Source organism: Muntiacus reevesi, chromosome 3 (assembly GCF_963930625.1).
Source record: "Muntiacus reevesi chromosome 3, mMunRee1.1, whole genome shotgun sequence".
NCBI lineage: Eukaryota > Metazoa > Chordata > Mammalia > Artiodactyla > Cervidae > Muntiacus > Muntiacus reevesi.
The window spans coordinates 183,408,863-183,480,951 of NC_089251.1; the positions used below are offsets into that span (position 1 = coordinate 183,408,863).

At 41.3% G+C, this 72,089-nt stretch overlaps 1 protein-coding gene and 1 pseudogene across 1 annotated transcript; both read left to right on the top strand.

Moving 5' to 3' along the window:
* Window positions 1-15,487: 15,487 nt before the first annotated feature.
* Window positions 15,488-16,306, top strand: OLIG3 (oligodendrocyte transcription factor 3). The gene has a single exon (XM_065927766.1). It carries the CDS (start codon window positions 15,488-15,490, stop codon window positions 16,304-16,306), a length of 819 nt encoding a protein of 272 aa, XP_065783838.1.
* Window positions 16,307-20,593: 4,287 nt separating this feature from the next.
* On the top strand, window positions 20,594-58,070 carry LOC136164170 (DDB1- and CUL4-associated factor 13-like; annotated as a pseudogene).
* The last annotated feature ends 14,019 nt before the right edge of the window (window positions 58,071-72,089 follow it).

Genomic DNA, 72,089 nt, shown 5'->3' on the forward strand with positions numbered 1-72,089 from the left:
CCTCGGAGGGTACTTCCAGGACTGGGAATTTTACATGCAAAGAGTCTAGCACCCAGTAGATGTCTGACAAATATTAAGCATCTCTGACTATAAAGCATCAGTGTCTTTCAAAACGACATGCTGTTGAGCACACAGCCAAGTGTTTTCTAAGGAACAGAAACTTCACAGATCTATTTTCTCTCCGTACTTTTTCTTAGACAATTCTTTTTTCTAAAAATTAATTTATATGTGATACAAACACATTTGTGAAAACCTCCTCTTGGTGTCAGTGGCACAGCTTTCAGGCCAATGCCTTTCAATTGACTTAGACCTGCATTTCCTTGCTTCTTGAATTACTTCAATTACTTCACACAATTGAATGACTTTATTAAAACTGCTGCTGAAAACTTATTATTAAAAAAATCTCATTAGAGTACGTTTGATTTTCAAGGATACTATATTTCTTCATAAGCTTATGGTTTTATTTATGGCGTATTTTTATTTTATTTCTTAGTACTGATTTTTCATTGTGGTAAAAATACACCTGACATAAAATTTACCACCTTAACCATTTTTTAAGTATACAGTTCAGCAGTATTCAGTATGTTAACATTTTTGTGCAACCAGTCTCCAGAACTTTTGCATCTTCTGAAACTTTGTCCCCATTAAACAGCAGTTCCCTACATCTCCCTCCCCCAATCCATGGCAACCACCATTCTACCTTCTCTTCTTATAAATTTGGTACTCTACATACCTCAGAAGGGCTTCCTAGGTAACTCAGTGGTAAAGAATCCTTCTGCCAAGCAGGAGACACAGGTTCATTCCTGGGTCGGGAAGATCCCCTAGAGAAGGAAATGGCAACACATTCCAGTTTTCTTGCCTGGAAAATCATGGACAAAGGAGCCTGGAAGGCTATAGGTCATGGAATCACAAGACTTGCAACTAAGTCCAACAACAAATCTCATATAAATGAAATTGTCTTTTGGTATTTCTCTTTTTGTGATGACTTTCTTATTTAATTTGCCATAATGTTCTCGAGTTTCATCCATGTTGTAACATTTTTTCTTTTCTAAGAAAGAATAATATTCCACTGAATGTATATATTATATTTTACTTATATATTCAACTATCAATGGCATTTTGGTTACTTCTATTCCTTGGCTATTTATGAAGAATCCTATGAATATGGGTGTACAAATATGTGTTTGAGATCCTGCTTTTCTTTTTTCTTCTTTTTGATAAGTATCCAAAAGTAGAATCTCAGTAATATTAAATTTACATGCCTTATTTTGAAAGAAAAGAGGAACTGAATATTCCCTCTCTATAGCCACAGACTGTGTGTCATGTAAATTTTTAAAATGCTGGTTATTATGTTTAAGTCTAGGAATGCCAGTTAAAATGAACATGGCTGCAAATAACAGAATATCCAACTATTCTATGACTTTAACATTATAAGACATTTATTAGATTCAAGAATAAGACTGTTAGGAAGTTAATCCAAGTCTGGTCTGGTAACTCAACCAATGCTTGCTCTTTGCTTCCCTTCTGTTCTGCCAGGCTTTTACATTCTCATGCAGCCTCAGTATCACAAAGTGACAGCCACAGTCTAATAATTTTTGTTCTCAAGAAGCATGAAGTGAAAGTAAAAGAGATTTCTTTTCACCAGAGAAGGAAGCAACTTTCCCAGAAGCTTCCAGCAAACTTTTTTATTCTCAATGGCCAGAACAGAGCCATATGGCCATTTTTATCTCAAGTAGAAAAAGCAAGTATCTGAAAAAATGGAAATAGATTACAACGCTTGAGACCTATCTTGAGTCAACCCCTTTTGTATATACAACACTATGATCACATTGTCAAATATACAAAATTAGACATCTGTTTAGACAAGGAAGACAGTGAGGTATGATTTGGGCAGGCAACTGGTGGTACCTGTATGGTGGGCCCCAAACCCCCAGCATCTGACTTTCCTATGTTTGGAGGATGACAGAACAGCCGTGTGATCACTGGTGCATACCTGCAGTGCTCCTGGGTGTGGGCGGTGCTGGCAACCACGCTGCACTTCCTTAATCCATTTATTGTCCCATTCTCCTAAACGTCTAGTTCATATCATGTATCTCTTTAAATCATCAGCTTCTCATTCTCCAATTCTTACTTTCAGAAGTAACCTTGCTTCTTATTCAACTGAGAAAACAGGATTAATACAAGATACTGTGCAGACGCGCCTGCCACCACCTCTACCTTCCTGCACCTGAGCGTTCCTCCTAAGGTCTGGCCTCTCCTTCTGTGCATAGAAAATCCCTTCTCACCCATTCAAAGGCACAGACCCAGCAGTTGTCCTTCCCTACATTGTCAGTTTCCTTTCGTTACTAGAGGGCTTCCCTCGTGTCTCAAACAGTAAAAAATCTGCCTGCAATGTCAGAGACCTGGGTTCAATCCCTGGGTCAGGAAGATCCCCCTGGAGAAGGGCGCGGTGACCCACTCCAATATTCTTGCCTAGAGAATCCCATGGACTGAGGAGACTGGCAGGCTACAGTCCATGGTGTTGCAAACAGTTGGACACGACTAAGGTTCTAACACTTTCATTGCTAGATCATACCCGGAAATGTATAAGCACGCTGAGGTTTCTCCCATCTTAAAAAGGAAACATGGTCCCAGTAATTGCATCATTTTTCTGCTTCTCTTTTCAACAAAACTATATGATAGAATTTTTTAGTTACATTCTCCAATTCTCCCTTTCCCATTTTTTCTGGAACCGACTCCATCCTGACTTCTTCCCCCACTATCCCATCAACACTACTCTAGTCTAGGTTGTCAATGACCTGCATCTGGATAAATCCACAAGATGAGGTCGAGGTCTTTGTCTCATCCTTAGCTCCCAGGATATGACCATGTGTGGACTTTCCTGCTACCCTAGTGGTTATTCCTTCTGAGTTTCCTTTGTTGCCTCCTCCTTTTTTCCCCTCTTTCCAGGAAATGCACCAAAGCTCATTCCTTGGAATGGTCTCAACTTTATCTAAATCCACACCATCTGGGGTGTGCTGGGAGCAAGACGGCAGAGTAGAACGACATGCACTCATCTTCTCCTGCGAGAACTCCAAAACTGCAACTCGTTGCTGAACAACCATCAACGGGAGAATGTTGGATCCTATCAAAAAATGATACCCCATGTCTAAAGGCAAAGGAGAAGCACTAAAATCCTAAAAGATGCTGCTGCTAAAGTGTTGCACTCAATATGCCAACAAATTTGGAAAACTCAGCAGTGGCCACAGGACTGGAAAAAGTCAATTTTAATTCCAATCCCAAAGAAAGGCAATGCCAAAGAATGTTCAAACTACCGCACAATTGCACTCATCTCACACGCTAGTAAAGTAATGCTCAAAATTCTCCAAACCAGGATTCAGCAATACGTGAACTGTGAACTTCCAGATGTTCAAGTTGGATTTAGAAAAGGCAGAGGAACCAGAGATCAAATTGCCAACATTTGCTGGATCATCAAAAAACAACAGAGTTCCAGAAAAACATCTACTCCTGCTTTATTGATTATGCCAAAGCCTTTGATTGTGTGGATCACAAGAAACTGAAAAATTCTTCAAGAGATAGGAATACCAGACCACCTTACCTGCCTCCTGAGAAATCTGGATGCAGGTCAAGAAGCAACAGTGAGACCACACATGGAACAACAGACTGGTTCCAAATTAGGAAAGGAATATATCGAGGCTGTATATTGTCATGCTGCTTATTTAACCTATATGCAGAGTACATCATGAAAAACACTGGACTGGATGAAGCACAAGCTGGAGAAATATCAATAGCCTCAGAAATGCAGATAACACCGCCCTTATAGCAGAAAACGAAGAAGAACTAAAGAGCTTCTTGATGAAAGTGAAAGAGGAGAGTGAAAAAGCTGGCTTAAAACTCAACATTCAAAAAGTTAAGATCATGGCATTCAGTCCCATCATTTAATAGCAAATAGACAGGGAAAGAGTGGAAACAGAGAGAGACTTTATTTTTTGAGGCTCCAAAATCACTGCAGATGGTGACTGCAGTCATGGAATTAAAAGATTCTTGCTCCTTGGAAGAAAAGCTATAACCAACCTAAACAGCCTATTAAAAAGCAGAAATATTACTTTGCTGACAGAGGTCAGTCTAGTCAAAGTTATGGTTTTTCCAGTAGTCATGTATGGATGTGAGAGTTAGGCAGTAAAGAAAGCTGAGCACCAAAGAATTGATGCTTTTGAACTGTGGTGTTGGAGAAGACTCTGGAGAGTCCCTTGGACTGCAAGGAGATCAAATGAGTGAATCCTAAAGGAAATTAGTCCTGAATATTCATTGGAAGGACTGCTGCTGAAGCTGATACTCCAATACTTAGGCCATCTGATGAGAAGAACTGACTCATTGGAAAAGACCCTGATGCTGGGAAAGACTGAAGGCAGGAGGAGAAGGGGATGGCTGACGATGAGATGGTTGTATGGCATCACCGACCCCACGGACATGAGTTTGAGCAAGCCCCAGGAGTTGGTGATGGACAGGGAAACCTGGTGTGCTGCAGCCCATGGGGTTTCAAACAGTCGGACATGACTGAGCAACTGAACTGAATTGACACCCCTTGGTGATTTTACCTAATCTCTTTCCTTGAATGGCAGGAATGTTTATAGAACTGCCTACTTAACATTTTCATTTGGATAGGAATCACAGACTTAACATATCTAAAACATCTTCTTCCTCAATCTCATCTCAGTTGATGTTGTTCAGTCACTGAGTTGTGTCTGACTCTTCGCAGCCCTATGAACTGTAGCACGCCTGGCTTCCCTATCCTTCACCATCTCCTGGAGTTTGCTCAAACTCATGTCCATTGAATCCATGATGCCATCCAACTATGTCATCCTCTGTCATCCCCTTCTCTTCTTGCCCTCAATCCTTCCCAGCATCAGGGTCTTTTCCAATGAGTCAGTACTTTGTATCAGGTGGCCAGAATACTGGAGCTTCAGCTTCAGCATTAGTCTTTCCAATGAATATTCAGGACTGATTTTCTTCAGGATTCACTTGTTGATCTCCTTGCAGTCCAAGGGACTCTCAAGAGTCTTCTCCAACACCACAGTTCAAAAGCATCAATTCTTCAGTGCTCAGCTTTCTTTATAGTCCAACTCTCACATCCATACATGACTACTGGAAAAACCATAGCTTTGTCTAGACAGAGCTTTGTTGGCAAAGTAACATCTCTGCTTTTTAATATGCTCTCTAGGTTGGTCATAGCTTTTCTTCAAAGGAGCAAGTGTCTTTTAATTTCATGGCTGTAGTCACCATCTTCAGTGATTTTGGAGCCCAAGAAAAGAAAATCTGTCACTGAATCCACTTTTTCTCCATCTATTTGCCATGAAGTGTTGGGACCAGATGCCATGATCTTAGTTTTTTTAATGAGTTTTAAGCCAGCTTTTCACCATCTTCTTTCACCCTTATCAAGAGGCTCTTAAGTTCTTCTTCATTTTCTGCCTTTAGAGTGGTATCATCTGCATATCTGAAGTTGTTGATATTTCTCCCGGCAATCTTGATTCCAGCCTGTGCTTCATCCAGCCTGGCATTTCGCATGATGTACTCTGCACATAAATTAAATAAGCCAGGTGACGATATACAGCCTTGATGTAGTCCTTTCCCAATTTTGAACTGTTGTTCCATGTCTGGTTCTAATTATTGCTTCTTGACTTGCATATAGGTTTCTCAGGCGACAGATAACGTGGTCTGGTATTCCCATCTCTTTAAGAATTTTCCACAGTTTGTTGTGATCCACACAGTCAAAGGCCTTAGTATAGTCAATGAAGCAGAAGTAGATGTTTTTCTGGAATGTCCTTGCTTTTTCTGTGATCCAACAGATGTTGGCAATTTGATCTCTCATTCCTCTGCCTTTTCTAAATCCAACTTGTACATCTGGAAGTTCTCGGTTCATGTCCTTTTGAAACCTAGCTTGAGGAATTTGGAGCATCACTTGGGTAGCATGTGAGATGAGCGCAATTATACAGTAATTTCAATATTCTTTGGCATTGCCTTTCCTTGGGATTGGAATGAAAACTGACCTTTTCCAGTCCTTTCCTCAGCCACTACTGAGTTTTCCAAATTTGCTGGCATAATGAGTGCAGCATTTTAACAGCATTGTCTTTTAGGATCTGAAATAGCTCAGCTGGAATTTCATCACTTCCACTAGCTTTGTTCATAGTAATGCTAAGGCCCAGTTGATTTCACACTTCAGGGTGTCTGGCTCTAGGTGAGTGACCACACCATCGTGGTTATCCTGGTCATTTAAACTTTTTTGGTGTGGTTTTCTGTGTATTCTTGTGACCTCTTCTTAATCTCTTCTTCTTCTGTTAGGTCCTTGGAATTTCTGTCCTTTATTGTGCCCATCCTTGTATAAAATGTTCCCTTGATACCTCCTGTTTTCTTAAAGAGGTCTCTAGTCTTTCCCATTCTATTGTTTTTCTCTGTATCTCGGCATTGTTCATTTAAGAAGGCCTTCTTTCTCATTCTGTTCTCTGGAGCTCTACGTTCAGATGGATATATCTTTCCTCTTCTCCTTTGCCTTTTACTTCTCTTCTTTCCTCACCTATTTGTAAGTCCTCCTCAAACAACCATTTTGCCTTCTTTAATTTTGTCATCTGCACAATTATGTTCATTGTGCAGGTGACAGAATGAAAGTTCTAAAGTAAGTGTGTACTTCTAGAAAAAAGCAAATCCTATCCAGGAAATGTGATGGGTTGTAAAGTCTTTTTTGTGTAATATCTGCCTCTGGTCTTCCTACCATTAGGAAAACACTGTCATCAGTGGGGAAGTGGAGTTTCTATGTTTACAACATAAAAGTTATCCAAAGAAATATTTTACGCCTATCCAGAAACTCATCTTTCCCATGATTCTATGGTATTTAGATGCTTTGGCCAGAAGATAGCTTTTTAGGGAAACCGACACAATATTCTTTGCTGACGTGTATTCTTTGCTGATGCTTGGTTTGTGCCCTTTGTCACTGATGGCCTTGTCAAATAAGGAGGGGACGGACCCCACAAACAGAGAGGAACTCTGCTGTGGTTATTCTGCGCTGCGCTGCGACGGGCCGCTCAGTCGTATCTGACTCTTTGTGACCCCATGGACTATAGCCTGCCAGGCACCTCTGTCCATGGGGTTTCTTCAGGCAGGAACACTGGAGTGGATCCTCCTCCAGGGCATCTTCCCAACCCAGGGATCAAACCCAGGTCTCCCGCATTGCAGGTGGTTTCTTAATCATCTGAGCCACCAGGGAAGTTATTCTAGTCCAGTCTTTAAAAATGTTTTCAAACCCCTGGTTGCATATGCTCTTCAGATTTTAGTTTTTAGTTTCTATAGCTACTTAAAATTCCTAAGGTGAATTGGTTAGAAGCTCTTGATGGACCCACATCTTTCCTGCCACACGCCTTTCAGCAATATTTTTCTATTGGGGATCTGTTCTTGGCATCACTTTGCCAAAGACATTATTTTCCATTTAATACAATTACTTCAAGTACTAACTCCAATGGGAGCAAAAGAGCTATTACCCCTTGCTTTATTTTCACAGGGGACAAAACTTTGATAAAAAGATAGATCCATTCCAGCAAGAATACTTGAAAATTTTACACATAATTGCATTTGATCTTTTTTTGACATAAAAAGATCACATATAAGAGTTTATTAAGGAGAAAAATAATTTTGACTCTGGAAAGAATTTTAAAATTAGTTTATAAGTTCACATCAACAAAATAAAAACTGGCTTTTTCTAGCAATGAATTTCTAGTCTTGTATTCTTATTGAGGTAAATGTCTTGTGTTATAAGCAAGTACTGGGACATTAAAGTTGTCCTTCAGTATAAAATTGATAAAGTTAAAAGCTTTTGTTTCTTTTTGCCAGTGGAAAAAATCAAGAATTTGTTTGGCAGCCTTGTCCAGCTAGGAGGTTTATAGCATTAATTTTTTAAAACTCTAATTTTTAGCAGGGCTGCAGTCTAATAATGTGTTCCATATGCCATTCAATCTATACGGTAGTTTTGATGGTACTTGTAAGTACCGCCTCCGAAGAAGTCCTCGGTGTCTTCATCCTCACAGCTTATCTCAAGCAATTTGACTGAGACGCACACATACATACATTTGCAGGATGTATGAATGGTGAGCAAAGTGCCATAGAAACAGAAAACTTGCTTTTCCTGGGTCTTTGGAAAATGTCTACAAGTGGACTCTGTATTAAAATATTAGAATTAACGTTAAATTTTCCAAAAATGTTTAAATTAATAAAATACATGAGGAGCACTTTCATGCAAACAGCTCTTGAAAATGCACTTAAGAGTGAGGTTAGGTTTATGTATTATGAACAAACGACATATACAAGTGTGTTCTATCCCCTCTCTTTTCTGTTTTTTTTTTTTTTAATTTTTTTTCAATTATTTTTATTAGTTGGAGGCTAATTACTTTGCAACATTGCAGTGGGTTTTGTCATACATTGACATGAATCAGCTTTGGAAATTCCCTCTCTTTTCTTTCCCCTGTTTACGAAGTTCTTTTTTTTCCTAAAAGTCTACCCATATTTATTATACTTGCCATTATAAAAAGGAGAAAAAACAAAGTGCTAAGGTATCCAATTGAAATGTTCATTTCTGTGAACATAAATAGTCCAATATTCTGTAATTTCATAATTATCAAGGATTATAAAAAATAATCAAAATTACTAAGAAAATATGAGGGTTTAGAAAATTATCGTTTCCTTCACCAATGTCTTGAGTAATGTTATTTTCTAAATGTTAACTTCCATTGTCATTTTATGTTGTAAAAAATAACATATTCCAAATATATAAGACTTTTTTACTACTAGTTCTTGACAGTTGAGAATATCATTTCATTTAAGCAAGAAATTCAGACTAATCTACAAGTGAAATATAGAATAACTAAATATCTACAAATTTTGAGTAATACTTTTCCAGTTTCCAACCTGCTTCCTCATTTCAGATCCCACTCCCAAGATAAAAGAAAAACAGTACTTGAAACTTCAGTTGTCTGGATAATTGCTTCAATTTTATTATATATCATAATATTAAAGATGAAAATGAAAATTCTGCCAATATTGTAAATGGTGACAATTTGGGCTTTATAAACTTTATACTCAAACTGTTGATGTTATGCAAACAAAATAAAACATATTACTAAATAGAAAAAAACAATGGCCTAGTGAGAAAGGAGAGTATATCACATTTCTATGTGTCTTTAGAAATGATGAAACAGAATTCACCTGGTCTGTAGCACATATTATGTATAAAATCAATTGATCTGTGAAAATGTTGATTTTCAAAAACTGCCATTTTGACTTTTCAAGATTCAGTGGCAGCCTCTTTAATTATCATTTTTTTGAAAATAATGTGTGCAAATATAACATTTCAAATGCAATTCTACCTTTCAGAAGGTGTACTGTTTTCCTTTGTCTCTATTAGCATCTGAAAACTAACCTATTCCTTTTTATTTAGAACTCAAAGGCTTTAAATATATATTTTAGTATCTTTAATTTTATGCAAATATAGATGCAAGTTTTGGAATACACATGTATAGGTACTCACAATAAAAAGCAATGTGATAAACTGACAACATGAATGTTAGCATCTCTTTAATTCTCTGTTGCTTGATAGGTAGGTTCTTATCATTCTTACCACTTTGTGGTATATATTCACATACTTTATGTATAAACCTAAATTTATCGAATACAAAATGAAAATAATACACATACTACCCAAGATATTTATCTCTAAAAGAAATATTTATCTTTAAAATAAAACTAAATTCCTTAAGCATTTTAGCAAAGAATATAGCAATGTGTGATACATTTAATTATCTAATTGAATATACCAAGATGATAAAATAGCTTCCAAAAGAAAAAGCAGAACATACTATTCCATGTTATTTTATATTGATATCAAATTGTAGACAGTGACTTTAAAATCATAAAAGACGAAAATTAATAACAATAAAATACTAATAAGAAATCATCTACTTAGTGCTTGTTAAAGTATTGGTATTAATGGGGCCACAAATTCAAAATGTCAGGATGCATGCCAGGAATGTGTGTATATGTATGCAAATTTTAATATAAACTCATCAGTTTAAGTGATTGATCACCAGTGATATTTAAATCAACCTAAACGTTCCAATCTTGAGGAAAAATGTTTTCAATTTATTGGCTTTCTTTAGAAGGAAAACTCAATAGAGGTTTTGGCAATTGAGCAGATGTTTCCAGAAAGGAAAAAAAAAGTACTGAAGTATGCTCACTAATTGAGCAAAATCCTATAAATGAAACCCAGAAGTTCATATCTCCTTTGACTTTTGTCAGTCTTTAAATAATTATAATGAGACTGTAAGTTCTGGCCAGCCTTGTAGCTTATGCATCATTAAAATCAAACTTCTACTTCTGCCAGCGGATTAACTTGTCTATATAGCCACATAATTAGCACTTCATCATTTTATGCTATTCTGGGATTTCCTCTCACCCTCCAATCTCACATCCAACATTGCGAAAAAAGCAGTTACTATCTCTTCATAAAATTCTGGTGTCCTTCAACTTCTGCTATTTTCCTTGTATGAAAATCAAACTTTAAAAAGGTGAGGAGAAATACTGGACAGATCATGCGTGTTGGAGATACTATGTAAATTATGGGAAAATCCAGAAAGCTAAAGCACGTTAGCCGACCGGCCCAGATCCATCCCCTTGGGTCCTTCTAGCACCTATTTAATTGTTGGGTTTTCAATTTTGGCATCTCCGACTTCGGGGACGGGGGGTTTAGCACTCTCGCTACATTCCATCATTCAGGATGCGCTGCTAGGAGAAGAGATAATTTTTGCTTGGCTGCGATTTATGTTGACATTTCATTTTTTAAAACTTGATGTCTTCTTTTTTTTTTTTTTTTTTTTTTTTTGTACCGGCTTCTTTGATCAACCTAAGAGTCTGGATGACCCGGTCCCCGTTGCTATTGTTGCGAAGTGAATGTTTTACTCAGCAGATAAAGAAAGAAACTACTTTTTTGAGAAGTTCCTCCGTGGTCAACTAGTTTTTAGGCTATTCCTCCGGTGGCCCGTGACGGAGCATCTTTAGAGATATTTGGGTTTCCCTTTTATCCCTTTTGTTTCCGCAGGGGGGTTGGGTTAAAAGGTGAAGCCCACAGGGCAGCCTCCTGCTGTTCGGTCTTGGCCAAAGTTTCTGCCGGTCAAGTTTGAGGCTTGAGCGAGAGAAGCCCGCGGACGTGGTCGACTGACCGGCTCCTCACAGTGGCCGCCCGGCAGGTCAGCCAGCGTGACACTTGTCGCTGGACTCTTAGGAGGGCTTGGGGGGTGTGGGGGGTGGCGATCGCTCCAGAGCCCAAATCGCCGCGGCCTCGGGCAGAGCGGCAGCTTCTGGCGAGGAGCTCGGCGGCTGGAACTGCGGAGCGGCGCGCACCGGCCAACGGGTAAGACACGGCCCCCCGGCGATCTGGAGATGGGAGGGGTTCGGGAAGAGCCGCGGAGCCGCTGGAGGGCGCGGTCCCCCGAAGCCGGGGCTGCGTCCCGTCCCGGGCTGCGGAGCTGAGGCTGTGCGCCAGGGGCGCGCCGGCCAGGCAGGGCGGCTCTTCCTCTCGGGTCCCCGCGCCGACCTGCTACTTTTCTAGTGTTGTGCAGAGGCTGAGAAACTCACAGGCTCTTCCCAGACTCGAGGCTGCCTGGCCGGGAGCAGCCCGCGGGCCTTGGGACGCACCTGTTGCCGCAGCACGACCCCCGCCTCCCCGCCGTCGCCCACCCGGGCAGCCAAGGCGCGGGATGTGACCTGGAGAGCGCGGCCCCGCTGCCGCCCTCCCGCTCACTCCGCTCCAGGCCTGCCGGATGGGCCCCCGGCCAGGGCCAAGGTCACGGCGCGTCTCCGGTTGAGGTTCCTTTAGGCAGCCGCTGGCTCGGCCCAATGCCGGCTGCCTTCCTCTCTCTCCCCTCCCAGCACGGGCTGGGGGGTGGGCGATGACAGAGACGACCCTCGGAAAGCAATCCATCTGCTTGCCCGAGTGGGACTTCCAGCCTGCTCCCTTTCGGGCTGCGGGCTTATCCCGAGGGGCTGAGCTCGGAGGTGGGGGAGTCGAGTGGAAGTGCGTTCTCCGAGTCCAAAGCGACTCCGCGAGACCGGCGCCCAGGAGCAGCGCCCCCGCTGCCTGGTGCACGCCTCTGCCGTTTTGGCCCCGGATAGTACCAACCCATTTTATGGCGAGCAAAACTATAGCCACTCTCCCTCTTTGCCAAGAGCCAAAGAATGGGGAACAAGCCTCCCAGGAGAGGCCGGGACTCCTGGAAGGCTAAAAGTGTTTGCCTGGTTGGGGCCTTGGGCCTTGAGCCATCCCAGGCTCACACAAAGTGACCCTTGGGGAAAGCGGAAGGCGACTAGAGAGGAGAGGACCTGCCCGTCCCAGACTGTGCCCGAGGACCTCAGACCGGGACACACTCCAAGCATTGCCTCCGTACTGGAGCCGAAAACCTTTCGGGGATGGAGTGGATCTGGTCCGTGCAGGCAGAGGCCCGGCGCCCCTTCTGCACCCGGTGCAGCCCCTCTTGGGCCTGGCTGCTGTCAGCCTATGTCCCTCTCTCCGTGGAAAGATGCAGCGGGGGGAAGAGGCTTCTGTTTCAGACTTCCAAAACACAGCCCCCAGTCTCTTCAGCCCCGCAAGTGAATTCTTGAGTTTGTATTGAGCGGACTGCTCCCCATCCCCACCCCCACCCCCAACACACCCTCTTTCCCTCCCCGCTCCCCCTGCAACTTTACCTTCTCTATTAATTGGCAGGGCGGGGGGAGGAGGGAGATTTTACACTTTATTTCATATTGTCCATTGAGGAAACAGGGATTTTTTAAAAGGTAAATACCTTTCAGCGGCCTGATTTTTCTACTCCTTTATTTGCAACTCTCTGCTCAAACTAGACCTTGCTACTACTTCCTGAAGTCAAAACTGAGCATTCTCACTTGGGGCCTGGGAAGGGCAGAGGTCAGGAAGGTGGTTTTGACAGGGGGCCGGGCCTGTGTACTGGCCCAAAGGCAAAGAAGCCGCTTCAGGTCAGGTCTAGCGCTCCCGGCTCCGCACACCTTGATCAGCAGCAGAGCCTCTGAAGGCTGTGGTCTGGACCACATCTCTTCCCCCCAGCTTCCGTCCATCACCTGGGGCGTTGTCCGAACGTGTGTGTTCTGGAACCCTTTTGCTCAAAAGCAGCTCGGGGGATGCCGTTATCTGAGTTCAGATGGGCCAATCCGGTGCATTAGGAAACATTCCTTTTGCTTGGATATTAGGAGTGCGTTTGGACTTCAGTCGCTCCACATCCAACCGAATCCCTTGGATTTTTCGTTTTAAGAAACTTTCTTTGGAGGCGACAGGCGAATGAGAGGCTTCTGCCCAGTCTTCAAGGGCACTAAGATCCTGGCCTTTGCGAGGGGGTGCTGGCCATTTCCTTTATTTTTTCTTTACGGAGAAGCAATGATCGGTGTCGAGAAAGGATCCGTCCCCACGTCGCGTCTCCCCACCCGACCTGCTTTCGCGGCGTGACGGTGACGAGGCACAGCCTCGCGGAGCGCGCGAGCTCGGGACCTGGGCGTGCATCCCTCTCCTGTCGGCCGCTCCATTTGCGTCAATGAAAAGTGAAGCCTATTTTACCTCGCGAGTCCTGGAGGCTTGCAGAGACTCTGCGGCGCAGTGTGAGGCCCTGACTGCTCGAGATTCCGGGATTGTTTCAGTTTTGCACTTGTCACCCAGACACTTAGCCGCAGCCTAATATTTTTCTCCAGTTCCTCCGGGGCCGCAGCGTGGAGATGCCCAGGTTTTTCTAGAGGCTGCCCCTGGGGCCGCTTCCCTTCCGGGGATTTCTGCCTTCCGGCCTCTCACGCGGCTTAGCTAGTTCCGACTGACAAAAACTCAGCAAGGGGGAAGAAAGGTCGGCGCCGAGCTCCCCCCTGGAACCGAAGGCTCCAAACTCCAGGCCTCCTCTTTATTCCCCAGCATGGACTTGCGCGGGACCGCAGGGCCCACGCGCGGACGCACAAGAGGCTCTGCAGATCTTATGGTGCCAAACCACACACGCACACGCACATACCCCCAGTCGTAGTTTATTATTCGACCCTGAGCTCCCGCGCTCCGGGACCGCGCGTGTGGGGCGGCCCCGGCCGGGGAACGCGGAGCCGCGGATGCTCCGCCCGGGCGCGCACAGCGCTCGAAGGCCCTCCGGCCGAGCTGCGGGAGGGGGACCGCTCCGCCATCTTCAGCCAGCGCCGGGGTCCGGGAGTTGGGGGTGGCCGGAGAAGAAACAGTCTCTCCCGGTGTTCTCGGGAAACTTTGCAATCCTTAACTCCCTCCCTCCTCCTCCTCGGCCACTTTTCCTCTCGTCTCCTTCTCAAGTGGCTCTCATTGGAACGCCAGGGTAGGTTTGTTTCCTCGTTTCCAGGTCTAAGAAGTTACAGAATCTGGCAACATTGAAATTCTTTCAGCACTCTATTTTTCAAAACGAAAGAAAAGATAAAAAGCCAGAGACCCATTCTCACAACAGCGTTGGGGGCACACCCCCGTCACCAGATACGGACATCCCATTACAACCGCACCGGAGGGCCCCATAAACAAAATAAGCACAATGTCACTGATCAGGGAAAGAAACCTAATGAAATGACCTTCAGGCCGTGCACGTTGGCAGGCATCCCGCCCCTCCCACCTTGACCCCGGCGTGTTGAACCTGCCCTTCCTGCGCATCCCCGTCATTGAAACCGTTCTACTGAAGCTTCTTTTTGCCCACGTTTTCCAAAACTTGGGAGTAGCTGTGAAAGAGAGGAGAGAATGTTTCAATTCCTCTTTCCAACCCCAGAGGAATCTCCACCTGGCTCCCTTCCATTTCCTTCCTTCGGTGCCTTGAGGTGTGCTTTGGTTAGGGAAATTAGGAAGGGGAGTGGGGTGGAGGAAAGTTGTTTCCTTTTCTTTCTTTCTTTCTTTCTTTCTTTTTTTTTTAATCCAGAAGGCGCGAGCTGGAGCGGTGAGTGTGTCAATCAGAGGGTTTTGTGCCTGGGGGCTCCTAGCAGTTCTGAGCAGAGGTGTCCCAGGGCGGCCCCACAATGAATATGAATAGGAATCCTTGCTAAATGGGACAGCAAAGCGCACCGCCCTGAATGATGGCACGTCATCCTAACCAGCCCAGGATAGATAGGAGGGTTCCTTTTGTCTCTTTTCTCCGCCGCAGCTCTATAAAAGCCCCTCTTTTTCAGCGTGAGGTTAGTTCAAGCACTCACCAACGAGCTGTCCAGGAAACAGCCAAACCAGAGAGAAGGGAGAGGGGAGGGAGAAAGGCGGGGAAAGGCAGTGTCTCAGCTTATCTTCTCACGTCTTGCCGCTGAGAAGTGGGCTGCTGGGCTCTGCAGTTTTGTTTTTGTTTTTTTTTTTTAATTCAAGATTTTCTCTAATTTCCCGCCTAAAGCTTCCCCACGGTAGGGCCGCATCCCCTATAATAAAATGAATTCTGATTCAAGCTCTGTCTCCAGCAGAGCTTCATCTCCGGACATGGACGAGATGTATCTGAGGGACCATCACCACCGCCATCACCACCACCAGGAGAGCCGCCTCAACTCCGTCTCGTCCACGCAGGGCGACATGGTGCAGAAGATGCCCGGGGAAGGCCTCTCGCGGGCCGGCGCCAAGGCCGCGGGCGAGAGCAGCAAGTACAAAATCAAGAAGCAGCTGTCGGAGCAGGATCTCCAGCAGTTGAGACTGAAGATCAACGGACGCGAGCGCAAGCGGATGCACGACCTGAACCTAGCCATGGACGGGCTGCGCGAGGTCATGCCATACGCGCACGGGCCCTCGGTGCGCAAACTCTCCAAGATCGCCACTCTCCTGCTGGCCAGAAACTACATCCTCATGCTCACCAGCTCCTTGGAGGAGATGAAGAGGTTGGTTGGTGAGATATACGGGGGCCACCACTCGGCCTTCCACTGCGGGACCGTGGGCCACTCGGCCGGCCACCCAGCGCACGCCGCCAACGCCGTGCACCCGGTGCATCCCATCCTGGGCAGCGCTCTCTCCTCTGGCAACGCCTCGTCGCCTCTGTCCGCTGCCTCGCTGCCCGCCATCGGCAGCATCCGGCCTCCGCACTCGCTGCTCAAGGCGCCGTCCACGCCTCCCGCGCTGCAGCTGGGCAGCGGCTTCCAGCACTGGGCCGGCCTGCCCTGCGCCTGCACCATCTGCCAGATGCCGCCGCCGCCGCACCTGTCCGCTCTGTCCACCGCCAACATGGCCAGGCTGTCTGCCGAGTCCAAGGACTTGCTCAAGTGAGCAGCGGGCCGGCCCGGCTGCGGAGGTTGAGGGGAGAGCGGCGGGCGGGAGGGGTCGGGTCGAGGTGCCGGGCCCGGAAGGAAGGGGAAGCTGGGCGCGTGGCCCGTGGGAGGGTGGGCGGCGGTGGGACCCCCTAGTGGCCTCCCACACTGCCTGAGAGATCTCAGATCCTACTTGACCCCCGGAGGGACAGAACTAAGACCAAACTGCAATCTCTAGGTCGTAAAGAAGGGGGACTCGAATCAGACGTCGTGTGTCTTGCATGCATGCTTCTTTTCCATGCCGCGCCACTTTTTCTCACTGCCATAGGCTCTTGTCAAGACTGCATTTATTGTATAAAGACAGGATCGGTGTAGTTAAATACTTGGCGAAGGGACTTTCGAGTTGGCTCTCTCTGGCTCTGCGTTCTTACCTTGGAAAAGACAACCATCCCTTTTGTGAGAAACAAATGTAAATATTTCCCTTTGATGGGTGCAGTTATGACTGTCTATCCGCTGGACAGTTGATTTTCTAGAGACGATATGGGGAGAGAGGGGGGGGAAAAGAGATAAGAGAGAAAGAGAGAGGGAGAGAGAGTGAAAAAAAATGTATCTCAGAGACAAAATGTATCTCAAGACCCAAGTTTTGAATTTCAACTCCGGTCCAGGGCATGATAAACTCTTCTGTGGGTTCTCCTTAAGACGCAGTGTAGGTCGAAAGAATGCATGCACGCTTCTAAATGAATCTCTTCCAAACATGTTGTGCAGGCCATGGTGCCATTTTCCTTGTAACAAGGATTTATTAGTGAATTCTCCGAAGTACTCCATATATCTGTCTGTGGTTGTAGGAAATGAACAAGGGGGCAGAGTGCAAAGACCCAAACTCACGCACAGGCGCTTCTCCCCCACCCGCCTTCAAACTTCATTCCCAACTTTCCTGGGCTGTTTCAGGGGCCGGTGATTGCAAGAGCTTGGGCTCCCTCTACTAGCTTGCCCCACCCCCACCCCACCCCCCCTTGCTCAGTTATTCTGCATGCGGGGCCGCTCTCTCCATCCTCAGCTTTGAGAACTTAATGTGGTTTCGGGAGGGGTGCTGGTTTTATTTTCCTGAACATTTGCTTGAAATATTTTGTTAGGGCTTCAAAGACAAGACCTGTCTTTATTTTTTATATATTCTTGATAACTATGATATATTTATTAATAACCAGTGTTTCTGGATGAGATTTCAAATAAAAAAGAAACTTTAAATCCTGGCTTTGCCTTTGCCTAAAATTTTTGAAGATGGGGGGGTGGGGAGGAACATGTGGACCCAGTAAAGTGTAGCCGGAAGTAGGGGAGAGATCTGGGTGGGTGGGCTAACACAAAGCTGTTTTTCCTCATCATTTAAAGGTAAAGAGGTCAGACATAACTGGTGTTAATTATTACAATTAAGTGTCCTTCAAGCGGGGGCCTTGTCCACACTGGTAGGCTTGTGATATTTCAACTCCTATTTCTCTGCAATAGTCAGGCCTTCATGAACTCAGCAATTGAGATTTTTTATTTCAAGTGATCTGGAAACCCAGAGTGACAAGAAATGAGAGGCAGAGTTGTGACTGCACTGGCTGTGTTGGCAACAGATGAGAATGAAACAGTAAGTTAACTTCTTTCCACTTTAAATTGTCTGTGTGACTTTTTTAAAAATCAAGCAAAATAAAATCCAGTATATGTTTTAAAAATCAAAGAAAAGTAATCTTAAAAAAATAATTGAAATCTCAGCCCCCCACCAGCCTCTTGGTAGCAGATTCCTCAGAGGTAAGGAAGGCCCCTCTGCCTTCCAAGGTGAGTCTGGAGTGAGGCCAGTGACCACCCAAGTCTCAGCATCTCCAGATGTGTAGTGGGAACTTTCTCTTCTTTCCTCCCTTAGAAGATTGCAGATCCCATTAGTTGAATACAAATTATTTGGAAGTGTTATTGGGTAGGGGCAAGGAGAGAAAGAGAGAAACGTCTTCTACATAAATAATGGCTAAAGTGGGTTATTTTAATCAATTACTTATCTCTCTTGCCACCCCATAACATTTTCAGATAGTTTGTGTAAGCAAAAATAATGCAGCAAGAAGGTTTTGTTTACTTGTTTATAGAGGACAGGAAATCAAGTTCTAGGGATAATAACCTGAACAGCATGTGCCTCTGTTCCCCATCAAGGATAATAGAAACCTGATTGCAATGTACCACACCAGATATTAGCTGTAACATCACCTCCCTGTTGGCTGAGACCTAAGATCTGCTTCAAGAGGAGGAGACAGGTGATTTCTCTCCATAGAACTGTCTCTCTCCAGGATCCAGCATAGATATCCCATCTAGGAAGCATCTGCCCCTTCCTTCCTGGGTCCCCCACTGCCCCTCCCTAGGAGGACACCTCTGTGGGTCCTGGGCCTATTTAACTCATTCTCCTCCATCTCTTTTTACCCCCAGCTCCCCCACTGCCAGGGAGAAAGATCTAAGTGAGGGTCTACAGTGGAGGGTGCTTATTTCCTCTGGTTTTAGGCAGATAAATGGGGGAATAATCGTCTGTTTCCCAAGGGTGATTCATTTCTCTGGGTGAGGAAAGAGCTTTTGAGGATTTATTTGAAACCAACACAAGGCAGCCGTCCAGCCTTTCCCTGTGAGTTTATTATTTAGAAAAGAGAGAGGAGGGAGAAGTTTCATCAATCAGGAAAACTACTTTCCCTGAGTCACTGGCTTCTTTTGAGTCCTATTTTCAAAGGCATGAGCCTGGAGGAAGACAAGACGCCTGACCGCCGGCTTAGTGGTAGGCTTCATTCCTTCTTTAGAATTGGGCGCTGAAGAGAAGAGACACTGTTTCTAGTGTTGAGGAGATCCCCTGGACTGATTTGTCTCTTTCTGGGTCACACAAACTCTTCAGACCTAGATACTAGGAGAAAGTATTCCATTAAGAAAAGGATGGGAGCCAGATAAACCTGGAGTTTCTAGATTTATTGAGGATGGAGCAGCCCCTCCATCCTGCCCAACTTGCCTCCACTGGGAAGGGACTTAACCAGGTGCAGGCTGGTTTGCTTGGAGGAGTGGCTTTGCAGGCGATTCTAACTGGCATTTTCCGTTAAATTCTCGATTTACTGATGCGAGAAAGAAGAGTACCTTGCTGCAAAAATAAGAATGAATTCTTGGCCTGATTTTCTTTTAACAGCAATTTGTCACCTTCTCAAAAGTTCTTAAGTTTAAGCACTTTTGAATTCAATCTAGAAGCACAAGGATCCCTTCATTCCACAAAAGAACGATTCTTTACATTTAAAAGGCTGGTGAAAACCTAGTGGGCTAAGGTATTTGGAGAAACCAGGGCTAGAATCCTCAGGATGCCTTTTAAGCTAGTGACCCGTCTTTAAGGCAGGGAGAAGGTCACACTTAGAAAAGGAAAACCGACAGGCAGTTGGCAGGATCTGCTAAACCTTTGTTCCTAAAGACCCTCTTTACCTTCCCCGGGGTTCTGGGACCTCGGATCTACAACCCTCAAAAAGAGCGGGGAGGAAAGACCGGAGTTGGTCCGCAAAGTCCAAAGTTCCCTTACTCCTGCAGGCGGAGGCCTTGTGTAGCCTCAAGCTTTTCCAAGCTCCTGGGTCGAGCAGTTACACCGCCTCCTCTGGTACCCTTTGCGGAAATTGCAAAAGCTCCTTTCCCCAGGGAGGACGATGGATACTGTGAGCACCTCGCTCAGCTAACAAGATTTAACTGCTCTTTTCTCCCTTCTAGAGACTTCGGGCCCTTCTCTCCGCGTTCTGCCCCGCCGCGCCTGTTCAAGATGGGTTCTCAAGCCTGCGCGCCCAGACGGCTACGCCCCCGGCCCTCCCCGAAGATGCTCCCCCAGCCTCTCTGCGCCTTTGGGGACCTGGCCAGGCCTTGAGGCTGGGGCTCCGCGGAGCCTCCGTGATCAAGGAACCGAGTCCCCAGAGACTGGCCGGTCCAGGCTCCTAGGGCTCAGGATGCTAGGCAAGACGAGGTGCCACATCTGAAGGGCGTTGGCAGTGTCTTTGGAAAGAAATGGGCCAGGGAAGGGGTCGCGGCGCGGGTGGGAGGGGGGCACCTGCATCTTCCGCCCCCCTCTAGGCAAATTTGCTTTTCTCTCCAACCCCTTCAGAGTCTCAGAGCCTCGCGGGTACCCATTTCCTTATAAATAGCCTGGAGGAGGCAAACCCCGAAGGTTCGGCTCTGCACTCTCTTTTTGGTTGTGTCCGTTTTCATTGAAATCTTCCCTTCGAGGGGCCGGAGAAGGAGGGATTCGGGGGACTAAGAGAGGAAGAACAGGACTGTCGCGGGGATGCGCGATCGCCGAGGCCTCCTAGGAGTCCCGGGACCTAATCCTTCCAGAACACCACCCCACCGCCTCCCTATTTTGCTCCCAGCCGCCTGCCCGCTGATGGGCAGCTCCTCCCTCCGCCCTCTGCACCCGGCGGCTGGGAGCGTGGATCCAGGCGCGGGGATGGATCCGCGCCGCAGACACTGGCCCCGCACCTCGCCTCTGTCCCTGGAGTCTAACGCGGACCGGGTTGGTGCTGGGGGTCCTGGTGGGCGGGGCTGCGTCCCCCGGGAAACCTCGGTCTCCGCGACCCGACCCCAGACTCCACTCCTCCCGCTCCGCAGGCCCAGCGAGGCCGGGCGCAGAAGACAAAAGAAAGATGCGCGGGAGAGGGACGTCGTGGAGCAAGACGCCAGACTGCGCAGACACTTGCAAAGAGCCTCGAAATACCAAAGCGTTTATGGAAAGTGAGTGGAAGAAAATGCAAGTTACATTCCCAACCGAGGCCGAGCTATTTCATCTCTGTTCCCTGACGCCGCGCGCCTAGAGGCACGGACACTGGGTCAACTTTGTTCATGAGATCCGGTCCGAGGCGGCCCAGGCGGCCTCCCTCCCCGAGGCCGAATCTGCCCCCTGGCGCGGAGACGTCCCTTCTAACCCAACCCTGGCCGTGTCCCCAGGCTCCAAAGTGAACATGGTACCCTGCAGCCCGCACTCGAGGCCGGAAGTTCAGCACTCCCCCCGGAATTGGACACGTCCTGGGGGGACGGAGATCCGAATCTGCTGGGGTCTAGGGCGCGGAGAGGGAGGTGTGCGCAGATCTGAGTGCTCAGCTGGCTGGGGCGCTGGGCGGGGGGCGGCGGTGGAGGGGGGGCGGGCTGGATTTTGCTGCGGGGTCCTGGGGTTCGGATGAAAGCCGAGTGGTTGGGTGTCTGCTGCCAGAGAAAGGCAGGGAGGGAAGGGATAGCAATGAAGGGTTTGGGAAGCAACTTGGAATACCTGCCCCCAAAAGTTTTGGGGTTCTGTCTGGCAAGGACTTGATCAGCGCCAGTCTTTCCATGTGGTCTTCAACCGATACTTCGGAGAGTGCCGAAGCCTGGGACTGATGGTGGGGGCGCCACAGTTTGCGTGTAAGATGCAGGCTGTCAATCATTCATCCCCCATGGGCCTGGGACCACACCCCCGCACGCCCCTGCGAGCTGCTGAGCTTGAGGGCCGAGAACGCATCTCTGCCGCAGGTAGGATATTTAACGCCACTGGAGAAAATGGAGGTTGGAGCAAGTATACTCTATGAAGACTCTCTTCTCCCAGTTACTTAACTGCCTCGCCCTCCCTTCTACTCTGGGGAAGGGACGAGGGAATTCACAAGATTCGTTGCAAGTCTTAACGTTACTTCCTTTGGTATTTCTCTTAATCTTCCTTCACTTCAACAATCAACATTTTCTGACTGCGTTCGTTGTGCCATGCAATGTGAGAGTCGCGGGAGAAAAAAAATGAACGAAACAGCTAGAGAAGTAGGACATTCAAATGCATAAGAAATGGCCCCTGCCCTCGGGGTCCTCAGACCCTAGTGGGAAAACAGGGCATCTGAGTCCCAAGGTAAAACCTCCACTGGCCCTACAAAACGCTGAGTGCTGCAAGCCGGCTTTCCAGAGGCTTTTTCAGATGCTGGAAAACTCACTGTCCTGATAGGGAACAGGAGCAGATGCCTTTGATTAATATGGAAATAAAAAGAAGCAATGGTGGCAGCAGTTTGTTTCATTGCAGTTATTTAGAGATTTATTGACATTGAGATAAGCTTCACTCTGTGGCATCTCCATAATTCATGTCCCCATTAGTTATTACCAAATGAGCAAATCGAGTTTTTTTTTTTTCTTTTAACCGGTTTTTAAAAGAAAATAAATAAATAAATAACAGGGTGGGGGGGAGGTTGGGAGAAATCTTTTTTTAATAGGATTAGAGTCATTATTTTCCTGGCCTCTGTGGGTCCCTGAGCTACAGAAACTTGTCTTTCCACTCCCGAGTTCACCAGGCTGTGTTCTGAACATAAAACAATTCTGTAATTTCCTTCAAGAACAAAAGTTTTCAAAGAAATGACCTGCACAGTATCCCCCTCAATAAAGCAGAATTGACTTAATGGTCTGTTAATTACTCTATCCTCCCAGGGGGAGGGAAGCTTCCAAAAGGATTGCTACAAACCCTCTGTTGATGGAAGCTGTGGTCTGTCCCCAAATGTACAGCTGGGGCTGGGCCATTGAAAACCCAGACAAAACAAAATCCCCGATAAATAATCCTACCTAGAACACAAAGATTCAGCATACAATAGTTGAATCTTTCCTGGATCCTCAGAGAAACCAAGTGAGCTCTTTTGGGGCTTCCGGGGTAATCTTTAAATTTGAGGCCAAATGTTCTTGGACAAAAGTTAAAAAAAGCATGGTTGGCCCTTCCGTCCTCTCATCCTCCTGTGCCGAATTCCTTTCTCTTTTATTTGAGACTCTGACTGTATTTCTTTTATCGAATCTTCTTTTGTACTAATTACAGTTTGCTTCATCATTTAATATATTTTTGTTTGGTCATTTTTTCCCATTGTTTCTCTATTAGTTATTTAAAGAAGAAGACAAATTTGATTGTTCTAGTAAAAAAGGACATAGTACAGAATCAAAATGTAAGGGACAGATTTGGGTTATTATTCTCTGTGACTTTTTCACATCTGTAAGGTGACAACTGCAGCATGCAGTTAAATATATTTCTAAAATAAAAAAGTTTAAAAATCCTACTTAAGCTGAAGCAGCATTGAGCAATCATCCAGTTAAATTGGCATCAGAAAGCAGAAAAATTCAATTTTAAAAACATTTCTTTAAGGAAGGAGATATGCATGTTGTACACTAATTGAGAAAATATTAATTTTAATTTGGTGTACATTTAACTTTTGTGGCCCATTGAAATAGAACACTGTGGAAATATGAAATGTAGCATCTAGAGAGAGGGGTCATGAAAGCGATCAAGATGTGGAGATGGTCTGTTTTGAAAGTTATTTCTTTGTCTGAACTAGGCAATAACAGAAAGAGTGTGTCAAACCACACAGTTTCCCACATTTACCATCTCTTTTTGAGGTAGTGATGGTATCTCAAAAACACTTGTCATTCTTAAGTGATTACTATTACTCAAGAGTCATGTGTTGATGGAAATCAACCTCTACTTCCTTGCCATGGTTGACTGGTCCCTGCGTGGTGCAGGAGCTAATCATAATGATGGCGAGGAAGGTTAGCTCAAAGACTTTAAATTGTGCTCATAATTGTGTTTCATATGAAATGGTGGCAAACACATGCTTTTCCCTGCTTCGGAAAACTGAAAAAAAATCTAGTGAATCAAACAGACCCATCATTTAAAGTCAGCCCAACCCCCAAGGGATGCTGAACTTTTGATTTTGGGTACTGTTGACTGTTCATCCCAGTTATGTGAGAAGTAGGTTCTAGACACAGAGTGACAGACAATGTGACCTGTGGGCTCAGATAGTGTTTGTTCCTTTTAATAAAACCCATACAAAAGGCTATCTTTGCCTTTCTCATCAATGATGTCGTTACAGTCCTGACTGCTCCACAATACTGTATAGCTGATAGACAAAAATGAAAAACAGGAAGCCATTCGTCTTGCTAAATAATACATGGAGAATGCTAAAAGAAGAGGAGGCAATTTGTTTCCAATGTTTACTAGTTTTATATTATGAATAAATAAGACCGCAAGGTTGAATAAAGTAGTTGTAGAAATTATACTGACTGACCACGTGCTGCAGAGATGGCTTAGGTCCTATTTTTCCCCTTTGCAGAACTTAATGTGCTCAGGTATCAGTGCCCCTCCCCAAAGGCCATTTTGATTTGGAAGGTTTTTTTTCTTTCTTTTCTTTTTTTTTTTTTTTCATTTTTTACCCTTAAAAAATGAAGCAGTTCCATCACTTGTGGAGTGCTGTTTTCCGGGCTCTTGAGACAATGGATCTCTTTGGAACCACAGGGTATATTGACTACAATCAGTAACTTTTTTGATCAGGGCAAATTTTTACATAGAAACTACTGAGAAACATGCAGTAACATTATATCTCAGTTAAATAAATACAAGGGAGTGATAACTTGAGGGAAAATACTGACAGTAAAAAAAAACTTCTTGGAATATGTTTAAAGTGGAAAAAATGTATCTTTTTTGAGAAACAACGGTTTTATTTAAACCCAAGCAAACACGCAGTACTTGTCCTTGGGTGGTGGGAGAAGAGGGCAGAAGAGGCAGGAAGGGAAATACTACATTTCTAAATGTGGGTCCCGTGAACTCTACTATGTAGACCCTGAACCTCATCTAAGTGGATGGTGAGCAGTGACAGGCTTCTCTTACAGTTCTGTACTTGATCACAATAGATTCTTTTCTTCTTCTATAATTTACTTCCTTTGTGATTTTATGTGAAGCTTGCTCATCTAAAATATATACAGTTATGGTATAAAAGAATCTTTTAGAGTCGAAACTAGAATTAGGTTCCCTGAAACATTTGACGTTTCTCTACATTTTAAGCTTGAAAGAAAGAAATAGGAAATAGAATCTACGAAGCAGGGGTAAAACAGATTAAGTGGAGCAGGTAAGGCCATAAACATGGTGGCCACTTTCTAAAAAGGTAAAACATTTTTTCTGGTGATGTGGCATCACAGGTTACTGTCAATAGTTTGTACCTCACATATATATGCTTTAGGTGAAGATACTTCTTAGAAAAAAAAGACTGTGTTTGCTGACTTCCGAGAGATGAAAGATTTATGGCTGAATTCTTCTCTTTCTCTTTCTGTCTTCCTCCTCAATTTTCTTTTCTTCCTCTATTCTTCTATCTTGAGTCTCAGTTACCTCCTCATCTCTGGCTCTCTATCTTCTTCCACCTCTCTGCTTCCAGTCTCTATTTTCCATTCCAGCTCATCCTTCCACTCTATTTGTCCACTGCCTTGGCCACTTCGTTGCTTTAGGGGAGCCTGGGGTTGACATTCCTATAGCCTCCTCACTCAGTCCTTGCACACTCAACCTGCCTGCTCCTTCAACCAGTTTCTGTTATCCTGAGCAGGTCTGTGAATACCTTCACTCTCAGCCTGTGTTACGTTACAGGAAAAAAAAAAAAAAGTGTGGGGGCCGGTGTAGCTACATGGAAGTGTCTCCCAGAACCAAAGATGTTTGATAGCACTTTAACTTCCAAAAAGCAGCATTATCATGAGAATGCCTTTCAAGGTGATAGAAGTATGCATGCCTTAGCTAGCTTATGTTAACTTAGGGGAAATGTTTATATTAATAATTACAGAAAACAGAAAGTTCTTAAAATGTGCCAGTCATGGTTTTAAATGCTCAACAAGTATTAACTCTTTTAATTCCCACTGAAAGCCTACGCAGGTGGTGCTATTACTATTCCCATGTTTGCAAATGCACAAACTGAGGCACCAGAAGGTATATAACTTTCCTGGTATGTCCTAGATCACTGGTGTCCCCAGGCCTGCAGGATAAGTGCCCTGGGCCAGCAGCAGAAGTAGCATCCAGGACCTTGTTAGAAACACAAATTCTGAGATTTTATCTTGCTCGCAAACAAATAAGATAGGCTATCACAGTTTTGTGGATGCTGGCAGAGGATGCAACACTCCTGGATCAGAAACAAGGAACTTTATTTTTCACTGTGTGGAAGGTATCATGAACAGCATGTTCATATGGATTCCCCCAGATCTTTAATTCCCACAAGAACATTGCAGAGGTAGCAAAGTTTGTCAGTGTCTCAGATCACAAGATGTGGAGAAAGAAATGCAAGAGATCTGTGAAAAGTTTCTGCCAACAGAGGGTTGAGACCAGTACACTCTTCAAGCAACTGGCCCTTCGTCATCATTTTTCGGGACAAAGTCACTGTCTACTCCCGTTCTTCTCCTTCCCATGGACATGATATTCATCTTGAATGTTTATGATGTACTGAAATTCTTTTATAATAAGCAGTGCTTCTTTGTATGTGTACCCATTTTTAACTTACGTGTGAACTGTGTTATAGTTCTTCTTCTATTACTTTTTTTCCCCCTCGGCATTAGCTTTTAAGATCCCATTCACTTGGTGATTAGTTACTCTTGTTCCACTCCTTTTTTATTGAATTGTATTTGACATATAATATTGTATGTAAGTTCAAGATGTACCATGTATTCTCTTGATGCATTTATATTGCTCTATGATTGCCGTTGCAGCAATAGTTAAACCTCTGTCTTGTTACATAATTATCATTTCTTCCAATGTTGGAAACAATTAAGATCTAGTCATTTAGCAAATTTAAGGTTTCGGATACTGTTTTGTTGTCTGCAATTACTGTGCTGTGTATTACATCTCCAGGATTTATTTATCTGCTAGTTGCATGTGTAAAATGTCCCCCAGTTTCAACTCTGCTGAGTATTCCATACTGTGTATCCATCACATTTCATTCCTCATTTCCCTTGGGATGAAACTTAGCTTCCCTGTAGCATCCTATCACATATGATAACACTGCTATGAAAATCTTTACTTATTTGTCTCCTCTTGCATCTCTTCAAGAAGTTTTCATCTGTCTCTCTCTCTATATATAGACAGACAGATAGATTACATATCTTGAAAATTATACACATGTATATAGAATATTGATCATATATCTTGGAGATTGTATATATTAATTAATTGATTATATATACATAGTACAGTATATATATATAATCAATATTCTTTGCTCATTTATCTGTCAGGTTACCTGTTTTTGAAGGGTTCCTTGTACAGTTGAGACATTGAAAGTTTTAAATATAACAACTGTTTTCTCCTAACATTTTAATTTTGTGTTTTTTTTTCCTTTTCTATGTAGGGTGCCCAATTTTCCCAGAATTGTCTGTTCCACAGTCTGTCCTTTACCTTTTGTTTTGTGGTGGCGTCTTTGTGCTGTATTAAGTCCCGATATTTTCACTGGTTTTTTTGAACTTTCTGCTCGGTGTCGTTGGTATATTGGTCTGTTTCTTTGTCACTACCAGTATATCGTTATTACTGTGACTTAGAATTACGTCTTAGTTTGTGGTAAAATGAATCCAAGGACAATAAATTTTTCCTTAAAGGGTCATATTTGCCCCCAAACTGAGTACATTCTAGGCCAATGAGAATAATGATTTTTTAAAATGCCAAGCTGATATTACCAGACTTCTATTACCTGTTCTTTTAGGTGGTAGAGTATGGGAGGGAAAAGAGATATGTGTATATGCAGGTCTGTTAGAGTTATCATAATACTTTCATTTTTTCACTCTATTTCCTCAACCTCAAAACTGATCATCACGGACAGAAATTCTCAAGCTTTATGACTCCCTAGTGCCCCACTGATCTGGGCTGAGAAGCAAGTTTCTTTCTGATTATAAAATGTAGAGATAGAGTCCATTGTTATATTCCATTACTTTGTATATTCTTCATCATCATGTACCTAGTGGTCAGTGTCTTCTATAGAAGAGAGTAGAAATCCTTCTTAAGGTGGGACTTCTTGCTCATCCTGAAAAAAACATTTTGCAGATGGACTAAAATCTGAATAGAAGCCTTTCAAGTTTGCTCAGGCTCTTTCAAACCTCCAAGCCTGGACACATTCTCATCCCTTTTCCTGGAACACTTGGTCCCACCCTATCCTCACTTGCCTACCTATTCACAGCCAAGCTTCACTTCCCAGCCTCCCCCGGAAGCCTGGATCAGTGATTCTTACCCTCCCATGTGCTCTCATGGCCCAATGTACATCCCCTTTGCACTCCTGACCTGGAACCGCTTGCTTGTCCTTTTCTTTTACCAGAATATTAACTCCATAGGGCAGGACTGTGATGGTCCTGCTCACCCAACATAGTGTCTGGAATATAATTGGTGCATAAAGAACATTTTCTGAACTAATGAATGAGAAATGTTGTAGAGGAGATAGATCCTAGCTTTGAATGTATCATTGCATTAGATGGTCTTTAGTTTCCCTTCCATCCATGAGATTTCACAAAGATATGCTACAAAAGCAAAAAGTCTGATTCAGATTTTTAAGTCTGGATATGTTATTACTGTTTAAAAAAAACTGTAGCTCCACTGGAGTAAAGGCTTTTATCACTTAGTTTCTAGGCACTTTTGGTAGTGGAAAGTAACTTTATAATTTAATCAGATAAAATGAAGGGAATAGAGTTGCTTTTATTACCCTGATTGCTCCATTTTTGTGCGTCGTGTGGATAGCAGCCGCCATTTAATGAATAACATGATTGCTATTTCATAGATGCTCTTGGTAATCTGGCAAGAATGTCATAGTGCCCCTCTACAGGTGAAGAGAGAAAGGTTTAGGTTAAGTAACTTGTAAAGGATGCCCAGTCAATAAATGGTACAGCTGCATGTTGAACCCCCTGCTGTGTTACTCTAAAAGTTAGTGCTCCTAAGAGCTGTCATACATCTTTATGAGTATCCTTGTGACCTGTTTCTTAGCTCCTCCTATCCTTCTTGGTGGCCATGCCCTACTGAAGGTAACCTACATAAGACGGCTCCTGTCCAACCCTCCCTAACAGTTTTCACCTCTGTAACAAGGTCTTGTTTGGGGTCATCAGGGGTCTTGCAAATTTTTTCTCTAGACATTCACTCATTCAATGAAACTTGCCTGGCTCTGGGCATGGTACTAGGTTCTGAGGGTGCTGTAGAGAATAAGAAATGCGCTATCAGCGCTCAGAAACCTTATAGCTCAGTGGGGAAACTAATCAAGCAAGTGGCGAAGCAGTGTCCTAACACTATGCTAGAGGATGCAACCGCCATCCCCATGGACATTTAACCCTGTGTAGGGGTATGTCAAGTTGACCTGTTAGGGGAGGAGGTTTGGCAACAGGCAACGGCATTTCCAGAAGCCAAAGAGCAGAGGGGATGTGAGAGACATTTCAGTGCAGCTGGAGAGTAGGATTCCTTTGTGAGAGTGGAGTTAAAATAGAGCAAAGCAGGATCTGATACTGCAGAGGCAAGAGTGAGTCAGTTGCCAAGAGGCTCTGCAATTGATTCACTCAGCGTTTTTAATGCATATTAACTAAGTTCCTAAATAATCCATAGATTGTACATATAGCATTTATCAAGCCCCATGCACAGTTCTACCTGCTTTATACCTACTAACTCATTTAATCCCTGCAGCAAACCTACGAGATAAGTAAATATTATTATTATTATTCTAGTTATAAGGATGAGAAATCCAAGACCCAGAGTGAGTAACTTTTCCAAAGTCACACGGCTGTTAAATGACAAGGTTGGACTCAAACTCAGGTAACCTATCTCCAGTGCCTATGTTTTTAACATTTTAAAGAAGTTTAAACTGCTTCTGGGAATAAAGTGATGCACATGACCACTTAGGCTCTCTGTTCTCATTTTAGGGAGAAGAAAGAAAATAAGCAGGCAAACAACATAAAAATTAAGGAGATAGAGATGAGAGGTCTGAAGAAATTCAAACAGCAGAGTAGCTTGGGTTTAACTTGGGTCATTAAATTTAGCTAGGGAAGCCAGGGAGAGTTCTATCAAGGGGAAGCAAGGAGCTGTGACTTCAAGCATCAACTGAGGTCAGAGAAATCCAGGTAGTGGGAATAAGCATATATGGGTTGGGTGGTAGAGATGTGGGAGAGTTAACGTTATGTGTCAGCTTTGTGAAGCTGCTGTATCCAACTGATCGTTGTGAAGTCCTTTTGTAGATGCCATTAACATTTATAGCCAGTTGACTTTAAGTAGAGGAGATGACTCTCCGTGGTGGGTGGGCCTTGTTTAATCAGTTGAAGGCTTTAAGAGCAAAAGCTAAGGTTTCTAAGAGAAAGCATTCTGCTTTGGGACTGTAACATAGAAATCCTTCCTGAGCTTCCAGCCTGGCCTAATGATCTCAGACATAGCAGCCCCAGCAATCACATGAGCCACTTCCTTAAAGTGAAGGAACTCGGTCTCCCTGTATATTATTCAGTGGCTGAGTCATGTCTGACTCTGCGACCCCATGAATTGCAGTCTCCTTGTATGTGTATATATAAATGTATGCTATACAATATAGCATTTGTATATATATGCTATACAATATATATACAATGTATATATTTTATAAATAATAATTCTTTAATTCACAGGGTTATCGAAGTTTTATATATATTTATATTTATTTTTTCTGGAGAACCCTGACTGACTGATACCTACTTATCAGTGAAGACAACCCCTGCCCTTACCGAGTTTCCTTATAGAGAGATTACATAATTAAGAATTTCATTCCAGAGCAGAGACTGTCTCTTTATGCTTCTCTGTACTTCCTAAGTGCTGTGATCAGGGCTCTGAGCGGTAGAGCCATTCCCTGGCTGAGGGAATAATATCTGGAGTCAGGATATGCCAGGGCCAGTTCCACCCTAGCAGAGCTGCATGACCTGAGTTCAGGTCTTCTGAGCCTATTTGTTTCTCTATGAAATGAGAATGTTGCATTAAATGATCTTAATGTTCTTTCCTATATTAATTATCTGTGATTCTTTGAGAGCAGATAGGAATACGTGGATGATCACTGATCTATTGATGGGAGCAGCAACCTTCAGAAATATGATCCTAGGTGATGGTTGTTGTTCATAGCAACCCATGAGAGATTTTTAAGATCCTCAAACCTCCTCACTCCCGGCATCAGCTGACTCACAGTCAGCTAGGGTCTGTGGGTTATGGACGGAGAACATCTGGGCCAATGAATTTTCAGTGCTTAAGTCAGGACAATTTTTAGCTTCTCCTTAAAATGAATGTTAGAAGGAGGAAAACCAGGATTACTTTTTTCTTTTATAAGATGAAAATTTGCCTTTTTTCTATACTTGTTTATAGAGGCTTTCTCCAATGTTTCATTATTATAAATCAGCTTGGATAAATAATTGAGTGTATATAACTGTGTACCTAGGGTTGTTTTCTTATCTACTTAGAATTACATTTCTCTGATAACAAAGAGGAACATCTTTTTTTTTCACTCTGACATAATAGTTTTATTACTTAGAATTTTGTATTTATTAAAATATCTCTTTAAAAGTTATTTAGATATAAAGTAATTAGCCTCCAATTAAAATAAATTAATTTACAAAATAGTTATTTAGACCTAGTTTTTATTAAAATCATGTGTCACACTTGTGTGTATATGAAGTAAAAAAAATAACCAAAGTAAATTAATTAAGGCATTCCTAAAACTTCTTTACAGAGTCCAGCCCTTCTGAATCTCTTTCTTTTTGGTAATAAATTTTAACATATTTTTTAAATGCCATACACTGAGGAAACATAAAAAAATAAAAAACCAACAGACTAGGAAAATACATATTTGGAACATATAAGACTGACAATGTTATCATGAATATATAGTAAATTAATACATATCAAATGATAAGAAAAAAGCAAAGGAAAATGGAGGAAAAACTCAAATGTCTATATTTTTTAAATCCCTGTATAGGCAAATAAACACTTGAAATTATGCTCAGCCTCATTAGTAATTAGGGGAATGCATATTTGTTCTGAGATAATGTGGGGCTCACAAAATAATTAAAAATATAGTACAGAAATTTCCCATAAACCTTTCACCCAGTTTTCTTTTTTTTTTTAATTTTTTAATTTTTATGTTTTCATTTATTTGTATTAGTTGGAAGCTAATTACTTTACAATATTGTAGTGGTTTTGCCATACATTGACATGGATCCACCACGGGTGTACATATGTTCCCCATCCTGAACCCCCCTCCCACCTTCCTCCCCATCCCATCCCTCTGGGTTATCCCAGTGCACCAGCCCCGAGCACCCTGTCTCATGCATTGAACCTGGACTGGCGATCTGTTTCACACTTGATGCTGTTCTCACACACGTTTTGATGCTGTTCTCTCAGATCATCCTACCCTCGCCTCCTCCCATAGAGTCCAAAAGTCTGTTCTATACATCCATGTCTCTTTTTCTGTCTTGCATATAGGGTTATCGTTACCGTCTTTCTAAATTCCATATATATGCATTAGTATACTGTATTGGTGTTTATCTTTCTGGCTTACTTCACTCTGTATAAAGGGCTCCAGTTTCATCCATCTCATTAGAACTGATTCAAATGTATTCTTTTTAAAGGCTGAGTAATATTCCATTGTGTGTATATACCACAGCTTCCTTATCCATTCGTCTGCTGATGGGCATCTAGGTTGCTTCCATGTCCTGGCTATTAAAGACAGTGCTGCGATGAACATTGGGGTGCACGTGTCTCTTTCAGATCTGTTTTCCTTGGTGTGTATTCCCAGGAGTGGGATTGCTGAGTCATATGACAGTTCTATTTCCAGTTTTTTAAGGACTCTCCACACTGTTCTCCATAGTGGCTGTACTAGTTTGCATTCCCACCAACAGTGTAAGAGGGTTCCCTTTTCTCCACACCCAAAGAGGGACATCTTTTAATGAAATAAAAATTTGGGGGAAAGGTGTATTGGCTGTCCCTTAAGTTCTTTCCAAGATTATAGAGATGTTGCAGTAAGCAAAGTTGACATGGTTCCTGTATCTTCCAGTGTTTATGATGTTATGATCATCAGAAAATAAAATTGCCTTTAATAAGAAGTGTTAATTTATGCTTTTTATAGAATTATGTATTGAAAACAATGTTCTACTAATTTTTGTGAATGCTTTGTGTAGCAGTTGGTACATTTTTTCTTAAAAGAGTATTTTCTAGCTTGAATTTGCCTTTTAATTTTGATTCCTTTTGTTGTTTTTGTTTTCTTTTTTTCATTTCTGTCCTTTAAAAAATGTTTTCAAATAGTTAATTTCTTCCGGTTACTTTTTTTACGGCATAGAGGATTTACAACTACATATAATTATAACCATGAATTCATTTATTTCTGACTGATTTTATGCTTTAGCAAGGCCTCTGCATTCAGAAGTTGATAAGAATGGATCTTTTATGTTAGTAATCATATTTATTGTTGTTCAGTTGCTCAGTCATATACAACTCTGTGTGACCCCGTGGACCACAGCACGTCAGGCTTCCCTTGTCCTTCACCACCTCCTAGAATCTGCTCAAGCTCATGTCCATTGAGTCAGTGATGCCATCCAACCATCTCATCCTCTGTTGTCCCCTTCTCCTCCTGCCTTCAATCTTTCCCAGCGTCAGGGTCTTTTCCAATGAGTCAGCTCTTCGCATCAGATGGCCAAAGTATTGGAGCTTCAGCTTCAGCATCAGTCCTTCCCATGAATATTCAGGACTGATTTCCTTTAGGATTGACTAGTTTGATCTCCTTGCTGTCCGATCATATAATGTGACTCAATAACAATAACTAGTGTTAACAAATAGCCAGACTTACATTTTAAACATTATCATATTTAATCCTAAAACACTCTCTTTAGGTAGCTGCAATAATTGTCCCCATTTAACGAATGAACAGCAATTTATGGATGAGAATTAGAAAAGCAAATAATCTCGCCTCAATTTAAACAGCTTCCACTCAAACGTGAGCTATAGTATTTCCACCTGGGAATTATTTCAGAGTATAGTGCTGGATGAGAACCAAAACTGATTTTTTTCCTGCCATGACTAACCACATTTCCCCCAATGGTTTACTGGTTCTCCCCTCCCTCTCCCATTTTTGAGGATTTTTCCAAACATTTATATGTAGTGAGGACTTGCTGCATATGGCCAAGGCTTCTCATTTCCAGTAAGCACATTATCTATACGCCTACAGTTTTATTTTGCTTTGTTTTGTTTTGCTTTGATTTGGGGGGGAAAGTTTAAAAGTTTTTTTTTTAATAAAAATATCCTACTTGTTTCCTTTTTAACCTCCTTTCTTAGAAACTTCTGGGTATAAAGCTACCTTCAGACTTTAGAAAGAAAACTATTACATGTAATTATTTTAGGTAAATTTTGTTGGTTCTGTTTTTCAGGGATTTTTGGACTAAAGATACTGTTGGATTCTTGACTTTCAATTTCTCTATTTCTGACTCAATTTAGAAATATCTGGAAAATTGCTTGTATAGTGGAAGGTGTTTTGCCAAGTGTTCCAAGCAGAGTTATGACTCTCTCTAATTTCTACTCTTTCCTAAAGAAGATTTGGTGAACTTGAGGCAGCTTTATGCAGATGAATAGTGTAAATGACCCAACTGTGTCCTCCTAGCTCAAGCCCCCACCTCTTTCTAGGTCCATTAATCTTCAGCCAAAACAAAATTACTGCCATGGAAGAGAAGAGAATAAGAAGCTCATGACAGACTTGAAAAGAGGCAGCTGAGGGTATATTTCCCTTGGAAAAATATAAGGATGTTTCCAAAACTAATAGGAAGAAATAATTTGGCTGCCCAAAAAGAACCTCTGTAACATCTATTTGGTTTTTCTGGCACCACAGCTAGGAAAAGGAATACGTTTTCAAGCATCTCTATGGCATGCACATCTCCTTTTGCTGTCAGCTTGCCCTTTCTGGAAGCTAGAAGACTTTTGATTTTTAGTAAGTAATTGGTTGATCATCAATGACGGGGGCCTCTGATTGGGCAGCCACCTCTCACACATCTAGTGCACAATCAACTTTGGCCCTAATTCCATACAAATCTACATACAATTTAACACTAGACTTGGTTAAAACAACAACAACATGTCTCTTAAATCTTTCCTCTAAAAAGATCGCTCGCTACAGAAATTCAAGGAAGTGAAGACATTAAATCTCAGTTTCTTGTTTTAAAAGTGCTTTACATATATCACCACCAACCAGCTTGTAAATTTTAGTCAATCCTCAAACCCGCCTTTTAAAGGAGCTGAAAAATGTCCCCGTACCCTCAAAGGACACACCTGTTATCTGAAACAGTTTTTAACCAGCTTGTTAAGCAGCTTTGACAGATCAAAGACGCCAGACAATGGACACAAACTTTAACAATAGTATAGCCTTGAGCAAAGGTTCTGTCAAACCAGGCTTGTGCCCATGGCATTATGGCCGGCAATTGAAAATAAATTTTACTTGAATAAGTACCTCAGCCGATCAGAGGCACTGCGGCTGCTGAAACAAAAGCAGTTGAGGATAAGTTATTGACTCCTCTGACAGCCTGAATGAACTTCATTATGCCAGCCCACTCCTGGTAAAATGTGTCAGGTTTTAAACTGAATTAGGTGGCAGGTGCATGGACAATTTTCCTGCCCCCCTTGAGACAGCAGACAGCCAATCATCACCTGATTCTACAGACAAATGTTTAGATTTGTTTTTCATATTGCACGGCCATAAGTGAAAGCACATTTAAATCTTTTTCCTTCTCCTCCATCACCACTGGGTTATGCTCCCATGAGCAGGGCATACCCACGCTTTGGTGTAATAGGATTCGTAAAGGCCTGGGCTGCCACCCCCATCACTCCCCTCCCTCCAAGGCACAGATTTCAGGGGTGATCTGAATTCTTCGCTTGAGGTTATTGGATTTTAGCTTCAGAATAGAAGCTTCTCTTCTGTTCTAGGAGATTAAAACACAAGGACACACATCCGAAATCTCTTCCATCTTAAGAACTTCGAAAGGACAGAACCATGGACATTCTGATAGGTTTTAACCAGAATGATTAAGTTATATATTGGCTTTTCAGTTGGGAGCTAGGATCCAGAACTCAGGTATTTTAATCTACAAATAGTATTTCTTACCAGCAAACCTTGTAACCCCTGTTGAGACCTCTGAGTTAAAGCAGAGTCAATAAGAACTGGCATTTTTCTACTGTTTGTGTCTATCTCTCTACCTTTTTATCTGTGTTTGTGTACTTGACTCTAAAATATTTTGTTTTACGATCTTGCCTAGCCTATAAAGATAAATGCAAGATCAGCTAAACTTCAGATACTTTGATGCCAGCTCTCATTACTTAATCATGAGACACAGAACTATTAAGACTCCTAAAAATGAAAATCCAGACTCCTAACCATAGAGGGAGAGAGTTGGCATATGCCTTTGGCTGTATGCCTTATTAAAGTTAACGAGCAAGAAAGACTCTTTTCCTAAGTATCTCAAAGAACTGAAATCTTTTCTCTTAGCGAAGCACCATTTTCTTTGGAATGTTTCCATTACTCATTATGAATAACTATACTTTTTTTGGACATACATCTTGAATTTTGAAACAGAACACCTTCTGGAAACTGTCAGCACCCTCTCCTCTCAAAAAACACAGGAATAAAGAATTTTCTTTTTTCAGTCTCAAGCAAAACGTCAATGACGTATCAATCCAGTCACTGTCCTTTTAGTGAGGTCTATGCACAAGCTGGCTCAAGTCTCCGAAGAAACTTTGTTCAGTTCTGGGCTATATTTATTTCACAAAATTTTTGCTGGATTTAGTGGTTAATGTTTGCATTTTAACAGAAAGATAAATTGAAACTTTTTTCACCTTTAGGGAAGCATCGATATTCTACAATTTATGTGTGTACCAGTCTGGGTGAGACTTACTATTCAGGAAGACAAAACTGGTTTTCCTTTAGAGCTCCTGAAAGTCTACCCTGAATTAACAGTGAGGAGGTCTAGGATGACTCTCACTTGCTGGAGCACTTCCTCCCCCAGCCACGGCAGATGGTGTTTCATAGTTGGTCACAAATGGCTGTCAGCGAGTGTTTGTCTGCCTGCCAGTAACCTGTGGTTCAGGGGCTCCCCGGGAGAGTGTACCAGCTCTGACTCTGCTGATAACAGCATCTGAGAAAATGATCCGTCCTTTCTCGTCAGGCACAAAATTAGCCATCTCACTTTCTAACTGTAGACAAGGGGGACATGAAAGAAAAAGGACGGTGCCAGCCCAGCTGATGTTTCCTCTGCTCTCGTTCTAGGGGCCCGAAGCAGACAAATCCAAGAGCAGACTGTGGGACAATGGTGTTGTCACCACATACATGATGTTGGAGCACCCCCAGTTCTGGTACCAGCATTTCCTGCAGCGACGTGCTGGAACTCTCCCCAGCGCTAGCTCTGAACTTTGGAGCAACAGACATTTTCTTACCCCAGGGCATCCGTCAGACTTCCTACTGCAATGACCTTGAGTGGCTTGAGCCCAGATGAAGGGGGAGGAAGAACAGAGAGTGGTAAAGGGTCTGAGCAGCTGTCCTCCCTCCTCTGGGCACCACCACCAGCTGGAAGGCAGGGTGCCCACCCTACTGCCTTTGTGGATGCAAACCACCCTGAAGTACAAGAGGCAGCCACTAATGAACCAAAGCAGAAGTCAATGAGGGAGGTTGAAAAAGCAAGAAGGTGAAAGAAAGAAGAGAAGAAACAAGCAGGGAAGCAGCCCCACATTGGGAAGAGATTAATACTTGTTGAGAATCTATTAAGGGCAGGCGTAGACTGGTGCTGCTGAGGAATCACACGCGTACTCCTTCCAGCAGTTTCATAGACTGGGGTACCAGCCTCCCTATTCTGGGCTTCCCTCATAGCGCAGTTGGTAAATCATCTGCCTGTAAATCATCTGCCTGTAATGCAGGAGATCTGGGTTCAATTCCTGGGTCGCGAAGATCCCCTGGAAAAGGAAATGGCAACCGATTCCAGTATTCTTGCCCAGAGAATCCCATGGACAGAGGAACCTGGCAGGCTACAGTCCACGGGATCGCAAGAGTCAGACATAACTTAGTGACTAAACCACCACCACCCCCCCGTATTCTAGAGATGAGGAATATAAACAACATCTATGCAGCATGAAACTAGAAAGTCACACAACCAACCTTCCAACCCTGGCCAAAGCATTCAAGTTTAACTGGTTAGACTCAAGGACTAGATTCCTGACTTTAGCCTGGCTTTTTTACCTACAGGCTGTGTAAACTTGGGCAACTTAACCTATCAGTGCCTCAGTTTCCCCATTTGTAAGATGGAGCTCTTAGTAATACCTATGCCATCGAGTCATTGTAGAGAATGAAATATATTAATATATAAGAACTTTCATCAGTACTTAGATGGTTGAAAATACTTTACTAATGTTTGTTTTTATTCTTTACTGCTTCTGTGTTTTTTCAGTATTTATTTTAACCACTATCTCCTTTTTGGTAACTAACCCTTTCAGAATCCTCACTGTAGCAAAAAAAAAAAAAATTTTTTTCCAGTGGTCTTACATGTCTAGTTATTGCTACTGTCTTGTTTGTTTTTTTAAGCAGATGAATCTAAATTCTAAGACTATACTGCCAATTTTGTGTATACATGTGGAAGAAACAGCAACTTTTGTATCAGAAAGCCATTGAAGCCTACTTACGTCATTTTTAGCTGGACAGGTTACCTGTTATCCTGGGCATGTTACTAAACACACCCATCTGTATAATAAAAGGTACTTACCGACTTCTGGATCCACAATTATGATTAAATGAGAAAGGTATATAGAGTGCCTAGCACATAAGAGGCATTCTGTAATCATGGTTGTTATTATTTTACTAAATAACTAAGCACTGGTTTATATTGTGTAGCTCTACATGTCAACTCAAATGTGGATCACAGATATTATACTAGAATGTCTGGGATGTATACTTAGACTGATGAAGCTGTCCTAAATGTAGCTCTTTTTCCTTCTGTGGCATTTCTCACATTTAATCCCTCTGAAGCACTATTCTGGGTAATGACCACCACCTGCTGTAACCGTTTTGTCTGGCAAAGGAATTTCTTTACCGTAGACTGTGGTCCCGTGGCTCTGAGTGTAGGCGATGCTTGGACCTCGGGGAGAGCAGAGTGGGCTCCCTTTCAAAGGCTCCATCAGGTGAGGTCAGCACGGTGATGAAAGGAAACATCCTTCAACCCCCAGAATCTCTCCGGGAGAAATGAAGAGGAATCTCCTGCCCATTGTTAACGATAATGGTCTTATAATTTCAGCACCACATTTTACCCAGGAGCATCCCAAATGCTTTACAGGTCTGCACATAGCTTCACCCACTCCGTCTGTAGGCATTAGGTGGAGTAAGCTTGGAACACAGCCACTGCGGGGAGCATTACCTTCCTAGTTTTTAAAATGTGTAAAAATATGTATGTATATATTAATGTATGTGTGTGTGTATGAGTGTGTGCATGTTCGGTCGCTTCAGTTGTGTCTGACTCTTTGCAATCCCATGGATTGTAGCCTGCCAGGGTTCGCTGTCCAAGGAATTTATCCAGGCAAAAATACTGGAGTGGGTTGCCATTCCCCCTCCAGGGGATCTTCCTGACCCAAGGATCAAATCTGTATTTCTTGCGGCTCCTGCATTGCAGGTCGATTCTTTACCACTGAGTCACCTGGGAAGCCCCTGTATATGTGTGTATTTATATGTAAATATCTCCATGTATATGAGTAACTATAAAACATAGATATGTAAATACTTTACTTATGTGTCTTACTTAGTAGTTAAAATAGGAGTAAGAACAAGAGAGAAGAGGAAGATTTGTGCTTTATGCTATTTTTTATTAAAAATAAAAAGTATGGAGCTCCCAAATGAGCACAGGCTTATGTGTGTAGTTCCTTAAGAGAAGGGCGTAAGGGATAAGAATCCTTAAAGTACTCACCAAAAAGAACAGAAGGCAACTCTCAATTATGAAGCATATTAAGGAGAAATTTCTGGGAGACTGTTAAAAATAGTCTTCAAATGCAGCTTTAACATGCCGCATGCTTCTTTTTCAAACTATCTACGACGAGGTAACAACCTATCCCAAAATGTGGTGACTTAAAATATCAGTCATTTCATTAAATCCCATGATCTGTGTATCAAGTATTTGAGCAGAACCTGGCTGAGCACTTCTGCTCCACATGGCATTGACTGAGGGCCTTTCAGTGGCATTTAGCAGGTGGCGGGGCTTCCCTGGTGGCTTAGAAGGTAAAGAATCTGCCTGCAGTGCAGGTGACCCAGGTTTGATCCCTAGATCAGGAAGATCCCCTGGAGAAGGGAGTGGCTACCCACTCCAGTATTCTTGCCTGGAAAATTCCATGGGCAGAGGTAGCAAAGAGTCCAGCAGGACTGAGTGAGTAACACACTACTGGGCTAGTCTGGGAGGTTAAAGAGTGGTTTGCTCTCATGCTTAGAGTCTTGGTCAGAAAAGATAGGAGACTGGGTTCAGTTTGGTCCCTTGCTATGTAGTGTCAGGACCTTGTCATGCAGTTTCTCCAGCAGAGTACTAGAACTTACCTAGAGGCTCAGATGGCCAAGAGGAGCCAAGAACAAGTGTTCCAAGAAAGAAAAATTAAGGCTGTCAGTCTCATAAGATCTGAGCCCAGAACCACCACTTCCACTGGGCTTTGTTGGGCAAAGCAGTGATGAGCCACTTAGATACAAGGGAATAAGGCCAGGACCTCAGCTCTCAATGGGAGGACTGTCAAAGACTTTGTGTTCTTTTTTATTTTTAATTGGCCACACTCAAATAAAAGCAGTTTGAAGTAGAAATTAGTTAAGATAGATCTTCATACTTTGTTTTGACCTTCTAGGAAAGCATTCTGTTAAACAGTTTAGTATTTCAGCTGTTGTACAATGCTAAGTTCAGTGTAATTACCACAAAAGCTGGGAGCATGGATTCTCAAGGATTTTTCTAGAAATCTGTTAGCTATAGTCAACTACTGCATGGAGTATATCCTCTAGAGACTTTGTTCAATTTAAATGTCAGCATAAAAAGACGAGAAAACAATGGGCAAAAATTTTCCCTCGGAAAAAAGGAGAGATAATTCCAAAACAAGAGAGGAAGGGGGAAATTTTGCCGCTGGATTTCTCTTCATTTCAAGGACTGACCTGTTCCTGAATATATGGCTTTCAGGACCCAGTGGGAATAGCAGCAAAGATGGACAGCTAACGGAAGGGTAATTCCTAATAGTGGATGTCATGAAATCAAGTTGTTAATACACTGTTTGTGTTTCTGTGTATGTATATTTTGTCTTATGTATTCTTTCTTCCTCTCACAGTATTTTCTTATTATCCCAAACTTGCCTAAGCATCTCACCATTCCGTTTCTTTCTAACTTTCTAGTCCATTGCTTTATCTTAGACCCTACAAATAAATACTTTAAACTTCTTTCTGGAGCCTTAGACCTATTATCTTACTGACTTTCTGCCATTCCCAACTCAATATCTCCAGCTTAGGATAATCCCCATCATATACCTCCATAGTGTGAATTCCAAATAAGGGATCATTGAGATGATCCTACATTTCAAGAAATGGAATTTACATTCTTTAGTGTGGCTTTGACAATTACCTGTGGCTTACTGCTTGCAATTTACAATATTGCTACCTCATCACTTGAGTTGTTTAAATTTTCTTTTCTGTTCTCCAACCTCTGTGTCTCTTGGGTTCATCTGCTTGGTAGACACTTGTCTACTCTCAAGAGTCTGAAAAATGTAGTTCAAGTGTTTCACCTAATGAAGGCAGAATTCACAATGACTGCAAAGGAAAGTGATTTTATGCAGGTCCATATGACTGATGTACAGGATGGTCCACCTGTTGTTTGTCCAACAACATATATTCTTCCACATTCAGTCTTCTAAACAGTAATAGGAAAAATTATACACTCCATCTAACACAGCACTGCTGCTGCTGCTGCTAAGACGCTTCAGTCGTGTCCAACTCTGTACGACCCCATAGATGGCAGCTCACCAGGCTTCCCCGTCCCTGGGATTCTCCAGGCAAGAACACTGGAGTGGACTGCCATTTCCTTCTCCAATGCATGAAAGTGAAAAGTGAAAGTGAAGTCGCTCAGTCGTGTCCAACTCTTTGCGACCCCATGGACTGCAGCCCACCAGGCTCCTCTGCCCATGGGATTTCCCAGGCAAGAATACTGGAGCAGGTTGCCATTTCCTTCTCCAGTGGATTTTCCTTACCCAGTGACAGAATCTGTGTCTCCTGCACTGGCAGGTGAATTCTTTACCACTGAGCTATGAAGGAAGCCCTTGAGTGAGGTTTATTCCTCCTGCATTACAATCACAATCTCATCTTGACTTTCTGTACTTTAAACACTAGATTAACCACTGCCAACACCTGTTTATGAAATTTGAAAAAAATCTAAGACATTTATCATTTGTAAAATGCAGCATTATCAACACTGTTCCACTTAGAAGAAAAAAAGACTGCAATTAAACCAAAATATGCCAAGTAATGTCTCTGCTTTTTAATATGCTGTCTAGGTTGGTCATATCTTTTCTTCCAAGGAGCAAGCATCTTTTAATTTCATGGCTGCAGTCACCATCTGCAGTGATTTTGGAGCCCCCAAAATAGTCTCTCACCATTTCCATTTTTTCCCCATCTACTTGCCATGAAATGATGGAACCAGATGCCATGATCTTAGTTTTCTGAATGTCAAGTTTTAGCCAACTTTTTCACTCTCCTCATTCACTTTCATCAAGAGGCTCTTTAGCTCTTCTTCATTTTCTGCCATATCATTAGTGTCATCTCTGTATCTGAGGTTATTGATATTTCTCCCAGCAATCTTGATTCCAGCTTGTGCTTCCTCCAGCCTGTCATTTTGCATGATGTACTCCACATATAATTTAAATAAGCAGGGTGACAACATACAGCCTTGAACTACTCGTTTTCCTATTTGGAACCAGTCCATTATTCCATCTCCAGTTCTAACTGTTGCTTCCTGACCGGCATACAGATTTCTCAGGAGGCAGGTAAGGCGGTCTGGTATTCCCATCTCTTCAAGAATTTTCCATAGTTCATTGTGATCCACACAATCAAAGGCTTTGGCATAATCAATAAAACAGGAGTAGAGGTTTTTCTGGAACTCTCTTGCTTTTTTGATGATCCAGCAAATGTTGGCAATTTGATCTCTGGTTCCTCTGCCTTTTCTAAATCCAACTTGAACATCTGGAAGTTCACAGTTCACGTATTGCTGAATCCTGGCTTGGAGAATTTTGAGCATCACTTTACTAGCGTGTGAGATGAGTGCAATTGTGCAGTAGTTTGAGCATTCTTTGGCATTGCCTTTCTTAGGGACTGGAATGAAAACGGATCTTTTCCAGTCCTGTGGCCACTGGTGAGTTTTCCAAATTTGCTGGCATATTGAGTGCAACACTTTCACAGCATCATCTTTCAGGATTTGAAATATCTCAACTAGAATTCCATCACCTCTACTAGCTTTGTTCATAGTGATGCTTCCTAAGGCCCAGCTGACTTCTCATCCAGGATGTCTGGCTCTGGGTGGGTGATGACACCACTGCGGTTATCTGGGTCATGAAAATCTTTTTTGTATATTTCTTCTGTGTATTCTTGCCACCTTTTCTTAATATCTTCTGCTTCTGTTAGGTCCATACCATTTCTGTCCTTTATGGTGCCCAAATTTGCATGAAATGTTCCTTTGGTAACCCTAATTTTCCTGAAGAAATCTCTAGTCTTTCCCATTCTATTGTTTTCCTCTATTTCTTTACATTGATCACTGAGGAAGTCTTTCTTATCTCTCCTTGCTACTCTTTGGAACTCTGCATTCAAATGGGTATATCTTTCCTTTTCTCCTTTGCTTCTCACTTCTCTTTTTTTCTCAGGTATTTGTAAAGCCTGCTCAGACAGCCATTTTGCCTTTTGGCATTTTTTTTCTTGGGGATGGTCTTACTCCCTGTCTGCTGTACAATGTCACAAACCTCCATCCATAGTTCATCAGGCTCTCTGTCTCTCAAGTCTTATCCCTTGACTCTATTTGTCACATCACTGTATAATCATAAGGGATTTGATTTAGGTCATATCTGGATGGTCTAGTGGTTTTCCCTACTTTCTTCAATTTAAGTCTGAACTTGGCAATAAGTAGTTCATGATTTGAGCCACAGTCAGCTCCCAGTCTTGTTTTCAATGACTGTGTAGAGCTTCTGGTTCTTTGGCTGCAAAGAATATAATCAATCTGGTTTCAGTATGGACCATCTGGTGATGTCCATGTGTAGTCTTCTCTTGTGTTGTTGTAAGAGGGTGTTTGCTATGACCAGTGTGTTCTCTTGGCAAGACTCTATTAGCCTTTGCCCTGCTTTACTCTGTACTCCAAGGCCAAATTTGCCTGTTACTCCAGGTATCTCTTGACTTTCTACTTTTGCATTCCAGTCCTCTATAATGAAAAGGACATCTTTTTTGGGTGTTAGTTCTAGAAGGTCTTGTAGGTCTTCATAGAACCATTCAACTTCAGCTTCTTCAGCATTACTGGTTAAGGCATAGACTTGGACTACTGTGATACTGAATGGTTTGCCTTGGAAATGAACAGAGATCATTCTGTCATTTTTGAGATTGCACTGAAGAACTGCATTTTACACTCTTTTGTTGACCACGATGGCTACTTCATTTCTCAAAAGGGATTCTTGTCCACTGTAGTAGCTATAATGATCATCCGAGTTAAATTCACCCATTCCAGTCCATTTTAGTTCACTGATTCCTAAAATTGATTTTTACTCTTGCCATATCCTGTTTGACCACTTCCAATTTACCTTGATTCATGGACCTAACATTCCAGGTTCCTATGCAGTATTGTTCTTTATAGCATCAGACTTTACTTCCATCACCAGTCACATCCACAACTGGGCATTGTTCTTGCTTTGGCTCCATCCCTTCATTCTTTCTGAAGTTATTTCTCCACTCCTCTCCAGTAGTATAATGGGCACCTACCAACCTCAAGAGTTCATCTTTCTGTGTCGTATCTTTCTGCCTTTTCATACTGTTCATGGGGTTCTCAAGGCAAGAATACTGAAGTGGTTTGCCATTCCCTTCTCCAGTGGACCGCATTCGGTCAGACCTCTCCACCATGACCCATCCATCTTGGGTGTCCCTACAGGGCATGGCTCATAGTTTCATTGAATTAAACAAGTCTGTGGTCCATGTGATCAATTTGATTAGGGCTTCCCTGATAGCTCAGTTGGTAAAGAACCTGCCTCAATGCAGGAGACTGTGGTTCAATTCCTAGGCCAGGAAGATCCACTGGAGAAGTTATAGGCTACCTACTCCAGTATTCTTGGGCTTCCCTTGTGGCTCAGCTGGTAAAGAATCCACCTGCAATGTGGAAGACCTAAGTACAGCTTCCTAACTACAAAAGTCGATGGTGTAGAAAGATGTGTGCCCATTTTCTCCTGTAAGAACTCCAAAATTACAACTTGCTGCTGAACAACCATCCACAGGAGAATCTTGGATCCCACCAAAAAAAGATACCTTATGTCCAAGGACAAAGGAGAAGCTCCAAGAAGATGGTAGGAGGGGCAAAATCGCATTTAGAATCAAACCCCATACCCTACAGAGACACTCAGAGGGCTCAAACAAAACCTTGTGTATACCAGGAGACCCCACAGAGACTGAGCCATACCTTTCATTGAGTGTTTGCATGTCTCCAGTGGCCTCCCACCAGGGCGGGGGTCTGGGGGCAGCAGACCTGGGTGTGGCATAAGCCCTCTTGGAGGAGGTCACCATTAACCCAACCATAGAGCTGCCAGAACTTACACAGAACCAGGGAAACCGACTATTAGAGGGTATAAGTGAAACCTTTTGCATGCCAGGACCCAGGAGAAAGAAGCAGTGACCCCACAAGACACTGACTCAGACTTGCCTGTGAGTTTCCAGGAGTCTCCAGCGAATGCGTGGGTCGGCAGTGGTCTGCTGCAGTGTCGGGGACATTGAGTATGGTAGTGTGTGCATGGGACCTTTTGAAGGAGATTGCCATTATCTTCATTACCTCCACCATAGTTTGGTCTCAGGTTAAGCAACAGGGAAGGAACACAGCCCCGCCCACCAACAGAAAGTTGGATTAAAAATTTATTGAGAATGGCCCTGCCCATCAGAGCAAGACCCAATTTCCCTCACAGTCAGTCTCTCCCATCAGGAAGCTTCCATAAGCCTCTTATCCTCATCTGTCAGAGGGCAGACAGAATGAAATGCACCCCTCCCCCCACTTACTCCCTGTTAATCATAAGTTTGTTTTCTACATCTGGGACTCTATTTCTACTTTATAGATCAATTCATTTTCGATGAAAACTCATTTTTAAGAAAAAAAATTCAACAGAGCATGAGATTAAAAATGTATATAAGCATACATTGGAAAAATTTGTCCAAGTAAATTTGAAAACTTGGATAAAATGGATAATTTTACAGAAAATTAAAACTTACCAGAATATACTCAAAACATGTAAATGATTAGCCTTGTAATCATTAAATAGTTTTACTTAATAGTTTAAATTTATTCACAAAAATAGTCCAATTGGAATGCTTTTACTGGTGAATTTTTCCAAATATTCAAGTACATCTCATTGATGTATCAACTCAACAGGTCTAACTCTCTAACTTTCTCCTACTGGTTTTTTCTCAGTTTCTGCTTTCATGAATCACACCATTTAATCTACTAAATGGCTCTTTACTGGAAAGCTTAGCTATTTGCTAGGTTGGTAAAAAAGTAATTGCAGTTTCAAATCCTGAATTTTAAATCATTATAACTAGGCTCAAACACGTCTTTATTAACCAAAATAGGAACCATTACAATCAGCACATTTTTGCCAATGAATAATAAGGTTATTCCTGTCTCCTATAGCTTAAAAATGTGTGCTTTGGGATTTGATGAACACTTGAAAAGGATTTTCTTCATGTGGAAGCATTTTCCCTGCAAAAAGTTGTCGAGATGCCTGAAGAAGTGGTAGTCAGTTGGCCAAAGGTCAAGTCAATATGGCGCATGAGGCAAAACTTTTGTAGTCCAATTCATTCAACTTTTGAAGCACTGGTTGTGCAATGTGAGGGCAGGCATTGTCCGTAGAGAAGAATTGGGCCCTTTCTGTTAACCAATGCTGGCTGCAGGTGTTGCAGGTTTCAGAACATCATTTGATTTGCTGAGCATACTTCTCAAATGTAATGGTTTTGCCAGGATTCAGAAAGCTGTAGTAGATCAGACCTGCAGCAGACCACTAAACAGTGACCATGATCTTTTTTTGGTGCAAGTTTGGCTTTGGGAAGTGCTTTGGAGCTTCTCAGTCCAACCACGGGGCTGCTTATCCCTGGTTGTCATATAAAATCCACTTTTCATTGCACATTATAATCCAATTGAGGGATGGTTTGTTGTTTTTGCGTAGAATAAGAGGAGATAACACTTCAAAACGAAGACTTCTTTGATTTGTGGCTCTCATTTAACGAGCTTTTCACCTTCCAATTTACTTCAAATGCCAAATGACCATAGAATGGTCAACAGTGAGTTCTTTGGCAACTTCTCATGTAGTTGTAAGAGGATTCAGCTTCGATGATTGCTCTCAATTGGTTGTTGTCAACTTGCAATGGCTGGCCACTGAGCTCCTCATTTTCAAGGTTCTCATCTCCTTTGCAAAACTTTCTGAATCGCCACTGCACTATACATTCATTAGCAGTTCCTGGGCCAAATGTGTCGTTGATGTTGTGAGTTATCCCCACTGCCTTATGACCCATTTTGAACTTGAATAAGAAAGTTGCTCAAATTTGCTTATTGTCTAACCTCACTTCCATAGTGTAAAATACATATAAAATAAACAGTAATTAATAATAATTCACTTGGCTTCCTGGGTGGCTCAAATGGTAAAGAATCTGCCTGCAATGTAGGAGACCCAGGTTCCATCCCTGGGTTGGGGAAAATCTCCTGGAGAAGGAAATGGCAACCCACTCCAGTATTCTGGCCTGGAGAATCTCACTGACAGAGGAACCTCGTATGGAGTCATAAAGGGTTGGACATGACTGAGCGACTAACACTTTCACTTTCAATAATTCACTAGCAAAAAAAGCAAGAAATGCACATTAAAATAATGTATAACATAACCATGTTTATTTAAGAATGTTTTCCAATATCAAATGTCAAAGTTCAACAATGCAAAGCCGCAATTACTTTTGCACCAACCTAATAATATCTGGGTACTCTTGTATCTACTATTCTTAATCTGGTCTTCAAAAAGTGTAACACTTGAGTCAGCCAAAATTCACACTATTTTTAATTGACTTACTGAATGTTTGTGACAAAATCATGTAGTGTCTCCATAAAAATTGTAATGAATATCTCAACATGATGTTCGTTGTTACACATACTTTCTCTAGTATCTTAGTAAGACAATTGGAGAGTTTCACATCTACTCCCTCTGAAGTTAGACTCTTGGCAAATACAACTACATTTTAGAAACACTACATGAATGGAACAAACTATTATGGTATTAGTCTAGTTTTATTTGGCTACTCAGAATGTCTCCAAATAATTGTTTTTTATTTGCTCTGTGACTCCTGGGTATCCAATTGAGTGACATAAATTCTTTTAATTTTATCCTTTAATTAGGAAATGTTTATCAAAGTGGAATCTGTTTGACGCCAAATATACAAAAATGTGATTTGGTATTTGAAAATTATGGTAAAAGAAATAGGAATTAACAGAGAACTAAGCCAAGGATATGTTATTCTTGGGTGATGCTCTTGAATAGTCTATTGGATTATAGCTCTCTTCCACTGAAAGAATTGTCTATGTAGTCTCTCAGTTAACACTTCTTCACACCACTTATATATTTTGTCATGGCTAGGATAATTACTGCCTGGAATTTAGTAAGTTACATAGAATATTGCAATACAAGCCTGTTGTGGCTTCTTTACCCTTGAGGCAGGGGATGTTCTTCCTGTCACCTCACATCTGTATTGTAATAAAGAAGTTCATCTCTATCAAGAGATTCAAACTTTCAGCAGCCTACACTTATGGTTTGACAAATAACTTTTTATTGACTCAATCAAATCACAGAATTGAGACATTTATTTCATTAACTCAATAATTTAAGAAACTTCCTATTTCATGACATTCAGCTAGTAGAAAATAATGATGAACAAAACCATCATGTAAAACAAATCCAAGCATATTGGTGCATACAGAGATAAATTTATGTGAAAAGTACAACTTGAGAATGATTAATAATGACAGTAAAATATTTATAGAGCTTATGATGTACAAGACAGCTTAAAAATAGCTTTTAAAGTTTGAAATGTTACTGTCCTGAGTACTATCTGAGCCTACAGTATTTAGCACATGTAAAACCATTCAATATCATGGTAATCCAAGTCTATGCCCCGACCAGTAATTCTGAAGAAGCTGAAGTTGAACAGTTCTATGAAGACCCACAAGACCTTCTAGAACTAACACCCAAAAAAGATGTCCTTTTCATTATAGGGGGCTGGAATGCAAAAGTAGGAAGTCAAGAGATACCTGGAGTAACAGGCAAATTTGGCCTTGGTGTACAGAATGAAGCAGGGCAAAAGCTAATAGAGTTCTGCCAAGAGAACGCGCTGGTCATAGCAACCACCCTCTTCCAACAATACAAGAGAAGACTCTACACATGGACATCATCAGATGGTTGACACCAAAATCAGATTGATTATATTCTTTGCAGCCAAAGATGGAGTAGCTCTATACAGTCAGCAAAAAAAGACCTGGAGCTAACTGTGTCTCAGTTCATGAACTCCTTATTGCCAAATTCAGACTGAAATTGAAGAAAGTGAAGAAAACCACTAGACCATTCAGGTATGACCTAAATCAAATCTCTTATGACTATACAGTGTAAGTGAGAAATAGATTTAAGGGACTAGATCTGACAGACAGAGTGCCTGATGAACTATGGATGAAGGTTCGTGACATTGTACAGGAGACAGGAAGCAAGACCATCGCCAAGAAAAAGAAATGCAAAAAAGTAAAATGGCTGTCTGAGGAGGCCTTACAAATAACTGTGAAAAGAAGGGAAGCGAAAAGCAAATGAGAAAAGGAAAGATATACCCATTTGAATGCAGAGTTCCAAAGAATAGCAAGGAGAGATAAGAAAGCCTTCCTCAGTGATCAATGCAAAGAAATAAAGGAAAACAATAGAATGGGAAAGACTAGAGATCTCTTCAACAAAATTAGAGATACCAAGGGAACATTTCATGCAAAGATGGGCTCAGTAAAGGACAGAAATTGTATGGACCTAGCAGAAGCAGAAGCTATTAAGAAAAGGTGGCAAGAATACACAGAAGAACCGTACAAAAAAAGCTCTTTACAACCCAGATAATCGTGATGGTGTGATCACTCACCTAGAGCCAGACATCTTGGAATATGAAGTCAAGTGGGCCTTAGGAAGCCTCACTACAAACAAAGCTAGTGGAGGTGATGGAATTCCAGCTGAGTTATTTCAAATCCTGAAAGATGATGCTGTGAAAGTGCTGCACTCAATATGCCAGCAAATTTGGAAAACTCAGCAGTGGCCACAGGACTGGAAAAGGTCAGTTTTCATTCCAATCCCAAAGAAAGGCAATGCCAAAGAATGCTCAAACTACTGCACAATTGCACTCATCTCACACGCTAGTAAAGTAATGCTTAAAATTCTCCAAGCCAGGCTTCAGCAATACGTGAACCAAGAACTTCCAGATGTTCAAGCTGGTTTTAGAAAAGGCAGAGGAACCAGAAATCGAATTGCCAACATCCACTGGATCATTGAAAAAGCAAGAGAGTTCCATAAAAACATCTATTTTTGCTTTATTGACTATGCCAAAGCCTTTGATTGTATGGATCACAATGAATTGTGGAAAATTCTTAAAAAGATGGGAATACCAGACCACTTGACCTGCCTCCTAAGAAACCTGTATCAGGTCAGGAAGCAACAGTTAGAACTACACATGGAACAACAGACTGGTTCCAAAGAGGAAAAGCAGTACATCAAGGCTGTATATCGTCACCCTGCTTATTTAACATATATGCAGAGTACATCATGAGAAATGCTCGACTGGAAGAAGCACAAGCTGGAATCAAGATTTCTGGGAGAAATATCAATAACCTCAGATATGCAGATGATACCATGCTTATGGCAGAAAGTGGAAAAGAACTAAAGAGCCTCTTGATGAAAGTGAAAGAGGAGAGTGAAAAAGTTGGCTTAAAGCTTAACATTCAGAAAACTAAAATCATGGCAGCTGGTCCCATCACTTCTTGGCAAATAGATGGGGAAACAGTGGAAATACTGGCTGACTTTTTTTTTTTCTGGGCTCCAAAATCACTGCAGATGGTGACTGCAGTCACGAAATAAAAAGACACTTACTCCTTGGAAGGAAAGTTATGACCAACCTAGATAGCATATTAAAAAGCAGAGGCATTACTTTGTTAACAAAGGTTCGTCTAGTCAAGGCTATGGTTTTTCCAGTGGTCATGTATGGATGTAAAAATTGGACTATAAAGGAAGTTGAGTGTCGAAGAATTGATGCTTTTGAACTGTGGTGTTGGAGAGGACTCTTGAGAGTCCCTTGGACTGCAAGGAGATCCAACCAGTCCATCCTAAAGGTAATCAGTCCTGAATTTTCATTGAAAGGACTGATGCTGAATCTGAGACTCCAATATTTTGGCCACCTGATGCGAAGAGCTGACTCATTGGAAAAGACCCTGATGCTGGGAATGATTGAGGGCAGGAGGAGAAGGGGAAGACAGGATGAGATGGTTGGATGGCATCACCGACTCGATGGACATTTGGGTGGGTGGACTCCAGGAGTTGGTGATGGACAGGGAGGCCTGGCGTGTTGCGGTTCATGGGGTCGCAAAGAGTTGGACACGACTGAGCGATTTAACTGAACTTAACTGAAAACAGTTAATATATATTAAATACTTACAACATGACAAGCTGACGATGATAGGCTATGATAGACTAAGCACTTAATATATATTAACTTGTTGATAATGGTACTATTACTTTCCTGATTATTATCCCCATTTTACGGGTGAGAAAATCAAGGCACAATGCTGTTAAATGGTAGAGTTATTGGGTTGACCAAAGTTATGGAAAATCCAGAAAGTAAACCAAAGCTGTCTGGCTCAAAAGAACTTGTTCTTAATTATTTCAAAATATCATCTCTTTGGTAAATAATCATTACATATTTATTCATCACATTTTACTGAATGAATCAATCCATAATCCATCAATAAATGAGTTAACAAAACAGCAAATGCACAATGAAAAACAAGTCAGGAGATCCAGAAGTCATTTAGTTGAGTTCATTTAACCATAGAGTTAAATAGAGTACCATAGAGTTTTTAGATTAAAGAGCATATCTCTATTTTAAGGCTGAGACTACATGGTTTGGTTAATCTGTTGTTCACAAAAACAACCAAAAAAAAAAAAAAATACCCACAATTTTCCTCATTTTGTATGTCTCAAACACAGAGCATGATAAAACCTCCTCCCCAAGATTACTTTCCTCACAAAGTGGGAGGAAAACTAGTTGCCTCCCAATATTTGCTTCTCTTAGCAGAATGAATTTAGATTCTTGGCACTTATCCATAATTATTTGAAACTCTTTAGCCAAATGCTATGAAGGAAAATAAAACTTCCATCTTTGAGATTTGAAATCCTTTTTAATTAACATGACTACATATAGGGGTACTAATTAGATTGGTATAAAACTGATGGCAATGCCAAAGAGCATAAGTATTGATACTTAATAGCATTGGATGAAAGAAACTAATGAGTCAGAATGATTCTCAGAGCTCAGCATATAGAGCTATTAAAAAACTTATTCATGTAAATGAGGAGTTGATTACTTTAAGCCATCGCTATGAAGTTTTTAGAACGATCCATTTACATTCGGCTAACTTCTCATAGTTTTTGTAATAAATAAGATATCTTTGTATTTAACTTAGAAATACTTTAATTTCCTACCTATCATTATTCCATTTGTACAACAGGGAGAAAAGAGGACCCATATGAAGTTAAATTTTTGTGGGCATCTATGAAAAAATTTTTTAACTTAAGGGTTTATTTTTATTAGACATATAAGCCAGATGTTCCTGGCTGCTGATAAGCATTTCAAGTTATGTTTATTCACAGAAGTTTAATACCAGGAAGAACAATCAAGTGATTCTTGAGGTCAGAGTACTGAGTTAGTAATAGTCTTAAATGTAAATCTGTCAGTTTGTTTATTGGGAAATAAAAGACCTTAGAATACTTACATTAAAAATTAAAACATACAAGTAGACACGTAAATAGATGTTAAAGAAACACTGATAAGAAAGCAAATATGAGAATAAAACTCTGCTTGGTGTCTTTAAGTAATCTCAAAACATACTTTCTAAGTACTTACTGGTGGCTCAGATGGTAAATAATGGCTCAGATGGTAAATAATCTGCTTACAATGCAGGAGACCAGATTCAGTCCCTGAGTCGGGAAGATCCCCTGGAGAAGTACAGGGCAACCCACTGCCGTGTTCTTGCCCGGAGAATCCCCAAGGACAGAGGAGCCTGGAGGGCTACAGTCCGTGGGGTTGCAAAGTCTGACATGACTGAGTGACTAACATTCACTTTCCGTGCCTCCCTTTCGTGGTCCTCTTTTTTCACTTTCACTGGCATCTTTTGTTGTTCAGTCGCTCAGTTGTGTCTGACTCTTTTGGACCCAATGGACTGCAGCACACCAGGCTTCCCTGTCCTTCACCTCCTCCGGAGCTTGCTCAAACTCATGTCCTTTGAGTCGGTGATGCCATCCAACCATATTTAAGTGATCGCAAAACATACTTTCTAAGCACTTGCTAGCTTAAATCCTTTACCTAAACCTATCTTTTCTTTTAGCTATTTCAATCAAGAAATGAAAAGTCAATTTTTACTTAAGATATTGTAACAAGCATTTATTATATAACTAGATGATTCTCTAATGTTCTGAGAGGTTCAAAAAGCTGTTTAAAATTAAATATTAAATCACTGAACCAGTTTCTGACATGAAGAAAAAATTCTTGCAATTTTTTTCCCCGTGAACTAGAGGCTTTGGCAGTAGTAGAAAATAACATTACCCTCCAGGTACATGCTCACATTTTATTCTTCAAGTTTAAATAGTTTAAGTAACGTGTAATTAAAATACAGATTATATACAGTATTTCTAAACTCTGAAAATGAAGTTAATCTATTAGAAAAGTAAGTCATATATAAATCTCTTTAAAAGAAAGCAAACTGCAAAAAAAATCATGATTAACATTTTGACAGAGATTTTTTTCCCAAACCTCTAAGCACACAGTGCATATAACAAAAGAATAATTTATTTCATAACATGCTTTACTACTGTTTACAAAATTTATTTTCTAATTGTTTTTTGCTGATTATAAAAATGCAGTTGGTTTTTTTATATTGATCTTATAGTCCTCATGTTAAACCAACCTGCAAATTCTTATAATTTGTCTATGGATTGCATAATTTTATTCATATAGAATTCAGTGAATTAAGACAACTTAAACTTTTCCTTACAAATCTTTATACCTTTTTTTATTTTTTTTTCTTACACCATCTGTGTCCTTAAGTTCAATGCTGAATGGAAATGATGATATTAGACATCATTTTCCTAATGGTAATTTTTTTAAATGCTTCAAATATTTCACATCTAGAAAAATTTGTGCTGTTTTTTAAAATTACATGTAGATGCTGAATTTTATCAAATGATTTTCTCTGCATCTATGAAAATTATCATATTGTTGACCATATTGCTTTTCTCCTTCAATCTTTTATTGTGAATAGGTGTTCTTATGGTAAATTCATTTGCATTTTGGTGATATTTGCTAAGCAATCAGAGTCAATTCTCATTTAGAGTTGGGCACTCTTAAGGTTAACACAAATTGTTTCAAGATTTGTTATTGCCTACAGATGGTCAGAATTTTTTGAAGAGTGTTGCTATTATTCACTATATAGGAGTAGGTATGAATTAAGTAAACAATAAAATAAATAAGAAAATATAACAAGTATGTTTTTATGCAAAGAATTCTTGCCACTTATCTGGAAATAAGAAAACAAATAGAAAAATGGACTAAGATATAAAAAGACAAATACAGAAAAAGAAATTCAAATTGCTTACAAATACACAGTGTGTGCATGTGTGCCAAGTTGCTCCATTTATATCCAACTCTTTGCAACCCTATGGACTGTAGCCTGCCAGGCTCTTCTGTCCATGGGATTCTCCATGCAAGAACACTGAAGTGGGTTGCCATGCCCTCCTCCAGGGGATATTCCTGACCCAAGGATCAAACTTGCATCTTCTGGGGCTCCTGCATTGCAGGCAGATTCTTTACCGCTAAGCTACCGGGAAGCCCAACAATGTATAGACAGGTATTCAAATCCATAAATGATCAGATAAACACATGATAAAACAGTAGTGAGAAGTGTCTTCACACACATCAGATTGGCAAAAACTGAACATTTTTAAATACCAAATAGGTCATGCAGGAAAACAGAAATCCTGTGTTCTGCTTTTGGGACTACTGAACACTTACTTATCTATGCCCTAGAACCTCTGCCCTTGATCCATAGTCCAGAGAAATTATTACTCAAGATCATAAATTTCACATACCAAGATGTTTCTTGGCCTCGTTTGTGATAGCAGAAAGTTGGAGGCAACCTACTTGTCTACCTCTAGAGGAATAGACAAATAAGATGTGGTCCATACAGGTCATGGAATACTACACAGCTGTGAGAGGCAATCTAGATGCATGCCCTGCAACATAGGTAGATTTCTAACAGAATGTGCTCAGGAATAAAAATTAGAAACTGAATGAGGTCTACAGCCCAGTGTATTTAGGTTAAAAAAAAAAAAAAACCAGTCAAAACAATAACACTCCATATTTTACAAAGATATATACAAATTCAAGGTTATAGATCAAACACCTTAGCATGATTTCCTATGGGGAGAGGTGAATGGAAGTGGAAAATTGGGGTTAAAAGAAGAAGCAAGTAAAATGTGAATGGAGCCCCACAGCAATAATAGTGTGACTTGAATAGAAGAGTATGAGGAATTCAACCCCTTACACTTGAGAGAGATGTGTGGTAAACTAACAAACATGCATTAATGCAAAGGGTTATAAAAGGTACCTTGCTCATTTCTGTCATTGACTTTGTCTATGGTTTGATACATTTTCCTTACAGACATGATTACAGGAGAGTGCTTAGTAAACTGGGCTCAGGCATGAGTCAGTCAAGTTCTTCCTCCACATAATTATTAACTGCATTCTTTAGGGCAAGTTACCTTCTTAGACTTCTAGTCAATTTTCTCATCTATAATCTGGTGCCAATGATACTATAGAGTTTTCTGAATGCTGCATGGGAGATGAGATACATAAAGTACTTAGTGTAGTGTCTGGCATGAATAATTGTCCAATATATGGTAGTAGTTGTTATCATCATTCTAGAAACTTTGGTAACTTTCTGTTACTCACTTGATTTGTGTCCTTTTAAAAATCATTTTAATCAATAATTGGGATGAAATAATGATGTCATCCTTATTAAGTTGGGAGACCACAGAAGTCAAGAGGGCAGAGCTAGATGGAAACCCACAAACTGAAATGAACTGATGTTTCCCTGGCGGGTCACTGAGATGGAGTCAGTGGCTTGGCAAAGCATCCAAAGAGCCTGCCTACTGTACTCTCTGCGGCATGTGATGGCGAGGTTAGAATCTGGAACCTGACTAAATGAAAATGTACTCATATGGTACAAGCACATGAAGATTTTGTATAAAGAATATGTGCTTGTTTTGTGGGATTTTTTTTCTTTTTACTGTTGGTAGTTAAAACTCTGAAGCAATGGAAAATGGGTGGACCAAACTATGAAGAAGAGGAGGAATTGTTGCACACAGTATTAGGAAAGACAGGATATACAGGAATTGATCATCACTGGAAAGAAGTCATTTTTGCCACATGTGGATAGCAAGTAGACGTTTAGGATAAACAAAGAGTCAATCCTATATGTTCAATGACTTGGGGCTTTGATGGTATAAACGGTGTTAACTTTAACCTAATTGAAACATTTCTCTTGGGAAGCTGTGCTTCTCACAGGAATATACTATATGATATGAGGTAAGCTACTTCTCTGAAAAAGATCATCTTGGATATGAGAACCAATACAATCTGCTGAAGCCCTATGGAAGCTTTCATTCTTAGCGCAGCAAGTGAAGATGACGACTTATATACTTACACTATGTATGCTCTGGGCAGGCCTGTAATTGTACATATAGTTCATGTATCTGTGGGGCTTGATGTGGATTACTCTACCACTGGGAAATCTTTTGTGTCTGCTAGTTTTGATAAATCCATATGAACCTTACCTGTGGACAAAAGTCTATCTCACACAGAGAATGCAATATGTTATCTGTGGGACTACCCTGGTTAAGATGCTGCACTTCCAGTGCAGGAGGTGTGGGTTTGATCCCTGGTCAGGGAATTAAGATCCCATAAACAGCAAGATGGGGCCAAAAACAAAACAAAAAACCATGTTATCCATGTAAAATGCACTTTTGACAGCAAGTACTGTACATCATATATGGATATAATGAAATAAACATTCATCTATGAAAAACTAATGCTTCTGAAAAGTTGGGTGTGGTTACACCTTGAGAAAATACAGCCACAGATTATAACCAGAAATTAAAGGAGAAATTTCAACATCATCCTCACATGAAATGTGTCCCTTGTCACTAACATCTAACAAAACCTATTTACAGTCAGATTTAGGAACAGCACGTCATGAAAGAAGCTTGTCGAAGAAAGGAACTGAATCATATCAAACATAGAAAGCCTGGATCTATGCAGCTTGTGTCAGAGAGAAAAACACACAGTGGGAGTTGTGAAATAATATTTGGTATTCCAACCGATATTGACGTGTAATTATTTGCTATGTTTTGATTTGTAAACTCCACAAATAAAACTAATGGCTCTAGTAAAAAAAAAATGAAATAAACTTAATTGATGTTACCAAGATAATAAATAACAGGGATTAACATAAAATTGAATAGCATGGCAAATCCAGAGTGATGAGAGCTGAATAAAAGCCTCATGTAAAAGACCCCAAGGATTTTCAGTCAATATGAATCCACAGAGCAATGATGCTATTGAACAAGTCAGCGTGATCTTAGATCACATTGGTAGAACTGGACCAGACGTGGTCCAGAGTCTGGGATAGTCTCACTCCCGGACATACGCATATGTTATAAACTCCTGGAAACAGTTCTTAGCTCTGGGGATCAGGCTTTGAGAGGAAGGATAACTAACCAAAGAATACTTGGAAGAGAATGACTGGAGAAGGCAGAAGGACCAGAAACCACCAGATGCAGAACCACTGAAAACATTGAAGGGAGTGTGCTGAGAGAAGGAAGGTCCTGGGTAGGAAAACTAAGGCTGTCCTCAAAATTATTTAGGTGTGAGGCCTGCCTGCTCGGACCAGCTGCCTGAAATCAGGGAGGGGGTGTTCCACGGGGAAGATCTCAGCAAACATAACCACTACATTTCTGCTAGCCAGAACTGACTGAAAAGGGGAGGTCAGACTTGCAGAATGTGGAACCCACTTCTGGACGCACTTACACAGAATCTGACAATTCCTTCATCTAGGAATGTCGTCCAGGAGTCTCTGGGACAGGTAGAGGATCACACTGAAAAACTCCAAAGCCTTCCACATCTGTTTTCTGAGACTCAATTATTCATTTTCAACGACTTATCCCCTGCTGGGACTCAAAAACCTTCAAGGGGGAATATGATTCTGAGATTGCCATCTTGATCAGCATAAGGTTTTGATATAGATTTTCAGGAATACAAGTGTTTCATGAGCCATGAATTCTTGAATAGTTTTCAACTGCTCTCATCTTAAGAATTTTTTTTAAATTTTTATTAAAATATAGTTGATTTGCAATTGTTGTGTAAGTTTCAGATGTATAGCAAAGTGATTCAGTCATACATATATATTATGCATATAAATAAGATGTACTATATATATAAGTATACATATTCTTCAGAATAGTTTTATACTTCCCACTAAATTAAGCCAATCACCTTTCTCTCAAAAATTTCATCTTTTCTACTAGTGGTTAGCATTTGTTCTATCAACTTATGGAAGATGTCAGGTTAAATAACTTAGTGGTTTGCTTTCACTAAGCAATAACTTTTATGAAGTTATCAGCTACAATGACATTTCAGAACTATTGAAGATCAACAGTGATTGTTTTTTCTAGTTTCTAAAACTCCTCCGTCTCCATTGCCAACTATGTTTCCCAACAGGAGAGGGAGGCAAGATTATTTCAGGAAACCATAACCACTTGCTTTTATGCCTTGATCCGAAATCTTTCTTTGGAGAGTTGTTTGGTAGCTGAGTTGAATAGGCCATGTGTGACAGATATTAGAAGAACTGGCCTCAGGGAGCAAGTGTGCTTTCTACTCTAGTTGATGGTTTGTGCAGTAATCTTGGGGGCTGAGAAAATAAGCAATTTGAAAGCAGGAACCTTAGCTTATACATCTTTGTATCCCTCCCAGCTCGCAGCACAGACCCTGGTGCATAGTAGGCAGACAATATGTTTACTGCCAGAATGAATGAATTAGTGAATACGACTAAATGAATGGATGGATAATGTGGACAGATGGCACCAAGGAAGAATCTGCTTGAGGCTTTAAGTTAGGCATGTCGGAGTTCAGCTCCAGTTGCTGAGCTAAATTTCTGCCCCTCATCCGACCAACTCCCCTCCGTGGAGCTTGACGATCGTGGAGCCTGTGGGTAGAACGTATTCCGGGGGAGATGAGAGCTGCCTGATATGAGAGATGATATCAGAGATTAGTTAACCGTATGGGCTTTGTCCCGGGGGAGGTGTGTGAAATGAATCAGATTAAACAAAATTGATAATGTGAATGCTTAATCAAACAGACAAAGGTAGTCTGCGCAGCTAATTAGGGGCAAATAGAGCGTCCCTCTTGTACCTCATTTAACTGACAAATTGTGCAGACAGTTTTAATGGGAGTCTGTTTAGCAAAGAGAAGGCTGTATAGTTGACAGCTTGGCAAAATGTGGTTTCTGTAACACCACATGATGCTTATGGAAATTAGCCTGGTGCAGCTGAGCTCGAAGCAGTCCTGGGATGTGCAAATCACGCAAAACGGACCTTGCACACATCGCTTGCCGTGGCATTCTTAAAGACAAAGAACTCATTTTTAGTATTTTCAAAAGTCAAAGGGTTTGGACTCTGAACGTTCAGTGAAATCGTGCCATTGCCCTACGCAATGCAGAAGTTGAAAAATAATGTGAGAGAAACTTCTTATTTAGAGAAGTTTCATTCAGACAAATGACAAGCTGTGACCTTTTGCCTGTGGAAGCACTGACTTCAGGTAAGCCAGGAGACTTCAGGAGATCAGAGTGACCCACAGCTGAAGATAACTTCATCTATGGAAGCTCCAACAGGTTTAGATAAACTGTCCCAGAATTTCCCAGGATGTTTACCAGGCCCAAACCAGCACCTCAACTTCTCATTCTGCCTTTCAAATCTCAACAAACCTGGTTCCTGTCTCCTTTTCCAAGTTAAGCAACTTCTTCCTCTGATATTTTTACATCTTTGGACTTGCCATGTTGTTGGAGGTTGTGGGAGAATTTCTGGGAGCAAGCGTTCTTTTTGGAGAAGCATACTGGTTTCCCAGGTTCGCGGGTATCAGCTCTCAGGAGTCCATCCAGAAGGAGATTGTTGTGAAGAGAGTCATTTGCTGCTCCAAGGAGAATTGGGGAAAAGAATACAACTAGGGTTGGTGTGGAGACAGAGGGGGCAGGTTCTCAGAGGCTCTCTGTGTGGGGCTGGCATGCCAGGGATGAACAGAGTCACCAAGGTTCTTAACCTGTGTGCTAGTCCCAGGATGTCATTGTCTGAGAGCGAGACCTGGAACCAGGCGTTGAACTCACAGTGCAAGGAAGAGCTTCCCTGCCTTGCGTACCCATGCGTGGCTCAGTGTCCAGCCCACTAAAGGGAGTGGGCCATGCATGAGGAGCAGTCATTTAATGAAGTGATTTTTGTGAATCACTCCACCAGTCAGACATGGTCCCTTCCGGAAAACGAACAGTTTTGCATAAAATGGTCCATTAGTGTCAATGGAGAGGGTCTGACCTCCTTGGGCTGCTCTGCAAGCCTAGTCAAGTGGAACAGGGCTGCGGTTGGACTGGAAGACGATGCCTCTACCCCAGGAGACTTTGCTTGACATCACAATGCATTAAATGGAAAAAACAAGAATAATTCCCCTTTCAGTGGGCAAAGCATAATTTTAGCAAAGTTGGAGACGTACTTAAACATTTTCATATACACCTGATTCTTTAAAATTATGGCAGATAACTTATTTATTAAAGCAGAATATTTTAAACCAGCAGGAAGACTGTGTTTTCATCACACCTAAGTGACATCACTCACACTTTCAAAATTCTACTGATGCTAACGTGAATCAAATTTGGCTTTCACTTTTTGCTGTGAAGTCTGGCTTTTCTTTCTTTTATCCCTTGGAATTAAATTCTTTTTTCCCAAGTTTTACAAATTTAATATGTTTTTCTTTTATGTTAGTACACTGTGAAATATGAGTGCAGAAGGGTGAATATAGTGAGCACTCAGGTCACCACCACATGAGTTAAGATATGGAACACTGACAATGATTAACAATCTTTTTTTTAATTTATTTTTTTTAATTGGTGGAAAGTTGCTTTACAGCTTTTTGTTGGTTTCTGCCATATAACAATGTGAATCAGCCACAATTATATATATGCATCCTTTCTGTCCCTCCCCTCTCCCATCCCACCTCTCTGGGTCATTACAGAGCGTCAGACTGGGCTCCCTTGTGTTATGTAGCAACTTCCCACTAACCGTCTATTTTACACATGATAGTCTATATATCGGAATAGGAAATAGCAATCCACTTCAGTATTCTTGCCTGGAAAATCCCACGGAGAGAGGAGCCTGGCAGGCTACCATCTGTGGGGTCACAGAGAGTCGGACATGACTGAGCACAGTGTATATCTGTCAATGCCGCTTTCTCAGTTCGTCCCACCCTCACCTTTCCCCACTGTGTTCACAAGTCCATTCTCTACTAGGTACATGGGTATCATTTTTCTAGATTCCATATATATGTGTTAATATACAGCGTTTGTTTTTCTCTAACTTACTTCATTCTGTATAAGAGGTTCTAGGTTCATTCACCTCACTATAACTGACTCACATTGGTTCCTTTTTATGGCTGAGTAATATTCCATTGTATAAATGTGCCACAACTTCTTTATGCATCCATCTGTCAATGGACATCTAGGTTGCTTCCATGTCCATCCTTTATTGAGTGGATTTATATGACCATTCTTTATTGCATCCTTTACAGGATTCTTTTGAGTTTTTTGAACAATGAATCATAAGAAGCAACTGGGGATTCAGCAAAACACATTTGCTGGAAACATAGTTAATGTAATTTGAAGTCACTATGAAAACAGCTTCTGGGTTTTTAAAAAAATTGTTTGTCATGCTTAAGTTATTAAGTTGATTGTTTCTTTTTAAAATAAGGAAAATGAGTAATAAAATGTATCTATTAAAGAAAAGTGAAGATATTCTGCAAAAATAATATAATAGCCTGTAAAATAATCAATTTATGCCTAAGAAATTATCATTGTGTTTTACTTTTGACAGCTTGACTATAACCAGAATCTGTTTTATGTATGTGAAAGATTGAAAAATATTCTCATTTCCAGAAATTTTAACCTTGTGCAGGAATCATCACTCTTGTAAGATGGATTGACATAGTTATAAAAAGACATAAATGTAACTATTCCTCCCTAGAAAAATTGAAATATTTACAATAGTTTTCAACTTTAAAGAAGTGCAAAGGAAATAAAATGTCACATTTGATTACAATATTTTTATATCATTTATGTACTTCTGTAGATCAGTTTTGCACTTTGATTTACTCATGATAACAGCAAAAATTTTTTTTTCAGATAGCTCTTCTTTGATGGAAGTGATACATTAGTATGTAATTTAAAGAAAACAATGGAAAGTTTCATGATTGAAGAAAGACTTAGGAGCCTACATTTATCCAAATTATTGGCCCAGCATTTTGTACATACTGGACTTCAGCTTCGACCCGAATCAACCAGGACCTGTCTTCATGGATCTGTCAGGAGGCAACTTTATTAATGATATATTTTTCATTCCATTCCCTTCAGTGACCTGCCTACGTGGCACTTCTTGGTTAAATCACCAGCATTCAAAGTGGAAAAGAGCTAATTACTGAGCAAGTGTAGTTCGCATACAACTAATCGATAACATTCCGGCCTCTCCAAATCCAGTTGGGGCCTAAATGATTAGATTTCGCAATTCAGAGAATGACAGCTTTGCCACTAGAGTTGCTTAACCTTAAGAGATGCACCTGGTCATTGCATGTGATCTCTGAGCCCTGGATAAAGGCCAGAGGTGAAGAGAGGAATAGGGAGAGAATTAACTAGTAGAGGGGCCAAGGAAACGAGTGATGACCTGGCCTGCCGCAATCCAGAGTTAAAAGTGTTCTGGTCAACATGAGTAAGACTAGGGTTGAATTAATAAAGATAGAAAAAGGAAAAAGGCCATCTGACTCAGGCAAGGTAAGATCAAAAGGACCGTTTGCGTTTTTGCCTAAATCAACATTTCTTTCTGAGCACTGCTGCTCATGATAAGAAAAAATTGGCATGATTACTTGATAAGTCGGGTCAAAATTTTTCCTCTTTCTTTCCAACACCATTTTTTATTTATTTTTATACTTACTGGACTGATTCTGGATATAAAACATGATCTTTATATTATTAAGCATTTGGAAATTGGTTCCTCCTAACATATTTGATATTAGTTTTCAAGCTAACCTTCCACTCTAGATTTGAAGTCCATGTTTGTTGATGGCAAAATGCCTAGATGGCAGAGCAGAAATTCAGGCAACGGTCTCACTGTCTTTTTGTCACATGACTGACAGTCTCACTGTCTTTATGCAACTTTAAGTGACACATGAACTTAAGAAATTTGTGACAAGTCTCCAAAAGTTCCAAGACAATAAAGGGTCAGAATATAAAAATAAGTTTTTCTTATTTTCCCATTTTGTTCTCTAATAAGGTAAGTCACAGCACTTGGAATGTGATTAGTTAGGAACTATAGGTTCTACTGACTAAGTGAAATCAAGCTTTTATTTTACTGTTTCACTTCAAATTTCGCATTATTAGCTGATCAGAGTACCAAAACAAGCTTATACATCTAAAAATATTTTTGAGCCAAATGATGTTTAAGTGACTACCAAAATCACAGAAAAAGATAAAGAGCTAACAATCTGTCTCTTCATCTCTGTTTGGTGTTAGTCGCTCAGTCGTGCCCGACTCTTTGCGACCCCATGGACTGCAGCCCACCAGGCTCCTCTGTTCATGAGATTTTCCAGGCAAGGATACTGGAGTGGGTCCCATTTCCTTCTCCACGGGATCTTCCCAACCCGGGGATCTTCCCAACCCATGGATAAAACCTGGGTCTCCTGCACTGCAGGCAGATTCTTTACCAACTGAACTATAACGAAAGCCCTTCTGTTTGGTAACATGTTCTAAATTTCATCTTCAGAATTTGTTTAATGACAAAATTAGCATTCATTTCAGAGAAAAAAATATTAATTAAATTATTAGGACTCTGTAAAAAGTCTAATTATTCCACTGAATGATTTTGTTTTTTTTTTTTACTTTTTGCAGTCAGTCCATAGTTGCTCCTAATAAAACTCATGTAAAAGGTTTTAAAGGGACTTGTAATTCAGTATTCAGCTCTGATACTAATGAGTTCTTTCAAATAGCGTAACTCAGCTCTTAGGACCTTGAATCTTCTGTCATCAGAAATGACAAGCCATTCTGCCACCTGGATGGCCTCCAACCATTATTCTTTCGTATCATTGCTTGTGAGGGAGGGTGAAGGAAGGAGATCAGAAAGAATTTGGAAAGCCAGAAAACTCACCTTATTAGAGAGCAAATGGGAATATAAGATAAACTTATTTTTATACTCTGATCTTTATTTTCTTATAACTTTTGGAGACTTCCCTGTTTCCATCATTAGCAGATCTAAAGTTCTGGACCGCTTTGTCAGCCTGGCACGACGGAAGTGGGGGTGGACAGCCAGCCACTGTCTACACAGAGGTGCTTGAGTTAATTGATAAACCTCTCCTTTTCATGCTCAGTGCCCGCCTTCTGTCTACAGCCACACAGCCTATTACCCCTGTGAGGCATTGAGATGTCCTTGTGGAATTCTAGCAGATATTGGAAATTGTGGTGGCAAATTAGCAGGGGCCACAAACCAGAAGTGACAGCTCCAGTCCCCTGATGGGGGGAATGTAGCAATCCCTTGCCCATAGCAATTGGCCAGGCTTATCATATGGACTAATCACAACAGATCTGGGGAAATAATGGGCACCAGATGTTATCGCTTTGTAGGCTTGAGCTCTCCAGAGACTACAGCCATGATAGGAAAGCTCCCTGCAAACAGGAACACGATTCTGTTGCTTATTAATCAAACCAGGAGGCTGAGTGTGATCATCTTCTCCTCTCTCAGCACCATGCTTTCTTTCTGCTGTGTTGATGAATAGGGAAAACATTTTCTGTGTGTGTGTGTGTGTAAGAGAGATAGAGACAGATACGGAATCTGGAGGAAACAATTGGGAAATGTCTATTACACACAAGCACACACACAATTCAATTTATTATCTACAAGAATATGTCTCAGAATTAAATTTCTTTCTTAACTCAATTATATTCAGCTTTGAAAGTTCAGGAAGAACTTTCTTAATTCGATATTTAATTTTTCTCTATTTTATGTGTACTTTGACTGTAAGAAGATTATATGTTTTTAACATGTTAACAATGAGAAAAGGGACTCAGGGATGAACCAAATTCTCATTTCTATTGGCCTTCCTGACAATGTGCCATGGATATTCCCAGGGATCATAAATCTAGCTCATTTAGAACTGATAGGATTCAGGACACGTTACCACAAGAAATGGTGCTTTGACATGTTGAATATTTTAAGCTGAGAGTTTGAGAAACAGCAGAGGCAGAATGGTCTTTCTGACCTTCTGCAGTCCCCCTAACCTCACCCCTGAAGCAGGTCATAAGACCCTCATGTGAGAGATGCCTTCCCTGGAGGAAAGGAACATCTTTACTACAAACGTGGTCCAGCCCTGAGAAGAGTCCGAACAAGCAGGTCTTCTTAGTTTCCCCTAACTGCAGAAAAAACTTTCTATGCTTACCCTGTACTCCTCAACCTAATGTATTTCTCTGCAGCTCTCCACCTTTCATCAAGCCTAGCATAAAAACACTCAGGTTTAACTGTCTCTTAGGTTCTTCATTCCCTTGTGAAGGCTCCTATGTCATGTAAAGCTTAGACTGAATAAATGTGGATGCTTCTCTCCTGTTAATCAGTTTTTATCAGTTGAATTTTCAGACTCAGCTGGAGTATAGTTCCCTATCTTATACAGTGTCTTTACTGATTATCTCTTTTATATATAGTGATGTGTATATGTTAATCCCAAACTCCTAATTTATCCCTCTCCTCTTTCTCCTTTGGTAACTATGTTTGTTTCCTATGTTTGTGAGTCTATTTCTGTTTTGTATGTAAATTCATTTGTGTCATTTTTTAAAATTCCACATCTAAGCAATATCATGCGATAATTACCTTTCTCTCTCCATCCTACTTAACATGATTATCGCTAGGTCCACCCATGTGGAATCCAAATGGCATTATTTCACTTTTTTTGGTTGAGTAATATTCCATTGTATATAAGTACTACATCTTTTTTATCTATTCACCTGTTGATGGACATTTATGTTGCTTCCACGTCTGGGATAGAAGCTCCAGTACTTTGGCCATCTGATACGAAGAGTCAACTTATTGGGAAAAAAAAACATGTTGCTGAATGATTGAAGGCAAAAGGAGAAGCAGGCAACAGATAGTTAGATGTTATCACTGACTCAATGGAAATGCATTTGAGCAAACTCCCAGAGCGTGGAAGAGAGAAAGGCCTGCTGTGCTGTAGTCCATGCAGTCACAAGTAGTCGGATATGACTTAGCGACTGAATGGCACAACAGATATTAAGTGATGTTGAACATTTTTTCATGTACCTTTTGTTCATCTGAAAAGTGACTTCTGTGGGCCCATTCTAGAATTTTTTGGGGGGGCATATAAAACTAGAATCCTGAGTTCCTGCTTATTCATATCACATTCTTTATCACATCAAGTTCCTAGGTAGATAACAGAAAACACAACCCTGGATAATTCATTCTTTCCTTGCTCAGCTCCCAAGGTAGGTTTAAGTTTGAAAAATTCTTTCTTGGTTTTTTCTTCTCTTTTTAGTCTATACATTTCCTGTGTTGTATTTCTAGAGACACATTTGCCCTGAAATCTTTGCCAAAATGATGATGAAATATGAAACAGAAATCAAGAAAGAAACAATCTCATGTGAGAGAGGGAGATGGTGAGAGAGATTAAGGGATGAGGAAAAAATAGAAGGTCAAGCTGAGGGCAGTGGAGAAGGAAGGGAAGGACTGAGGTTGGAGGGAGAGAAGGAGGAAAAATGCATTAGAGAGGTAGAGAGGATTCATTCGGGATGGGGGGAAGAAGAAGAGGTAGTGAATATATACGTTTGCACAAAGTTGGATGGGTTGGGGTGAAAAGAGATGAACTAGAAGAAAAATAAAAGAGGAAAGTATCAGTGAGCTCCTATCAACCTCCGGCTGGGCTGGGTCCATGTTTTTTACATTTCCTGAAAGTTCCTTGCTTTTTTTCAGCAGAGTCATTATCAGTTGTATGGCTTCCTTCTGTCTTTATCCCTACAATTCTAAAGTCAGAAAAGAAAATTATTTTCACATTAGCAACTCATTAAAGGCCTCCACACTTGTAGCTGAATCACGGCTGGACCTGAATGCATTGTCTTTACACATCTGAATGCCTACTTGGAGGCATTATTAGCCAGGGCATCTAGGCTGGGAGCCCTTCTGTCATGCATATGGGTAAGTGGGTGGGGTGGGACCCTGTCAGAGTCATCCATCATCCTCCATCAATGTCACCGCCACCTGCAGGGACCCAGCCAATGGTCAGTCAGTCACTCAGGCCTGACAGCTGGCCATCAGTCCCCAGTGGGGGCTATGCTCAGGGCTTCCAAGGTATTAGCTACTGGCTCTTTTTTGCTAAGACCAATAAGTTCTAGGAAGCACTCCACCTTCAGAAATATATTAAAGATACTAGTGATGTTGCTTACCTGCATAACAACTGGTCAGCATCAGGCCAGTCGAAGGGGACATTTCCTCGGTATTCACTTAAAATTATGGAAGATCATCTTTAAAAATGAAAACTGGACAGTTCAAGCAAACATAGCAGGGAGTTTCACGCATAGCAAAAACATACTTTGGCATTTTGTTTTGTTTTTATGCGTGTTTGTGACACATTGATACCAAGCAAATCTAGGCAGCTAGCTGCCTACTTAGATGAAGTATTCATGAGTGAAGCCTTTCTCATTGTCATAAACTCTCTCTGAATACTTTAAAATTCATACCTCCATTTTCAAAATGAGGGCTATCAATTACATATCAATATGAAATAAAATTTACAGTCTTAAGTATATAGTTTCAGGAATTTTCACATATGTACAAGTGACTATAACCATCCTTAGATCACAATATGCATTATATACTTCTTCCCCAATCACATATCTCATAACATTGCCTATTACAGTGACTTATGAATATTGTATCTCCTTTATTTACAATAAAGGTGGTTTAAGGGAAACATGTATTTGGTCATTCAGATGACCAGATACGTTTCTCATATATAGTTGGTCCTCATCCACAGTTTCTGGCTCACAGCTCCTCAAACCCTTGGAATTTCCTAAGCGAGAAGAGGAAAATATGTGGTCTCATGTCCTCAGTTCCTGAAAACTCTTCAGAAAAGGTGACAACTGGGTGGGAGCTGTTTGCCAGAAGAATCAACCAAGCTGGAGCTTTCAGTCCTGCCCCCTGATTTCCAGGAAGGGGAAAGGGGCTGAAGGTTGAATCAGTTGCCAATGGCCAATGATTTAGTTTATCACGACTATGTAATGAAGTTTCCTTCAAAAACCCAAAGCACAGCTTTTTGTCCTTTTTTGGATAGTTTCCACATTGGGGAAGCAGAGGGCTTCTGAGGGCCTCCATGCCAAGCCCTAAGTTCCAAGAAGACAGAGGTTCCTTTTGGGGGGAAATTTCCCCGTCTTCATCTGGTTGTATTTTGCAATATCCTTTTATAATAAATAGATAATCTAGTGAGTAAGTGAGTTTTCCCAAGTTCTATGAGTCATTCTAACAAGTTAATTAAGCCTGGGGAGGGGGTTGTGGGACCCTCTGATTTGTAATCTGTGGGTCAAAAGCACAGGTAACATCCAGAGCTTCTGACTGGCATCTGGAATGGGGGATAGGGTGGTCTTGTGGGACTGAGTCTTTTGCCTGTGGAATCTGGTTCTAGCTCTAGGTAGATAGGGGCAGAACTGAGTTGGATTGTTAGAAACCTTTCTGGCTTCCAACAATTGCTTGTGGGTGTGGGGAAGCCTCCACATACATAGGTTGAAACTGGGTCCAGGAACCCTCTTTAGGTAGCAAACAATTAAAAATAGGATCTTAGACTTTTCATGCTTGCGGTTCTTACAGTGCCTGGCTTAATATTTTGCCTGTAGTAGGTGTTTGATTTTTCTTTTTAAATAAGGATTCCTAAGTAATTTTTCCCAAGTAATTTTGAAGTCAGAATAGGTCTTAAAATCTCATATACTTGTAGAGACTTTAACAAACATGTGATCAAAGAGAGAAGAAAATACAAGAGAATGAAATGGAAAAGAAACTCACTCACCTCTCAACTGCTAACACTGAAATTCATTCAACAAATATTTTTTAAACAAGTGCTGTGTGCTAGGTACCAGGTTCTACGCTAGAATAATTGGTGAGCACACCTCTGCCTTTGTTTACGTTGTGATGCAGAAATGACTATCCACTCAGAGAGAAAGAAGTATAAGGGTTTATGTGAGAGATTTTTGTGAGAGAAAAAGATCCTAGATATATTTGAATTGTTTTATCAAAATGTAAATGGATCTTTTATTCTATAGAGAGGTCAGAGAAAATGTACTGCTAGCCCAACTCTAAATGGAAAGCAAAAGTATCACGGCTGGACCTGAATGCATTTTTAAGTCACTATTTTAAGTCACTATGTGAACACTTGGGACAGGGCATATGGAAACTTGGTACTGGGATGGAGTGCATCCATACTAAATTGCTTCAGCTGTGTCTGACTCTTTGTGATCCTAAGGACTGTAGCCCATGAGGTTCCTCTCTGTCCATGGGACTTTCCAGGCAAGAATACTGGAGTGGGTTGCCATGCCCTCCTCCAGGGAATCTTCCTGACCCAAGGACAGAACCCATGTCTCCAGCAGCTTCTGAATTGCAGACAGATTCTTTACCGCCGAGCCACCTGGGAAGCCCTCTGGGATGGAGACTTAATGTTAAATTTAAAACAATTGCCAGTATCACAGTGAATAGTGATCATGGTACACAAGAGGGGTACTCAACTGACTGTTAACATGTCTATCAATGGATATTTAGGAGAGCTCTACATTTCTCTATCAGGATCAAATGCTTTTCTCCACAGGCCTCTGATTTTACTTTTTTCTGCCTTGGTCTTATCTCCTTAAATCTGTTTTTGACTGTCATACTCCTCATGAAGAACCACGCCTGCCTTAATTTTTAAGTCAGGCCCGGAAGATTTTTAAGCATATCTAATAGACTTCACCCCAGAGTCCACAGGAGCCTGAGCTAAGTTATAGTTACTTGACCCAATATAACTGGTCTCCCTAGCTCTGAGACTCCTTCAGCACAAACTATGCAAGTCAGTTTCACAAAGGTGAGGCTTAGGGCCCAATTGTCTTCAAGTTTCATCACTTTCAGTGCCTGGGTTGGTCCAACCCTCATGCCTGGGCTTCTCTATGAGGATCCCACTGTGGCCTAGTCAGTCTCTCTGTAGGCTGCTAAGCACAGTACTATGAACCCCAGCATGCCTGGATGAGATCAAATTCTTTCACCTTTCCTATGTCAGCATCCTGCCTTCTTGTTGAAGCTGGGCTGCATCCTGGCAGAAATGTCAGAGTGACTCAGCATGAGAATGTATGCTCCATCTTAGTGCTGCTCTGCAAGGCTGGACCAGCCAATTGGACCATCTGGTAGTAACTAAATCATGTCTAACCACTTTGCCTTGACACACGCAGTTATTCTTTCCAGGACCAGGCTCTGACCTATTTCACAGTGAACACATTTACCACCTGCTCCTTGGCCTTAAGATTGCCAAAGTCCCAGCCTACCTGAGGTTGAGCACACCAAATCTTGAAACACCCCACACATTTTGATGATTTATTCATGGAACCCAGGACAGAAGGAATAAAATCACAGAGGTCACTGTGCCCAGACCCTTGTCTTCAAGATGCAGTATTCTTAAATTGTCCTAGATGAGAGCTATTAATTATTTGGAAAGCTATAAAAATGTTAAGGTTCATACAAAAATGTACATATTGGTTAAAAAAAAAAAGAGAGAGAGAGAATATATGAGTGCAAAAAGCATTGTTTTTGTGGTAGGTCTGAGTAATGTGTGACATTTTAAACATGTGTTGACTTTTTTTTAAAGTCTTTATTGAATTTGTTACAATATTTTTTCTGTTATCCATTTTGGTTTCTTTTGGCTTCCATACATGCAGGATCTTAGCCCCCCAGCCAGGGATCAAACCTGCATCCCCTGCATTGGAAGGCAAAGTGTTAACTACTGGGCAGCCAGTGAACTCCCCATGTGTTGGCTTTAACCAAACTTTCCTCT

What these genes read in the sequence shown, in the direction of transcription:
- OLIG3 (XM_065927766.1), top strand. Translation starts at nt 15,488, where the DNA reads ATGAATTCTGATTCAAGCTCTGTCTCCAGCAGAGCTTCATCTCCGGAC.